Here is a 70,557-nt window from a genome sequence, read left to right as displayed (position 1 = left end):
TCTTCTGTGTCCCCAGCTGTGTTCGTGGCCCGGGCTCCAGCCCTGGATGGAGGCCGCGGACACACCCGGCCGGTCCTGGTTTTGGGGACCGCACGGTGGACCATGCCTGGCTCATTGTCAGAGAGACTCTGGTCTTGGATTTGTTGCCACGTGGCCCAGAATAGGGCTGCCCGCGGTCCCCAAAGTCCCTCCGGCCCGCTCTCGGCGGTGGCCGAGGACAGTCGTATTCCTCTCACGCAGGACCCTTCCGAACCCAGTGCGCGTCCCGCTCCCGCTCCAGCGCTGGTGCCCGCCGGACGCAAGCGCCTGGGTCAAGCCGCGCCCAGATGGGCTCCCGGGTGCAGAGGCCCCGGCGCCTGTACTCTATGCTGGCGACGACTGCTGAGCCAGACTCCTGCCTGGGTAGGCGACGTCCCAGCCCAGGACCCGCCTCTGTTTCCAGACCCTACCTCATTTCTGTGGGCACTAGCGGAAGGATGAGTGGCGTGGACTCTGGAACCCCCTGGAGGAGCTGCTGGGCCGCGCATGCTCAGTTCTGGGGACACGCAGCGCCCTCTGCTGGACGCGGGCGAAGCTGCTGGCTCGAGGTCGTGGCCACAGCAGGTAACGCTGCGGCCCTTTCATCCTAAAGATGCGTTTCAGTGCCACGTGGAAGTCATCGTGGGGCAGGCGGCGAACAATCTGCGAGGACTGAGAGCCTATGCAGCGTCCAACAAGCCCACACACCCCGTTAGTAACTAATGGACGTTTTGTAAAAATGAAAGAAAAATAGTCCCCTTTAGAATTTATGTATATAGCTTTCAGACAGCTAAGTTATTAGTATATACATACTTGTTAAGTGTTTTGACCTGCTTGATAAATGGACTGCTTAGGTATTTCTGAGAGCCAAGATCTCTCTGATGTGAGAGAGTATAAAGACGTCTGGTTTAGATGGTTGTGCATCTGACAATTGACACTGGCCCTCAGAAGGGGTGGCCATAGGTGTGGTTTGGCAGCTCCCTCTGGACAAGCAAGACATCAAAGGGGCCTGGATACAGTGACAGGGGAAGGGCAGGGGGAGAGGCCCAAGCTGCCCTTGTCCCCTAGACCATTGATGGGCAGCATTTCTTCTCTGAGAGTAAAACTGTACAGAGGAATTTGGGTATGATTTTTATCTGCACCTAGTGGTGTTGATCTGCTGATGAAGTTTAGCTGGGCCTGAGGCTCCAAAATCACTGCAGATGGTGACTGCAGCCATGAAATTAAAAGACGCTTACTCCTTGGAAGAAAAGTTATGACCAGCCTAGGTAGCATATTCAAAAGCAGAGACATTACTTTGCCAACAAAGGTTCGTCTAGTCAAGGCTATGGTTTTTCCTGTGGTCATGTATGGATGTGAGAGTTGGACTGTGAAGAAAGCTGAGCTCCGAAGAATTCATGCTTTTGAACTGTGGTGTTGGAGAAGACTCTTGAGAGTCCCTTGGACTGCAGGGAGATCCAACCAGTCCATTCTGAAGGAGATCAGCCCTGGGATTTCTTTGGAAGGAATGATGCTAAAGCTGAAAGTCCAGTACTTTGGCCACCTCATGCGAAGAGTTGACTCATTGGAAAAGAGTCTGATGCTGGGAGGAATTGGGGGCAGGAGGAGAAGGGGACGACAGAGGATGAGATGGCTGGATGGCATCACTGACTTGATGGACGTGAGTCTGGGTGAACTCTGGGAGTTGGTGATGGACAGAGAGTCCTGGTGTCCTGCGATTCATGGGGTCACAGAGTTGGACACGACTGAGCGACTGAACTGAACTGAGGAGAGTTGAGGGGCTTCCCAGGTGGTGCAGTGGTAAAGAATCTGCCCACCAGCGCAGGTGATTCCAAAGACTTGGATTCAATCCCTGGGTGGGGAAGAGCCCCTGGAGTAGGAAATGGCAACCCACTCCAGTATTCTTGCCTGGAAAATTCCATGGACAGTGGAGCCTGGTGGGCTACAGCCCATGGGGTCACAGAGAGTCAGACATGAATGAGCAATTGAGCATGCATGCATGCATGAGGGAAGTTGAAGAAACAATGGGATGTGGTTTTGCAGAAGGCTTTGTGCAGACCTGTGGAGCATGTGGGGAGCTGGAGCAGGCTGGTCCTGTGTAGTTGTGACAGCCCTGCTCACTGGGTGCCAGTGTCCACAGCAAGAAAAAGCACAGGTCTTACTGGATATCAGGCCTCCTGAAAAACAGTTGGGCTACATCTGTTAAAATGTAAAATACGTCAAGCCCAGCAGCCACTCTGGGCCATCATAATAGTTGGTGTGCAGCAGGTGAAAGCTGTGCACACAGAGAAGATATGCTTTCCTCATGTGGGACATGAAGCAGCCATGGAAAAGATCCAGTGAATGCTCTAACAGATTTCACAGAGATTTCTACAAGATATCACTGAGTGAGAAAAATCAAGATGCAGAAAAGTGTGAAACCGGATCCCTCTTTGTAAAAGAAATTTACCAAAATCCTCTACCATTGGAAAAGACCTTGATGCTGTGAAAGGTTGAAGGCAGGAGGAGAAGGGGACGACAGAGGATGAGATGGTTGGATGGCATCACCAACTCGATGGATATGAGTCTGAGTAAGCTCTGGGAGTTGGTGATGGACAGGGAGGCCTGGTATGTTGCAGTCCATGAGGTTCCAGAGAGTAAGACACGACTGAGCGACTGAACTTAACTGTACAGATATAAAGATGTCTATATGTATGAAAATGTGTAAGTATGCTTGATTATTCAGTTCAGTTCAGTTCAGTTCAGTCACTCAGTCATATCCGACTCTTTGCGACCCCATGAATCGCAGCACGCCAGGCCTCCCTGTCCATCACCAACTTCTGGAGTTCACTCAGACTCACGTCCATCGAGTCAGTGATGCCATCCAGCCATCTCATCCTCTGTCGTCCCCTTCTCCTCCTGCCACCAATTCCTCCCAGCATCAGACTCTTTTCCAATGAGTCAACTCTTCGCATGAGGTGGCCAAAGTACTGGACTTTCAGCTTTAGCATCATTCCTTCCAAAGAAATCCCAGGGCTGATCTCCTTCAGAATGGACTGGTTGGATCTCCTTGCAGTCCAAGGGACTCTCAAGAGTCTTCTCCAACACCACAGTTCAAAAGCATGAATTCTTCAGCGCTCAGCTTTCTTCACAGTCCAACTCTCACATCCATACATGACCATAGGAAAAACCATAGCCTTGACTAGACGGACCTTTGTTGGCAAAGTAATGTCTCTGCTTTTCAATATGCTATCTAGGTTGGTCATAACTTTTCTTCCAAGGAGTAAGCATCTTTTAATTTCAAGACTGCAGTCACCATCTTGATTATTATTACACACAAATAAGGGGGGAATATGGAGAATAGATGGAATAAAATTATGATATAGGACATGTAGGAGATGAGATGGGACAAGAGGGCCATATGTGGAGTCAAGCAAAGAAGAAAAATGATTAAATTAAAAGAAACCCTGTCTTATGCATGTCTGTAAAGTGTTTTAAACACACACACACACACATACACACACACATATATATTTACACACACACACACATACAGACTTTTTATGTAATTCAAGGCGTGCTTACCATATGATCATGGCAGAATGGCAGATGGGACTATCAACAGGCCTGATGTAAGTGGTGTAAAACAACTGTATCTCATGCTCACAGACTCTGTGCATCAGGTATCTGGGCAAGGCTCAGCGGGGTAGTTTCCACCTGATGTCAGCGGACAGCTGGGGCCACAGTCATCTGCAGGCTACCCGGGCTGGAGGATCCCCATTGCACATGGTGCCCTCATATGGCTGGAAGTGTGGGGCTGGCTGTTGGCTGGGGGTCTTGGTCTTTCCGAGTGTGCTTCTCCATGGGGCTAATTGAGTGACTTCATGACAACATTTAGGGTGATCCCAGATGAACCCTTACAGCAGGAAATAAGCCATAGATTCATTCACACACATGAATGAATGTATGTGACTGTGTTCTGAATTGTATTTAAACATTAATAATACAGTTTACTGGAGGATCTTGAGCAGAGAAATAACTTGGCATGGCTCAGTGTACTGCTGTATGGAGGACACATGGGGGAATCCAGAAAAAAGCCAGAAGCCCAGGGAGGTGGCTCTTGCCATGACCAAGGGAACTAGATTGGTGGCAATGGGGGAGGGAAGGATGTGCTTTGTTGATTAATTAATCCACTTAGAAAGAAAGAGAAACCAAGATGCCTCGTTAGTGCTTGGCCTGTGCGGCCATCCTGAGCTTGGGGCTGCTGGCCAGGAAGCTTGGGGGGCCGAGGTGGAGTCGGCCGCTCTGGAGCATGACAGGGCAGCTGTGGCTGAAGTCACACTGGATGCCTCACTTATGAGTGGAGGCCAGCTCTGCCCAAAAGGGAGACCAGGTGTGTGCGGGAGTGGTCTCCCAGGAGGCTGTCTGTGCTGCCAGTTGAATGTATGGAAATACACAGGGCCCAGGAATCAGGGTGGCCCCTTCTGCAAGGACTGACCATCTTGGCCTGCTGAAGTGCAGTGGCAGGGCTGTTCAGCTTGAATGGGCCACAACTGGCTGATTCCTGATCCTTGGGCACTGTTCTGTGAAAAGGAATATGTAAACACATAATAGGTTGTGTGTTTTTCGATTCAAGGAGTGATTCATGTTATGCGATTGTTGGTCAGTGTTATGTTTAAATAAAACTGCAGATCCAACACTTTTCCCCAACTTCTTCTTCCAAAACTTTTCTAACATGTATAAAAGTTGAAAAAATAGTTATTAATAGATGAACACCCATACACCTATGCTCCAATTAGGGTATATCTGAACTTGCTGTCTTTTCCACTATAAACCTTTCTCACTCTGCCATCCTTTGCGTCTTTACCAAAATGCACCTCATGGTGTGTTTATTCACCTGCTACAGCATTTATTCCTCTGAATAAATGACCTTTGCCAGTTCTTTATTGGAAGGTCTTTGTTTATTTCCACAGTGGGATTATAATTTCTTTCTGGGTGAAATTTATTAGGTAAATCTACCTTTTAAAACCAGAGAAGAAATGGTGGTCCCCAAATTGGACCCAGGGGCCTGGAAGATGAGCAGATATTGTTGAGGGGAGGGACTTGATCTGGGGTTGGTGGTGCCGAGGGACCCCATGGTGCCAGGCCTTCAGGCAGGAGGGGCAGCCCCACTGGGGGGAGCGTGGAGCTGTGTGATCGAGGCTGTGCTCTGGGGACACCTCACTCTCTGCCGTGCCGGCCACCCCGACAGTTCAGAGCTCAGGCTGCACAGGCACCGCCTCAGTCTGCGAGGGCTGGTAGTAAAATGCTACAGACTGTGACTTGAGCAGTAGAAACTTCTTTCTCACAGTTCTAGGGGTTAAAAGTCCAAGATCAAGGTGTGTGCAGGTTTGGTTTCTCCCGAGGCCTCTCTCCGTGACTTGCAGACAGCTTCTTCTCAATGTTTCCTGCGTGGGCCTTTGCTCTGCGGGTGCACATCCCTGGTGTGTCTGCCCTTCTTCCAAGGACACCAGTTCTACTGGGTTAGGGCCCCACGCATGTGACCTCATTTCACCTAGTTACCTCCTTAAAGACCCTTTCCCAAATACAGTCAGTGCGGCCCTTATGGTTTCAACATACAAGCTCCAGGTGGCGAGGGGGCCTCGGCCTTGATCTGGGCTCCTTGTGAGGCTCCAAGGGGCAAGGCTGCTCATGTGGTCTTGACGTGGGTCAGAACCTCCACGCTGTGCCACAGGGATGCCCGGAACGTGGCTGGGCGCAATGGACAAGGCCCTTTGAAGTCCATGGTCTTACTTGGTTCTCACAACAATTTGGGCACGAGGAAGGTGTTATTTGGCAGGAGTGTTTTGCGGAAAGTTTTCACTTTCATCCCAAAGAAAGGCAATGCCAAAGAATGTTCAAACTACCGCACAATTGCACTCATCTCACACGCTAGTAAAGTAATGCTCAAAATTCTCCAAGCCAGGCTCCAGCAATATGTGAACAGTGAACTTCCTGATGTTCAAGCTGGTTTTAGAAAAGGCAGAGGAACCAGAGATCAAATTGCCAACATCCGCTGGATCATGGAAAAAGCAAGACAGTTCCAGAAAAACATCTATTTCTGCTTTATTGACTATGCCAAAGCCCTTGACTGTGTGGATCACAAGAAACTGTGGAAAATTCTTCAAGAGATGGGAATACCAGACCACCTGATCTGCCTCTTGAGAAATTTGAATGCAGGTCAGGAAGCAACAGTTAGAATTGGACATGAAACAACAGACTGGTTCCAAATAGGAAAAGGAGTTCGTCAAGGCTGTATATTGTCACCCTGTTTATTTAACTTATATGCAGAGTACATCATGAGAAATGCTGGGCTGGAAGAAACACAAGCTGGAATCAAGATTGCCAGGAGAAATATCAATAACCTCAGATATGCAGATGACACCACCCTTATGGCAGAAAGTGAAGAGGAACTAAAAAGCCTCTTGATGAAAGTGAAAGTGGAGAGTGAAAAAGTTGGCTTAAAGCTCAACATTCAGAAAATGAAGATCATGGCATCCGGTCCCATCACTTCATGGGAAATAGATGGGGAAACAGTGGAAACAGTGTCAGACTTTATTTTTTGGGGCTCCAAAACCACTACAGATGGTGACTTCAGCCATGAAATTAAAAGACACTTACTCCTTGGAAGGAAAGTTATGACCAACCTAGATAGCATATTCAAAAGCAGAGACATTACTTTGCCAACAAAGGTTCGTCTAGTCAAGGCTATGGTTTTTACTGTGGTCATGTATGGATGTGAGAGTTGGACTGTGAAGAAGGCTGAGCGCCAAAGAATTGATGCTTTTGAACTGTGGTGTTGGAGAAGACTCTTGAGGGTCCCTTGGACTGCAAGGAGATCCAATCAGTCCATTCTGAAGGAGATCAGCCCTGGGATTTCTTTGGAAGGAATGATGTTAAAGCTGAAAGTCCAGTACTTTGGCCACCTCATGCGAAGAGTTGACTCATTGGAAAAGACTCTGATGCTGGGAGGGATTGGGGGCAAGAGGAGAAGGGGACGACAGAGGATAAGATGGCTGGATGGCATCACTGACTCGATGGATGTGAGTCTGAGTGAACTCCGGGAGTTGGTGATGGACAGGGAGGCCTGGCGTGCTGCGATTCATGAGGTCGCAAAGAGTCAGACACGACTGAGCGGCTGATCATATCTGATCTGATCTCATGCTCAAAGAATTTGTTAACAAAATAAGCCACTTGTTATGTACAAATAAATAATACCAGTATTTACTAGAGAAGTATTTAGCTTACTTCCAATATACTAACATTAAAAGAAAAGATAAGTAGAAACAGCAGAGGATACATCACCAAATTTTTGACCCACATCCAGACTTCAATAGCTCTGGGAAGTCTGGTGTCCTGGTACAACTGGAGAAAGGTCCTAGGCGGCACGTCCGCTCTCAGCACGTCTCTTTTGAAGACACTTCAAAAGTTGCGGTTCAGGGTTCCCCTTATAATCCTAGGACCAGAACTTGAACTGATATCATCATCAATCTGTGAGCAAATTGCAGCTCTGGTTTCACGTTAATGCTGTTTGTTTTGTCATGTTGTAATGTTGTTAAGCCTGGGGCTTGGTTGGCCTGACCTCCTCCAGGGGCTCAACAGTCTCAAGAATCTTCCCCTATCTTATCTTTTCCAGCAGTCATGTATTGTAAGAGTTGGACCATAAAGAAGGTTGAGTGACAAACAATCGATACTTTTGAACTGTGGCACTGAAGGAGACTCTTGAGAGTTTCTCAGACATCAAGGAGATCAAACCAGTCCATCCTAAAGGAAATCAGCCCTGAATATTCACTGGAATGACTGATGCTGAAGCTGAAGCTCTGGTACTTTGGCCACCTGATGTGAAAAGCCAATTCTTTAGAAAAGACTCTGATGCTGGGAAAGATTGAGGGCAAGAAGAGAAGGGGGTGACAGAGGATGAGATAGTTGGATGATATCATTGACTCAATGGACATGAGTTTGAGCAAACTCCAGGAGATGGTGAAAGACAGGGAAGCCTGGCATGTTGCAGTGCATGGGGTTGCAAAGAGTTGTACACAACTGAGCAACTGAACAACAAAATCATATCTATGGTGCTGCAAGGCTTGCACTCATAGCAGACAGTCAGGACACTCACAGTCTGCCTCATATAGAAGAAGTCTGAAAGTAGACAGTTTTAGGGCCAGTATGGTGCTTTTGTGATGTCTCAGGTTCCGTCTCTCTGTGGCTCCTATTCTCAAAATCACTTCATTGTCTGAGATGGTCGCTGGGGCTCCAGCCATCACATTTGTGTTCTAGATACAACCTTTCTAGAGGAAAGAAAGATGAAGGGCTCTGTCCTTTTAAAGAAGGCTTCCTGGAAGTCATATATAACATTTATGCTTACATTTATTTGGCCAAAAGACAAAAAAACACTAACCACAAAACCAACAAAAATTTAATGATTTAGACTTCATTAAAATTGAGATGTTGTTGTCAGCAAAAGAGTAAACAGTCAAGCCAAAGGCTTAGAGAAGATATCCAGAATTCATACATCTGACAAAGGACTCCTATAAAGAAGACATAAATAATTCTGACAGATTAAGAAGAAAAAGACAACACAAATTTTAAAAATGAGCAAAAGAGACATTTTACAAAAGAAGATTGCCAACCCACAAGCATATGAAAAGGTACTCCACATCATTACTTATCTGGGTAATAAAAATTAAAAGCCACATGAGATATCACTATTCAGCTGATAAAATGATGAAACTGGAAATGATTGACATCAACAAAGGTTGGCAAGATGTGGAATGCGTGGGGGAAATTAGTTCAAACATTTTGAAAAACTGAAAGCTTTTTTAAAAAAAAGAAACTGGAAGTTTGTTATAAAGTTAAAATGCACTTTTATATGGCTCAGAAATACCACTCTTTGATATTTACCCAAGAGAAACAGAAACATTTTTCACATAAGTAATTTAACAGCAAGTGCATTTATAAATAATTAAAGCTTAGAAACAACTCAGTGTCCTAAAACAGAAGAATGGATAAAGAAATGATGTACTTTCGTTTGTCACTGATCTACAAAAGCATGGCGGGGACTTGCTGTGGGCCGGCTTCTCCCCAGGCCCAGCCAGGAGCAGGCGGCCCTGTGGGCCTGATTCGCTATCATGTGACCGCACCTTGGCCGGCAGAGCTGGGAGTAGAGGGATCTCAGCGTCAGGGAGGGCACAGTAGGCAGCAGCCTGTGGCCCCTCCTCCGGGCAGACTGGAGGACACTGCCAGTGTCTGTGAGGAGTTGCATATTAGCATAATGTGTATAACACACAGCACAGGTCACATATAACACACAGTGCAAAACGTGCATAGCCGCACATGCACATGTATAACACAACATGCCCTACTGTACAGAAAATAGATGACTATAACACATACATGCCCTACTCTACAGAAAATAGATGACTATAACATGCCCTACTGTACAGAAAATAGACGACTTTAACACAAACATGCCCTACTGTACAGAAAATAGACGACTTTAACACAAACATGCCCTACTGTACAGAAAATAGACGACTTTAACACAAACATGCCCTACTGTACAGAAAATAGACGACTATAACACAAACATGCCCTACTGTACTGTACAAATAGATGACGTAAAATACATGACTGTAGAGCACAGGGAACTCTACTTAATATCATGTAATGCCCTGCATGGGAAAAGAACCTGAAAGAGAATGGATATATGCATATGTACAACTGATTCACTTCGCTGTACACCTGAAGCTAACAGAGCATTATAGATCAGCTATACTCCAACAAAAACTAAAAAAAATATGTAACATGCAACACATACTGTAATCATGCATAGTATGCAGTTCAGTGTGTGTATATGTATAGCACACAACACAAAACATGCAGCAGAGTATAATGTGTAACATGTATCATATAGGGTATAACACCGTGAACAATATGCAGCAGGAAACACACACAGCAATCATGTGTTGGGCTCCCTGGTGGCTCAGCTGGTAAAGAATCTGCCTGCAGTGCAGGAGTCCTGGGTTCAGTCCCTGGGTTGGGAAGATCCTCTGGAGAAGGGGACGGCAACCTAATCTGGTATTCTTGCCTGGAGAATTCCATGGACAGAGGAGCCTGGGGGCTGCAGTCCATGGGGTCAAAAAAAGTCAGACATGGCTGAGTGACTAACACTTTTACTTTTCATAACATATAACATATATAGCACATACAGCACGTGACACATTACAGAGCATGCTGCACAGTACACACGGTATGTAACATACCTAACATGACACGCAACAAACATACAGCACACAACAAACACACGTGCATACATGTCTAACAAGTAACAGAGGGCATCTAGTATGTATAGCAAATGCCACGTACAGCATGTAGCATACATGGCATGAATCACTAGGCCTATAGCAGAAACCGCGTGTGCACACACATGGCATACAAGGCACCTAGCACAGCACCCCTGTGTGGCTTGCCCTCCACAAGGTGCCTCCCCTGGGGTCTGGCCTAAGGCAGAGTCAGTTTTCTGCTGGGGGTAACTAGGTTTGTTTTGCCCCACTGCTCACCCTCTACCCTTTATTTTGCCCTGGCCCGAATAAGCTGGGATAAAGAAGGGGGCATCTGTAACGTGGCTACAAGCAAGGGAGGCACATCTGTCCTAGTCCCTGAAGCTGCGTGAAGTGGTCACTCTCAGAAGTGCCAGACCTCTGGCTGCCTTGCAGACTGCACCCCCAGGCTGGCCCCCTCCCCTTGTGGTTCCACCCAAGGAGAAGCAACGTGGAGAGAGGCCTTTGGGGGATGACCCTGGAAGCAGGGTTTCTGGGCATGAATAGGCAGGCCCGAAGCAAGGATTCCAGTGCAAGCAGCATGGTCAGGGGGTGCTTCCAGGAAGGTCCAGTGTGTGGATGAGGACGTGGCCTGGACAGAGAATGCGGTACAGGGCCTGCGGGGACCTCGGGGCTGATCCTCTGTCCCAGAGCCACTGGTTCTCCAGCTGCAAACAGCATCTCACAGGGAGCTCCGGGCAGCCACTGACTACCTGAGTCTCAGCACCAGTCTGAGCCCTCATCTTAGAGCAGAAGGACAGGCACAGTGAGAGCTTCAGTCGTGTCTGCTTCTTTGTGACCCTGTGGACTGTAGCCCACCAGGCTCCGATGTCCATGGAATTCTCCAGGCACGAATACTGGAGTGGGTTGCCATGCCCCACTCCAGGGGATCTTCCCAACCCAGGGATTGAGCCTGGGTCTATATGTCTCCTGCTTTGGCAGGCAGGTTCTTTACCACTAGTGCCACCTGGGAAGTCCAGTGAGAGCAGCGTTCTGCCCCAAAGCTGGCAGGCAGAGGGTCTGGGGGTCCAATGTCTACACTTGTTCCTAGGCTGGTGGGTTAAGAACCAGAGTCATGGGCAAGGGTAGGCGTGGAAGGGGAGTGTGTGAGGAGTGGCTGGGGGTGGGAGGATGGGGCACACTCAGGGGAGCCCCTTTCTTACCAACCTACGAGCAGGTGAGTTGAACTGGAGCTGAGGGGCAAGCCTGTCATGCCCATGTCCTGACTTGGTGCCCTCTCCCGTCCCTTGGTACTGCCTAGCCCTGAAGGGGGAGCCGGGGTCTCTGCAGGGAGGCCCGGTGTGTGCAGCTCCCGTAGTCAGGATGGGCAGCCAAACCAGCGGGAAGGAGGTAACCGGAGGGGTTCCACGGAGTTGACTTGGGAGGGAGTCAGGTCTCTCTTGTGCCTGGGAAAGTGAAAACACTCAGCTCAGGAGGGCCTGAGCCAAGCTTGCTGCTGGCGCCGACCTAAGTCAGGGCAGCAAGGGTGCCAGGTAGTCACTGCTCTGCCCTCATACCCGCTTTCTCAGGGCCTGAGGCCCTTCTTGTGGAGCCCCTCTGAACACTGGCCAGAGGTTCTGGGTTAAGAATGCTGCTGCTGCTGCTGCTAAGTCGCTTCAGTTGTGTCCGACTCTGTGCGACCCCATAGACGGCAGCCCACCAGGCTCCCCCGTCCCTGGGATTCTCCAGGCAAGAACATTGGAGTGGGTTGCCATTTCCTTCTCCAATGCATGAAAGTGAAAAGTGAAAGTGAAGTCGCTCAGTCATGTCCAACTCTTCGCGACCCCATGGACTGCAGCCTACCAGGCTCCTCCATCCGTGGGATTTTCCAGGCAAGAGTGTTGGAGTAGGGTGCCATTGCCTTCTCCAGGGTTAAGAATAACCATATAACCAAAGGCAGCTTGGTTATAACAGTCTTCCAGACAGAAAGCTTCTGCTCTGGGAGTATGGAGTAGACACGCTTTCCCCTATTCTAAACCATATGTATGTATCTATATAGAAAATCTATAATATATATTATACATAACATATATCATCTATATATCCTTCATGCATGCATGCTAAGCTGCTTTTTGGGACCCCCATGGACTGTAGCCTGCCAGGCTCCTCTGTCCATGGAATTCTCTAGGCAAGAATACTGGAGTTGGTTGCCTTGTCCTCCTCCAGGGGATCTTCCCAACCCAGGGATTGAACCCACATCTCCTGTGGCTCCTGCTTTGCTGGCAAACTCTTTACCACTGAGCCACTGGGGAAGCCCATCTATCTCTCATGTGTATCTATCTATCGAGGCTCTAAATGGCAAAGAAAAGAAGACACAACAGCTAAGGACTTTGAAACCCAAGGAGTGACATGGTAGTAAGTTCCTGAATTTCCTTTTTGCCTCAGAGTTAGAGCAGAAACAGACAGGAACCCAGAAATACCAGTGGGCATAGGCAGCAAAGTCCTAAGGAAACCTGCTGTCATAGTCAAAAGGCCAGGAAAGGGGCAGCCTAGCAGAAGGGAAAACCCTCAGGCGATAACCACCCCATTCCAGCCAATCCTCACGGAAGAACCTGTGGCCCTGCCCCCGCCACCACTGGCCAAGGCCAAGTGGGGATCCTAGTTTACTCAAGGTCCCTGCCAGGAGGCAGGAGAAAAGGAAGGCCAAGCAGGGAGCCAGCACTTTTTTTTATCCCCATAGGCTGGTGATAAGCCCCTCACAAGGGTCAGTAGTGAGGAGCCCCCTGACTGCAAGTGTCAAGAGAGGCCAGCGTGGGAACACTTGGAGCTTCAGTGAAAGGGACAAATGGATGTGTGGGCAGGCTGGGCCCACACCAGGGACCATCGCGACGGCTCCGTGAATCATCCAGCAAAATGATGTGAAGCAAAGTTTCCAAAGCCCACATCCCTCAGCCCCACATCTCAGCTGGGAGTCCTCGGCCTTGCCTGTCTCCCTGGCTCCTTCCTGCATTGGGAGTCTGAAGCCTGAGTTACCTGAGCTTGGTGCCTGCCTGAGTGATGATGATTTCACAATGATGATTTCATTTTGAGAGACGTAAATCATTCAGAGAATACAGAGAATAACTTGACAACCTCCCTGCCCTGTGCCCACCACCCAGAAGTGACAAGTTATTCTTTGATGTGCCTTGTTTTCTATCTGTAACACATGAAATGTTATAGACTAACTTGAAATTCCCTTATTCCTCCAGCCAGAGTCCCACCTGCTCCCTGCTCTGTCAACTCTGAGAAAATCACAGTTTTGAATTGTGTTTATCTTTCATTTCACTTTTGTTTTTATTTCGGCCGTCTATATTTTGAATAGGTAATTCATTCACATGTTTCAAAATTCAGAAGGTACCAAAGTATATACAGGAAAAAGGCTCACTCCACCTGTGGAGCAGATCTACATGGGTGGAGCCAGGGCAGCCTTGGGGCAGCACACCCTCAGCAGCCAGTGAAGGGGCTGCATTGCCCCTTGGCTGGTGCCTTCGGCTGGGTTCCCTTTGTAGGAATATCACCTTCAGTGGTCATGCCATGTGGCCCATGGTAGATAGGACTAGGTTCAGCTGAGGGTGAAGGAAGTTGTGGGCAGCAGTTGCCCACACTAGGTACAGGTCCATTCTCTCTTACATGGAGTGGACAGCTCAGAGCATGTAGGGCAGTTCCGTAACCATCAGAGACCAGTCCTGTTGCTCTGTTGTCTTCAGCACAGGCTTCTACCTCACGGGCTAAGACGGCTGCTTGAGCTCCAGCCATCACATCTTCATCGTAGCCAATCTGTAGGAGGAAGGAAGAAGGGTCCGCTGCTTCCTCCAGCATTATTTCCTAAAACTGCACACGTCGTCTCCTCTTGCATACCGTCAGTCAGCGTGATGTGGTATGGCCACGTGTCGTTGTAAGGGGCTGGGAGGTATAGGCTTGACCCTGGCTGGTTGTGCTCCCACTGATCCATGGAGGCTCTATTGCTCCTTCTCCAATGCATGAAAATGAAAAGTGAAAGTGAAGTCACTCAGTTGTGTTTGACTCTTCATGACCCCATGGACTGCAGCCTACCAGGCTCCTCCATCCATGGGATTTTCCAGGCAAGAGTACTGGAGTGGGGTGCCATTGCCTTCTCGGTAGGAAGGAGATGAGGAGCACAAATATTAAGGGGTAACCAGCAGGCTCTGATGACCGAGTCTGAAAATCTTTTGGTGTGGAGATCACTTCCTGTGTGGAGTGCCAGCTGACAAAGGGCAAAGTCCAGGCCGTGGCAGGGGTAGGAAGCACAAGGGCACAACGCACCTTAAAGTCCTTCTTAGAGAGCAATGTGTGAGTTGTACAAGCCAGCTTCTGCTGCATGGGAAGCCCTCTGGCCAGAGCCCACAGGAGGCACCCCCCTGGAGACGGCATCGAGAAAGTGCCAAGCTGATGCTTCAGCACACGATATTGTCTGGATTCCTTGAGTCCTGAATCTGGGCCTGTGGCTTCCGGGGAAGGGCACGCGTCACACAGAACAAAGCAACCCGCGGAGCCCCAGCCACAAGGCTCCAGGCCCTTGGAGAGGCTGTGCCTTGAATGCTTGGCTTTTTGTTTGCTAAAGAAGTGTTTTCCAGTCTCTTCTTTTCACAGAGAAATCTCAGGGTCCTGTGATGGGTTGAAGAGCGGGGTGGGGTGGAAGGTGGGGTGTGGGGTGGGTAGGTGAGGACAGGCCCTTCAAAGGGAGAAGCTGCTGGGGGCCTGGGGTGGAGGTCCTCTTAGGTAGAGATAAAGGGGAGGCCCAATGGGTCTCAGTGCGCCATGCCCGTGGCCTTGGCCAGGGCCAGGTACTGGAGACAGAGTGGCTGGGCTGAGAGGGAGTAGAAGAAAAGGGGACCTTGTGTGACCTGTCTGGGGCCTTGGAGCTGTGTGTTTGCTGGATGGGTCAGCTGAGGTGGCCTGGTGGGATAGCCAGGGCAGGGAGCTGGCCTCCCATGACTGGTGGGCTGGGGATACCTGTCTGGGGGAGTTTAAGAACCCTGTGCCTGCTCGTATAGGAGTCCCTGTGGCAGGGGGAGGGGCTGGAGGGCCAGACTTGGGGGAAATCTCTGTGTCTTGTCCAAGCTAAGGGGATCACCCCGAGTTCAGGCTGCTCTGGACACCTCACAGTGGTTGGTGAGGACAGAAGCTGGCGGTCCTGGCCAGGCCTGATGGCCTTCTTGACAAGGTGTTGGGGGGACAGCAGGGGGCATGCGTGAGCACCTTGCCACCCATCACTGGGGAATAGGAAAGTCCCCTGTGCCTAGACGCTTCCCAGAGGGGCGGGAAAGCAGGAGAGGATCCCTACACACTGTTTCTAACTGGGAGAGTCTGTTAACTTGAATGGACATATTTAAAAAATTCAATCATACTTCAAAGGGAATGGAAATTTAAAGTGAGTATATGAACAATTTCTTTACAAAGGGCCTGTTTGGGAGCAAGTTGGGCAATGCTGTGTATTCAGACCCCTCCTCTGGGCCTACCAGGAACCTGAGTCCCACCTGCAGCCTGAGTAGAGAAGCCCAGGGGCTGGGTGGGCTGGGCTGGAGGTGCAGGAAGTTGGGCGCCCAGCGGGGGTGGGGCCAGGAGACCAGGTGGTGTTGACGAGGTGCGGATGGATGGTGCTGTGGCCAGGGGACTGGAAACTCATCTTGGTCCTTTGAGGGGAAGAAAGCAAGAGGACCGTCCTTGGATGTTTCTGCAGCGGACCCTCAGCCCACAAGGCTTCACTCCTTGTGGGGGCAGTGCAGTGGGTGAGACTGAGTTGGTCCTGGGGAGGGTCAGGAGTCCCCAGTGGCTGGCTTGTGGTTCGGTGTGGCCCCACTCTGGTGTCTTCTCTTCCAGAAGCAGGTGAGCCCTTTCAGCAACCCTCTCTGTCATAGAGAGTGGCCATCAGTGGCCACTTGAATCTAAACCTGACCTGACAACAGGCTGTACTCCCAGAGGCTACGTCTGTTGCTGCAGCATGGAGTGGAGCCAGACCCAGCTCCCATGCCAAGGGCAGGCCCTCTGAACCACACCTGCTAGGGTAGGAGCTTGTGTGTAGGGGGCCTGGCCACTCAGGGGTGCTGGCCAAGGCTCCCTGTGATCTTCCTAAGGCCTCTGGTCTTGGAGGTCCCCGAGACCAGGCTCGTGCTCTGGGAGGGGTCTCTCAGGGTTGGTGATGGCTCCCAAGGACCCCCTGGGCTCTGGGCTGGGAGGAGGGTCCTCTCATTCCCATGCAAAGGGCCTGGGCAGGTCAGTCAGGACTGCCTCCCCAGCAGGAACCTCGCTTGGAGCACTGAGAGTCTGTGAGCTCGTCCCGAGGTTGGGGCCGAAGATCCACCACTGGGGTGTCTGGTGTGAAGAGGAAACAGCAAGGGATACAGGGGTGGGAGGCTGGGCTGGGGGGCAGAGGGCTGTGGGGGTGGGGGAAGGGGAGAGGGTCGGGGGGTGAGATCGAGAAGGAGCAAGGTCAGAGGGGAGGGTTGAGGGACCAGAGAGGTAGATGGGCTTGCAGGCTCCAGCCAGGGCAGGAAGACTTGGACGTGACCTTCACCTTCAAACAGAAGGTGAAGATACCTCTGTGGGGAGGTGTCTTCAGGACTGATCTGGCCTCTGTCTTTTCACACTCTGGCCCTGCAGGGCTGCATGGAGCTGCCGCAGTGGGAGGAGCCCCTTTGGTTTGCTGAGGGAGGTGTCCGGGTGGGCTGAAGGGGTGCTGCATGGGGCGTCCACTCTGGGCTCCCTCTGGGCAGGCAGAGGCCGGCAGGCTCTGCCCCTGCCAACACTCTGTGCTTTGCTCCGAGAGGACTCTCCCTCACAGGCTCAGGTGGCTGAGAGCACATGCTGTATTCGGGTCTTCAGGCACAGCTGTGTCTGCTCCCCTCTCTGCCTCTCCCACATAGGAGAGGGAGCTCAGGGGACCAGGAGGTGGCCACCTGTGCCCACTGGCACCTCTGTGGTCTCAGCTGTGACCATCTTGTCCCCCTTGCTGCAGGCAGGGGTGGGGAGGAAGCCTGGGCCACTGGTCTTTTTCCTGCACGCATAAGGCAGGAGTATCCAGATACAGAATGTGGGAAGGGGAGGGAGGCGGGCCCCTTGGGCCTTGGGGTCAGGACATAGCCCTTCTAGAGTCTGCATGTGGCTGCGCCTGCGGGGGGAAGTGCAGGGGCTGGTACCCTGGTCCCTGGCCCTACACCCTCCGGCAACAGCCAGCCCAACGGACCCATGTCCACGGAGAAAAAGCCAGGGAGGCCTGTGAGCACATCGGGAGCCAGAGATCAAGCAAGGGCCTTCCTCCCCATCCTGTGGGACTGAGAACTAAAATTCACCAGTGCTGGCAGCCAGGGAGTCACCACTTCTGTGCAGCAGTGATGGCCCAAACCTTTCACTGAATCTGATCGTGAGAAAACGCGCTCTGATCTCGGAAGAGACAATTGGCCTGTGTTAAAACATCAAGGCTGAGAGATGCAGAAGAGGGCCAGGTGGGACTCTGCCCAGCTTAAGGACACAGGAGAGGCAAGATAGCACCATAAGGATCACACAAACATTCTGGACACAGTGTGGGGATAATCAGAAAATCTGGATGCGGCCTGTATATCAGCTAATATTATTGTATGTTAAATTTTAGGAATATGATGTCTGTGTGTGTGTGAAAGAATGTCATTTTTAGGAGGTACACACTGAAGAATTTAGAAATATTCTGGGGATATTTTATGATGTTATTTAATATTTTCTAATGTTTTGAAACGTCCCTGTGAATGTGTGTGATGCCTGTGCCAGAGAAGGTGAGTGGGAGAGCAGGATAATAAAACACGACACAGTCTTAACCCAGGTGAGTCTCGGGCAAGGCTTCATGATGTCCATGGACTACTTTTTCAATCTGTCACTTGCAGTCTTTTAAAATTAAAAGTTGAGGGGAAATAGGTACTGAGAAAATAAACAGATGGTGTGGGCCTTCCTTTAAGCTGGGCTCATCTTTTCAATGGAGAAGGAAATGGCAACCCATCCCAGTTTTCTTGCCTGGAGAATCCCAGGGGCAGAGGAGCCTGGTGGGCTGCCGTAGCAGAACTGGACACGAGTGAAGAGACTTAGCAGCAGCAGCATCTTTTCAAGTCCTATAATTAATGAGCTTTTTTTGGCCATGCTGCGAGGCTTGTGGAATCTTAGTTCCCCAACCACAGAACAATTCTGAGCCCTTGGCAGTGAGTGTTGAGTCCTAACCACTGGACCGCCAGGGAATTCCCGAAGTTACTCTTTGCGGTGATGGCAGTCACATCTCTCACGTTCACAAAGGCAGGCGTAGTGGCAGTGTGTTAACTCCTCTTACTGGGCCTCTTTGGCCCTGAGGGAAGCCCATCTGCTCCTGTGATTCCTGGCTCACAGACACATTTCAAAAATCAAACTGGGACGGGCACCACGCCACGTGGGCAGCTATGTGACCACAGACCACACATACCCGTGCTCCTTTTCAGGGTTTATTTCATCTGCTAACATTCATCTTGACCTAGACAAAAACAATTAGATGATTATGACTTGCGTTTCCATCAACTCATTTTTTTGTATGAGTCACCAAAAGGTTTCTTCTCAACACTTTTTTTTTTTTTTTTAATAAGAAGCTATAAATAAATAAAGCTTTAAACGCTCCTGGGTTCAAGTTAAAGACTTCCAGTTCCCAAAAAAGTTCACAGACTCATTGCTCGGACAGTACTGCTGTCCCTGACTCCTCCTCCGAGAGAGGGCGCTGCAGGCCGGCATGGGGAGGGAGCTGTCCACTCTCCGCACGTTTGCTTCTGTCCCTCAGCCCTGGGAAGAGGCCGGCAGGCCACCTTTCCTGAAGCCCCAGCCCGCGGCGTCGGAGGAGATGCTGCAGGTATGAGAAGCTTTCGCCTCAGAGCGGGTGTCCTGAGCAGGCAGTGCTGGATGGGAGACCCCAGCAGCTCAGGGTGACGCCAGCTAGGACCCTCACTGGCACCCATCAGGGTGTTGGCTGGAGCTGGGACCACCTCCTGGATGCAGCGGGGAAGCCGAGGAGACCGTGTGACTTGGGACAACAGGCCATAAGCTGCAACGTTCCATTATGTACAAACAGATCCTGCACTCAGGCCCTCACACTCAGGAGCTCGCCTTGAGGAGGGTTGATGCAGCCAGGTTACTGGCTGGGTGCCAGGGGCTCAGGCAGAACAGGGCTGAGCTCTCCTCCTAGTGGGAGGCCACGCACGTGCTTGTGTGAGCCCTCAGGGCGCTTGTGAACCTGGAGCACGCCCACCTCACGTAAGTATCAGCAGATCCCCACGCTGACTCTCACATCCCTTCAAAAGAGCCACTCAGTCACCTGGCGCTCACTCCTCAGCATGATGCGTCCACTCTGGGGGTCTGCTGACTGCTCTGCCCTTGAACTGCAGGATGAAGTGGCCAGTGGCATAGGAAGCCCCTGTGCCAGACAAGCGATAACGATTCTTCCTCCTAGGTAGCCACCTCATTTGACAACACCCTAACTTTCCTGGTGCTGTGGAAGGGTCCCCGCTCCCACTCTCTCACTCCACAGTAGGGCAGCTGGGGTGGCTGGGGGAGCCTGGGGCAGAGAACCTCAGGGGGATCTGCCCAGGAGGCTGCTGTGGCCCGTGGCCCTCACCTCCTCGAGTCACGTATGAGTCCTCTGTTGGACAGAAGAGGAGCCTGTCCACCTCAGGTGTGGGGCTCACACTCAGCTCCCCAGATCTCAGGTCTCACATGGATGGGGGTACTTCCAGAGGTGACACTGGCCTGGCCCCCTTGAATATCGGAGGGATGGGAATGGGGCAAGCGTTTGCAATGGACTGAACATGGCTTCTCCAATCGGCAGGGCTGTGGGGACAGGCCTGACCAGCTGCTGTGGGCAAGGGCGCAGGAAAATGCGGGGAGAGGCTGGGATGGGGGGTTGTGTATCTGGGCACAAGGAAGCCACCCAGAGTTTCTTCCAACTCTAGCTGAGAATCTGAAAGAACTGTGTACCCTATCCTGGCTGTGCTGAGACACCATGGCCCCAAACTATGGCTCGTGGGCACGGCCATAGTCTGTAGTGTTCTAGCCAACGGAGGCCTGACTGAACTTTATACACAGGGTTGTGGGGGCAATGGGGTGTAACCTCAAATAAATGTCCAAGTGGGGGGTTTGGAGCCAGGGGCAGTCCACTAACAAAGCCCAGAGGGTCGGGAGGGAGACTGGGGTCAGGCGGATCTCTGGATTTCCACCCCCTTCCTGTCTGAGCTGCAGGCTGGGAGGTCTGCTCGGTCACAGGCAGCACCGTCCTCAGCTGCGGCCTTCCTACTCCTGGGACGCCCTCTGCCCGTGGGAGGGGGCACTGCAGTGTGGGGCTATCCCCCCGCAGCTCCCCTCAGTCTAGGGACTGCGGACAGTGGGGTGGGGGACCCCAGGTGATGTGCTTTGATCTCCTCACCCAAAGCATGAAGCCACACTGTGGGTTTTGACCTTGGGCTAGAGAGGGAAGTGGGCTGCCCAGGGGCTAGACTAGAAACATCTTGGCTTTACATGAGGTGGGCCCTGACCTTGAAGATGGGTGAGCTGAGAGCTCCATTCCTGAGGCCACCTCAGAGGGCTGCCTGTGTTCCCCGAAGGCCCTAGGGCAAGGGTTTCCCTGGAGGCTGAGGGGCTGCTGGGTGGCCTGAGGCTGCGGGAGGTGGCTGTGTAGCCTGGTGGGCATGCCACACACCTGACCTGGCAGAGCCGCTCTCCACCACACAGGCCTTTTCTAGTCTTCAAACCTGTGGCTTTTGTCACCATAAGGTGGGGGCCAGGACAGTGGGTCCCCGCTTGCTCCCAGCCCTGCAGACCAGGTGGGGTGTCCTCCCACACACTTCCCATGCTGATTTCACAGACCCCAGCCTGGCAGGGCGAGAAGAACCCACCCGCCTGGCTTACTCCTCCACCGCTCAAGGCGCCTGTGCCTTCTGGCTAGAGGATGGGGGTCCTCTTCCCCGAGTTCTGGGGGCCGTGTGTGCTGGTCAGTCTGTCCAGCCCCGCTCCCCCCCGCCAGCCGCCACTACCACTTCTCGATGATGTGGCTCATGTAGTCCTCCGTGGGCACGCGGCCGGGTTCCTCGGCGTCCCCCCGCGGCGGCGCCTCCTTGGCCCGGTGCAGCAGGCGCTCCTCACGGCTCCGGAGGCGCTGCTGCCGGCGCTCCAGCTGCCGCTTGTACTGGTAACGCTGCTGGAAGAGGTCCCGGGCATAGTCGTACAGCTGCATGTCCAGGTCGTTGAGCTCCTCGATGCGCCGGATCGTGTCCTCGCCCACCTCCACGCCGCCCGCCCGCGTGCTGTTGTACTGCATGAAGGGCCGGATGAACTTGAGGTTGAACGTCCGCTCGAACAGGTACTGCGTCTTGCGCTGGAACTCGGTCAGGCCGAAGAAGGCCATGCCCCGCAGGTTCTTCTTGGCGCTGTCCAGCAGCAGCTGGGCCCGCTTGCCCTCGGGGATGAAGGACAGGTTGTAGCAGCCCACCAGGCTCAGGTCGGCCAGCATGCGCACTTGGCGGTTGTTGGCCAGGTTGTAGGGGCAGTCCATGAACTCCTGCAGCGTGCAGCCCGACCAATCCGTGCCCTCGTAGCAGGGCGGCAGCTCCTCGGGCGTGGGCGTGCGCCCGTCGCACATGTGCAGCGACGTCTTCCACGTGGCCCCCCGCTGCACGTGCCGCCACTCGCTCAGGTACCGCGACACGGGGTCGCGCAGCAAGGTGATATAGTAGAACTTCCTGCAACGAGACGCGGAGGGGGAGGTGAGGCTGGGTTGCCAGGCAGGGACCGTCTGGGGGTGAAAGAGGGGGCAGGCTGCAGTCCTAAGTCTGACTGCACAGCGTCTACTCTATAGGACCTCTGGGGAGTGCTGGCCCCCACATCTCAGTTCTCCAACGGCCACGGCCAGATGAGAAACCCAGGTGTGAAATGTGGCATGACCTGCAACGATCATGGACCACCCCTCTAATGCAGAGTGTGACCACTGCAGCGTCTTGCAGAGCCCAGCCCTGGCACCCTCTTGAACTCTGGTCCAGGGTCCTCTCTAGGACCTTCTCCTGAGCCCCAGGTGTCATGCCTTGCTAGGGACAACCTGACTCTGCCCCCCAGCGGGTGGAGGGTGGTCCCAAAGCCATGTGGATCCAGCAGTTTAAAGGAGCTGTTCATGGGGGCAGGCTTGGTGCCACCCGGGAGGCCACTCAATAGTCAGTCACAGACCCCCTAGGTCAGGGCCTCCCATTGGGCCCACTCCATTCGGCTCCTGCAGCGGTCCAGTGGGGGAGGGGCACCAGGAGATCACCCAGCTCAGGACCCACTGGGTGAGCCATAACTTATCATTTGTATCATCTCCCAGCAACTGTTCCAACCCCCACATCCCTCAAGATGCCATCTGCCCAAACTGTAAGGAAGGGGCATCTGTGCCCCAGGTTTGTGCCTGGCCAGCTGCTGTCCTGAGCCCCTGCTCCCATCTCTGCCCTCCTTTGCCCATTATATGTATCAGCAGACACGTCAGCTGTTTATGTGCTGGCTTACCATCTTCGGAAAGGGGAGCGAGGGCACTGATCAAAGTGAGCAGAGGGCAGGTGCAGCGTGGGGTGGGGAGGGCATAAGACCCCCAGATGACCCACCCCTGCTGCCCCCACATCCAGGCAGCTCCCTGCCCAGGATGAGACTGGATATGTGTTTTCTGGAGGTGCTCATGAATCAGAGACATGAGGAACTGGGCAGGCCGCATGTTCATGGGAGACCAGCCCCTGCCGCCGAGTGCCCAGGCTAAGCTGGCCCTGCCCCAGCCCCACACCGGAGCAAAGTGCGAAGTCTCTGCCCAGAGCGAAGCTCCTCCTGCACTCACATCTGGGGTCCCTCACAAACAAGGGGCACCCTGCCTCTCACCCGCCAGCAGGATCTGCCCATCCTGGCCGTCCAAGTGCCAGCCTGTAAGAGTCCAGAGGAGGGGAGAAAGGATACAGGGAGGAGGTGACGAGAGAAACAGCGAAAAGTAGGGCACTCAATTCATCTATAGTGAAATGGCTCACCCACCGCCTCGCGAATGAATGTGGAGACCAGACCCAGGACCACAGAGACGACCCATGAAGCATGTGGACAGAAAACCAGAATATGTAGAGAGGGCTGGCTGTCAGAATGGCACTCAGCTTCTCTGTGGACCACCAGATGCTAAGAGTCAATGGAACAACGGCTTCAAAATGCTGGCAGGAAATGACCAAATGGACCGCAGGTCTAGCCAAGCTATCAACCAAGTGTAAGGGGAGAGGAGAGACATTTTCACACCAATGAAGGCTTGGGAAATGTCTTTTCTGTGAATCCTGCTCTAGGAAGATACTGGAATGTGTACCTCATTTAGTACATTAAAAAAAAAAGTGTAGCAGACAGGAGTTGGAACCCAGGGAGATCCTAGATATCCCCTGGGCATCCCACTCGGCCTGTCAGGAGTAGAGGGACAGGGTTCTAGAAAAAGGGGCACGGACAGATCACCTCACACCACAGAGCATTTGTGGAAAACAATCACATGGTATGGCAGATACACGGCAGGTCTTTGAAATCATTTGGAAAAAAGCAAGACTATGAAGATGGAAGACAAACCAAGTAAAAAGTAGGGCAATCATTATATCCAGGAAAAATGAAAAGTTACATAAAAAAGAAAACTAAGTGTCCTACTAGACTCAGAAGAAAAACACTGGTTTTTGAGACATCAGGATGTAAACGGTGGTTACTAATTTAATAAAAACTTGAGCTTTAACCCTCCTTGGAGGATGGGTGGGGGTGTGAAGAAGGATAAGGATGGTAAGAACCTATCTCATCCACCAGAACAGAAAGCGCACTGATAATATCTAAAGTAATCAATCAAGAAACAGCAGTATAGGACTTCCTGGGTGGTCCAGTGGCGAAGATGCCGTGCTCCCAATGCAGGAGGCCTAGGTTTGATCTCTGGTCAGGGAACTAGATCCCACGTGCCACAACTAAAGATTTTATATGCTGCGACAAAGATCCTGCATGCTGCAACTAAATATCCTGTGAGCTGCAATGAAGATGGAAGATCCTGCAACCAAGAGCAGCTAAACAAATAAATATTAAAAAAAAGAAATAGCAATAAACATTATTTAGAAACATGACAGTGAAAACATGAAGGCCGTTCTCCATCTGTTATTTTTGGTTGCGCTTGGTCTTCGTTGCCGTGCTCAAGTCTTGTGTAGTTGCAGCGAGTAGGGGCTCCTCTTGCACAGCAGTGCACAAGCTTCTCGCTGCACTGGCCTCTCTTGTGGAGCACAGGCTCTCGGTACACGGGCTAGCAGTTGTGGCGAATGGGCTCCGCTACCCTGCGGCACGTGGAATCTTCCCAGACGGGGAATCAAACCCGTGTCCCCTGCATTGGCAGGTGGATTTTTAACCTCTCTACCACCAGGGAAGTCTGACATGAGACTAGTGAAGAGAGCTGCAAGAGGTTCTTTGGGGAAGCTGGAAAGGAAAAGCAGATCTGCTGGTTTTTATCACAAACCTCTTGGAGCTATTTGTCTTTAAGCATGTGTGTGAATTCTTATAACTAAAACCATTAAAAGTAAAACAGTGAGGAAACTGGCCAAAAAGACATGTGGAGAGATGCTCCCCTTTTTTAGGCATTGAGGAAATAGCACCCTCAGCCACAATGGGATACCTGCTGGAATGGCAAATCAGAAGTGGGGCAGTGACAACTTTCAACAACTGCTTCTGGGATGTTTATCGGGGACAGCTGCCATGGAGTGGCTTCACAGGAAGGCTGACGGCACACACAACCCCCCCCCCCCCATGACCCTCGAGTCCTCTCCTAGGCGCACATCCTGGGGAAGCCTTGTCCATGAGCTCTGGGAGACGTGGACGAGACCATCGCAGCACACTGCTGGTGAGAGCCCCGAACATCCCCCGCAGAGGCATGCATTCACAAACGGGGTGCATTCTTCCAACAGAGCACGGCTCAGTGACAGAAGGAACAAACCACAGCTACTCCCAGCAGCGCGGGTCAATGTGATGAAGAAGGTGTCGCAGGAAAAAAGCAAATTAAGAAAACATAGAAGAGTACTACCATCTGAGCCACCAGAGAAGCCCTATGGTTTATCAAGCTTCTAAAAATAAAACCAAAGAAAATACTCTTTAGTGGCACAAGACAAGGTGATGTTAAAAGATTGTTAAAATGTTAACAAGATGAGATGATGTGATACACAGGAAAGTTCAAGCCAGAGGTTAGCTTTGGTCTGTTGGGGGGAGGTGGGCACAGCGGCTCCCATGGCATTGTTCATGTCCTTGTGCTTAAGACAGGCAGCGAGGGGTTTGTCTTTATACTTTATTCCTTACGTACATTCAGGCAATTTATGTTTGGGACGTATTTGGGACATATTTCTTTTGTGTGTCCCAAACACTTTATGATAAGGAAAGCGGTTTTAAAACCAAAGTTCTCCAGGGCAGCCTGCGAAGGCCCTAGAGGGCTTTGTCAGAGTGTGCTGGTTCCCCTCCACTTCCGTGCCAGCCAGCTCCAGGTGTCTGCGGCTCCTCCCTCACCCACTCTGTTACACCTGCTAACGGGACTAGGCAGAAGCTCCATGGGGAGGGGAGGACCCCTGCGGGCACCACCTCTGGGGACCGTGAGGGTGGCCAGCATTCTGGGTCAGTCGGGGCTGCCCTGAGGCTTGTGAACTAACCACACGATCAGCAGCCAGCTGCTCCTGACTCGGGGAGGAACCACAGCTCCTCTGGAGCTGCAGGTCTGGGCTGCTGGCCAGCTTCCCGTCGAAGAGGGCTTTGGGGTGCAAACAGGGCCAGCAAACAGTGCACTCCACTCCCTGGAGCAAAGGGAGGGGGCTGCACGCTCAGCCTGTCTGCCTCCAACACTGAAGCTGCCCATGGAACTCAGTGGGCCGGGGTTGGTCTCCTGGGAGCTGGGAGGATCCACAGTGGGCATGACTGCAGCTGGGTGGGGAAGTGAAGAAGAGGAGGCGGTGGAAGCCCATGGCCCTGCCCTGGCACTCAGGCCCCAAGGCACTCCATGAATGCACGGCAAAGGACATGAACCAGCAGCATCCCCAGGGCCCCAACGGCCACGGCCACCATGCCCACCACAAGCCAGGCACAGCCCAAACCCAGACACTTTCCCCCTTCAGGCTCAGAGTGGGCAGGGCTCTCAGAGTGCGCTGGGCTGGGAGGGGCAGAACCAACAAGCATGCGAGGAGGTAATGAATGGCATGGCTCACCAAGGGGGAGGTCAGGAGGGCTTCTCAGAGACGGTGGGGACACAGCCTTTCGTGACTTGAGAAGGGGGCAGTATAGGCTTGAGGCGCAGGCAGGGCCAGACAGAGAAGGGTCTTGTTCATTTACAGGAAAACAAGCTCAGATGGGAAATGGCACAGCGTGCAAAATTCACATGGATTTCAAAGACAGAACATGGGACTTCAGAGAAACTTCAGGCTGTGAAATAATTCTAGCCTGCATGGGCTGCAAGCAGCCGACAGCCCAAACACAAACCTCCCGTGTCATGCTTCCTTGCGTTTAATTACGCTTCGTTTAATGCTTTCTGCAACCTTGGCTGTTCGGACATTTTTTTGTGCCCTGGTTCAGTGTATCCCACAGTCACAGACATCCTAGCGGACAAGCAGTGTGTTTTGTTCTTGGGTGCAAACACCGCTAACAAGGATGGGCCAGCTCTACAGTTTTAAGAGTCTGAGTTCTGGGACTGCCCTGGCGGTCTGCTGGTTAAGACTCTGTGCTTCCACTGCAGAGGGCATGGGTTCAATTCCTGGTGGGGGGACTAAGACAGCTCTTGCTGCTTGGTTCAACAACAACAAAGACTGAGTGATGGCCTCTGGGAAAATTCTGCAAGATGCAGCTTTGTGATCCTTCCTTGGAAGGTAACAGCTTCGAAGTGGCTGAATGGCAGGGGCTGGGGAGCCGACCCTGCTGTAGGGCTGGGATCATGGAGAGGACCCTTCTCACTCTGTCCTCATAAGCCTGCTCCCTCCCGCACCTGCAGTGGGCATCAGTCAAGCTGGAGCCCACGTCCCAGTTGGGAGGTCGGCTTTGTATCCCTCCCACTTTATCAATGATGAGGAAGCCAGGGCCAGCACCTGTGCTCTGAAGCAGAAATGGCCTCTCCCCTTCCACGGGTCATACCTACAGCAAAGGGGCTTTATTTTCTCTCTTCTGCCCAAGTGTGGGTTTGACCCAAACCCCACTCCTGACCCTCCTTCTGGGAGCCCAGAGCCAAGGTGGGTATAGAATTCTGTGGCTGGATGAGTAATTACACTTCGAGAAGGTAATCTGCCCTAAAGAGAAAGGTTGAGTAATGGTGAGGTTGTTGCCTGTTGGTGTCATGTTGGCATCATGGGAGATATGGATGCATAAGTTGAGGGCAGACCCACATGGCAGACAGTCCCGCAGCCAAGGGCACAAGGCTGCTGGCATGGAGCAGGGCCTGTGCCCACCTGTGTGGTGACGACTCGTGATCCCCACCCAGGATGGGAAGGCAGGATGGGAAGGCACTACAAAGAGGCTCTCAGGATGGTGAGACTATGGATCTTTTCTAACATTTTATAATGAAAAACTGCAAACTTAAAGAAAAGTGAACACTCATATGCCCAAATAGGTGATTTAAAAATTTTCTTTTTTATACTTTGGCATTGCCTGCAGTGAGCACACATCATTTAAGTAACTGAAACAAGTAATAAAGGTTATGAAACATCCCTGTTGCTTGGGGTGCAAAGAGGCCATCAAAAAGGGCCAGCTTTGCAAGACTGTGCTCCTGTGTGCTCTGTGACAGGATGCCAGCCGCCCTCTCCCCTCCTGGGTGGCGGGCTCTGCAGGCAGGCATTTGTGAACAAGGTCTAACTCACAGAAACAAACTTGGACCCTGAAACAAAGGTGGGTTTTTCTACCTGCACTAACAGAGCTGTAGCTCGCTAATTGCAGGTGAGGACACTGTTATTTAGGATTAGAATGATAACACCCCCTCTTCTTTTTAAATATTGTGTATTACTTCCAGATACACAGTCAGTGAAAATAAAAAATTAATGTATAGGGGGACTGGCTTCACTGCCACTTTTTCCCCCCAGGACGGGCTTTGGGGTTCCAGAGCAGCAAGGGAAACTCTGTGAGGGGCACCCCAGCTGTGTACTGTGGTCTCTAAGGGCCCAGAAGTCTCTTCATGAGGACAAAGGCCACACCATGAAGCCAGGATCCAGACGGTTAGTTGTTTTTAAACCACACTCTGAGAAGTCTCTGGAACTTCAGAGGGAGGACCCAGGGGAGAATTTGCCATGGGGCCTGCTCGGGGGAGCCAGCTCTCTCACCAAGCCCTGGGTCTCTCTCCCAGCAAGAAAACAACAACTTTCAGGGGATCATGGCAAGAACCACCTTAGTTAATTAGCTCACCGAGCTGAGCTCCGGCTGGCAGTCAGTGCTGCTGACCTCAGGCCAGGCGCTCCCCAGGGCCTGCGGCCTGGCAGCACCCCGCCCGCCATGGTCCCCTGGCTTTGGAAAATGCCGCATGTGGGTCCAGCCAGCTCCAAGGAGTGCATTCACGCCATAAAACAATGCAGCGCAGGACTCAGGCGAGGGGTTTGGTGCCTTAAAAAAAGCCCAGGCCTGACCTAGCTCTGATTCCCACGGTCAGGTGGAAGCAGCTGAGGTGCGGGGCTGGCCGCCCCTCCCCTTCCTGTCACAGGAAGGGGCCATGGGCATAGCTCCCTGGGGGCATGTCACCTCCCTCTCCTCACCACGGCTGAGCGGGTAGCACGGGCCCAAGTGAGTGGAGTCTGGTGGGAGAAGAGGTGGGCCCCACTCTGATCAGAGCGGCAAGGATGGGGCACTGGACCACTCCCCGGAGCACAAGAGTGAGCCAGCTGATGGGTGAATGGCCAGCCTCCACTGGCACCTACCAGCACTTGCTTCCCTGCACCAGAGCATGCCCCGCCCTGTGCCACCTGCAGACCATCAAGTGCTGGGCTGGCAGCACAGGCAGGGAGCCCCCTCCATATGCAGGAAAGGCTGGCCCAAGGCCATCCTTCCTGGCCCACGTGTCTGCACAGCAGCTGTGAACTCACAGCCATTATTTTAGTCAGTTCACTGACTCTGCTTCCCAAAATACCTGGGTTGGCAGAATGGCCCCACAGCATCAGTGGCTGGGTGCTGTGTGCAGGCAGGCGGGCCAGTTCCCGCTCTCCTCCTAGAGCCCCTGTGCCCTGGATGCCCAGGGCAGACAGAACCTAAAGCTGACACCATCTATGGCAGAACCAGAATGGAAGCTCTGAGACAGGCCTGGCCCTTAACTGGTCATCCTAGCTGGACGGGCGGGGAGGTAGATGATGGCCCAAGGCCACCTGGGCATGGGAGCCCAGTCTTCCTTCTCCAGCAGCAGGCACACCTCGAGGCACGTGGCCTCCTGCAGGCTGGTGCCCAGCCGGTCTCACAACTCTGCTCCCTGCCCCACCTACCTCCAGTAAAGTGGGGAGGCCCTCCTTGGCTCACCCAGTGAGCTGAATTCTTACAGACAATGGGGAAAGTCCAGCTATAGGGAGTGGTGCTCACGTGGGCCTGCAGGTGACTCCACAGGCTTTGGAAACAGCATGGAAATCCCTGAGGAGGAAGACGCTCAGGAACTGCCTTATAGCCGGGGGTGGCTGTGTGATTCAGCCTGGCCATCAGGATGTCCTTAGAGGCACCTCCCCATTGTTTTGCTCCTGCTGGCTGGAATGTGGATGTGACTGCAGAGTGCCAGCAGCTACCTTGGGCCACGAGGCAGAACATTGCTTTCTGGGGATGGTAGGGCAAGAGAAAAGGCCTGGGGTCCTGGTGTTTCCTGTGGCTGCACCACCTACCTGGCCTGCCTATGCTGGGCTCCTTTTCAAAGACAGGAAAAAAACTGCCACCCTATCTTGGTCTCTGAACCTTATCCATCTACTCTAGGGCCAATGCATGAGGACCCAGGCATGATCAGAAGTGAGGCCAGCCAGGCCTGAGTGTCAGAAGCCCAGTAATAACTTGCATCACTTAAGTGAACCCTCAAGGCTTTACCCTGGTTGTTCTGGACACTCCCAGACACTCTTTAGGAAGGAAATATCCCCATTTTCAGATGTGGAAACTGAGGTCCAGGAAGGTTAAATAGAAGACCCAGCCACAGAGTTGGCTGGTGGCAGTGCTCAAGCCCCTGGACCCTCTCACCGCCTGGTGAGAACTGTTTACCTGCTGAGCTACACCCTCCTAGAAGGCACACAATCATATAACCTGGCACGGTGGGTCCTGGCCACCTGCTGACCACTTGCCAAACAGTCAGCAGTGGTGGCATTTTAAACTAAACCATGGACACAATTTATGATTCATTTTCTTTAAAGAAGAGTGAGCTAATGAAGAGTCAGAATGGTCTGCATAAAAGAAAAACACATCCAGGCCCACAGTGAGGACGAACTAGCAGTGCTGAGCAGAACCCCTTTCCCCAGCAGCGGGGGCCATCCTCCTGACAGCTGTCCTGGATGGGGAAGAGCCAAGACCCCGGACTTGGGCACCTCGCCATGGGATGCTGGGGAGGGTCTTCTCTGGTCACAGCCTGCTCCAGCCCTGCCTCCTGCTGGCTAATGACCCCGATGCAGGTGCAGAGCCTGGGCAGGGGCAGGGCTTGACTCTCATGAGGGCCCCGTGCCCCTGCCAAGGCAAGAGCAGTAGGGCTGAGAGCCAGGCTGCCTGAGCCCTCACCTCAGTGCTTCAGCGGCTCTGCCCCTATGCCCTCGCTCCCCACTCCAAGGAGAAGCCCATGCCCCCAGGGGCTTCTGCCTGAAGGAGGGGGGCCTGGCTGGAGGCCTAAGTGTGGCCGGCGACACGTGAGTCCACAGCTCTAGATACAGGCCTCTCTGAGCATCTGGCTTCCAGAGCCTCTGGGATTCTGTGTCTCAAGGGATGGAATGACTTGCGGGGGAGTGCCAGTATGGCCCTGGCACGCAGTGCGCCCCCTACCGGCCAGGGCTGGTATGTTCAGGCTGTTGGGAGGGGGCTGACAGACTGGGTGGGGCTGCCTGAAAGGGGAACAGGGAAGGGGGGCTGTTGGCCTCCAGGCTGCTGGGATGGGGCCGTCGCACAAGTCCACAGTACCAGAAGGCCCTCCCCAGGCACCCTGTGCCTCATGCCTCTGCCTGGAGGCTCATACATTGTCTTCCTACCCCTGTGGGCACCCTGGCCGTCAGTGACGCCCGGTGCTGGCTCAGAGGGGCGGTGCTGGGAGCTAAGAGCCCCAACCCACTCCCTGAGCCAGGACAAAGGCCCCGGCAGTGCCCAAACAGCTGTCCTGGCAAGGAGGCTGTGTGTGTAAGAGACAGGAGGGTGAGCAATGGGGCTCTGTGTCCTGGCGCTGCGATCCGAAGCATCAGACTCACCAGCCCCCCACCTCCACCCATGTGGCCTGGGGAGGGTCACTGGCCCCTCTGAGCCCGTGACTGTGTCCAGCACCTCCCAGATCCCTTCAAAGATCTGGAGAAAGGTTACATGTAACGGACCTCGCAGCCCAGGCAGGTATGGGTGTGTGAGCTCTGAGACCGCATCTGTGTCTGGGATCGGCGCCCTCTGCAGGAGCCCCGGCCCCCTCGGGTAGGACTGCTCTTCTCTGTCACAGAAGCACCTGCAGGATCAAGGCAGCCCCGCCCTCAGGCAGCATCGGAAGGGCTGGACCTGTGCCCGTGAGATGCGCGGACGAACACACACCAAGTGGTCAGGTGCATGATGCCAGGGCAGGGTCAGGTGGGCTGCCAGCGTGTGACACCTGACCTGAGATCTGAAGGACAGGCAGGAGCAGGCCTGCCGGAGGGTGAGGGGTGGGAGGCAGCACTCCTCACGAGCCCCCAGAACACTGGGTAGAGAGGAGGGGTCCAGCCGGGTCAGGGTGGGCACACCAAGAGCACAGAGCGGCTCATCAAGGGCACGGGCGGGGGGAGCGGAAAGGAGGCTGCGGTTTCAACAAGGCAAGGACATTGTTATCACAGAGAAAACAGGAAATTTTCGTCCTAATTTCAAAATTCCAAGTTGCTGAAAAACATGTATGAAGAAAAACAAGTCTTCCTAGTTGAGGCGGAGGAAATATCTCAGCAGTCCCTTCCTCCTCCCCTGACAACATCCAGAGTTTCACAGGCATGTGAACATCTTCCCTCAGTTTATAAACAAGGTTAGCACAGTTTCAGGAAAGCAGAGCAGGCTATCTTAGCCCCCAGCTCTGTGGCACAGAGAATCCAATGAATTGCTGAGCACGCGGGGACGGCAAGGTGTTCCTGAAGGCTGGGAACATTCCCGAGTGCATTCCTGGGCCTGCAGCCCTGCTTCCCCCCAGAGGCAAGTGACCAGGAAGAGGGATCCCCATGGAAGCCTGGCCCTCTTTTCCCAAGCCCCCTGACCTTCATGATCCCACTGGACCCTCATAAGGCCCCCTCAGGACACTCATGGGGCAGGGGTGTGTGTGACTTAACCCCCAGGCCAACACACATTGGGGGTGGGGGGGCACAGCCCTGGGTACACGCAGTGGGGAGGAGAGGCCCACAGCGAGAGCTGGGTGCCACGAGCGCAGGCCTCCAGTCAGGCCCCTGGCTCAGTCTGCCCTCCTGCTTCCAGCCTGTGGTGCCAGTCACTCTCGAGTCTTGGTCAGGGCGATCACCCTTCAAGAACCTCTCAGGCAACACGTCCAGCGCTGGGGGCTTGGGTGCTCTGCCCGTGAAGGTGCAGGTGAGGCCGCCTGCAGATGCAAGCAGGAACAGACCCTGCTGTGCCGGGCAGGGCTGCACAGACCCGCAGCAGGCCTCCCACTGTGGACGCACGTCCTGCCATCCCTGACACTGACGGACCCAGCATTGACGCCCAGCCCCGACCCCCCCTCCAGGCAGCTGACTGGAAAGGCTGTGGCTGACCTGCCTGAGGTCTCAAGAGGATCCACCGGTCCTGTCCTCCCAGCTGTGGCCAAGCCTGGGGTTACACTCCACCTACCCAAGCACAGGTCTCTCCAGGGGTGTCCTCTCCACCAAGCAAAGGACTGACTGACTGACGGCTTTCTGGGAGGTTGTCTGCTGTCCCCAAAGCCCCCACGGTGAGGGTCAGTCCCAGCCCTGGACTGCTGACCGATCATCAGAAGCCGTGCTCCATCTGGGGCCGTCCAAAGGCAGTAGGGAGCCTCCCCTGCCCTCCAACTCCACCAGGCTCCCACCCACGGCTCCTGAGCAGGGCTCTGGCCAGGGAGGTGCTGCTCAGGAGGTGACCAGCCTGGCACCGGCAGAGCCCCATGGGGCTGCTGTTCACACATGCCTGCCCCCTGGCACTTTCTGGCTTCTGACACTGGCGGGGAGGTTTCACTCTCACCTGAACATCACATGTGCCCACCTCGGGGTAAAGTGAAGGTGCCCAGCCTGCTCCTTCCCCGGGAGGGGCTGTGTGCTCAGTGATGGGGCCTGAGACCTGCCTGCAGAGCCTTCGTCTCCTGTCATCAACTTGAGTCTCGGCCAAGAGCTCTCGGGGTCACTTTCTGTGCTTCCCGGTCTCTGCTGGTCCTCCCATGTCCTCTTAAGCTCTACCTGCAGACCCGCTGCGGCCTGAAGAGGGCGGCGTGAAGGATGGAGAGTGTGGCCTTGGGGCAGTGTCGGGCCCTGCCAGGGCATGCAGCACACATGCCCGGCTCTACCTGCTCCCATCGTCTGCCAACCACGCCAGCCTCTGTGTCTCTGTGCCAGGGACAAACCCCACAGCAGCCAAGAGCAGCACAGAAGGCGCACGCAGTAGGGCCCAGCTCAGTGGACATCGGCCCTGCCAGGTCACACAGTTCAGGGCCTAAAGAGAGCTCAGGGAGCTTTAAACCTACATCTGATGACCCCATGCCAAGCGGGACAGCCCTCCTGGGGACCCTGCAATGACACAGGGGCACACTTAGCATACGCATGATGAGCAAAGGCCCCGCATCAGAGTCCATGTTACAACCTGATGCCAGCTCTGGGCAACATACAAACCGGGCACAGAGGAAAGGCAGGGCAGAAACACAACACACGCCAAGTGTGCAGGGGGCTTGGCCCCAGGCTGGTGCTCAAGGCAACTTTTTCTTCCGCTTCCAATTTTTTGTTATTTTCCCCGTTTTATATAACCAAGCATGTATTACAGAGCAAACAGACAAAAAGATTAAAGGCCCTTTGTGTGCCTGATCTAACCTGATTCTCTCACTAGAGGTGTGAAGCCAGAGGCCTAGGAAGCTCTGGGCCTCCCCGGCGGCCATGCAAACGTCTCCAAAGCTGTGAGACCAGCAGTGACTGCTTATCTGGCGGCCAGCAGGGCCAGCGCTCGTCGGGGGACCACTGGGGGCAGCCCGATACTCCCTCCACGCTCAGCCTTCTGACCCCACAGCTGGCGGCTGGCTCCAGGCTCCACGACACCCCTCTTCCCGGATGAATGCCCCCGGCCCCTCCCTTGTGGCTGCACGAGGGCTTTGAGCAGAGAGGAGGGGCTGGCCCGCGCCCCCTGCTCCGTGCACACATGTTCTCCCACAGGAGCACAGGGCACAGGGTGGGGCAGGGATGACGGTCTGACAGGTTCTGTGAATAGGAACTGCTCTTCCCTGATACAGAAAGTCAGAGCCTAAACAGCACATGCTCCAGACAGAAGCCACGTGACGGCCACACTGACTCAGAGTCCTGCTTTCCCCTGTGGTGTGGTCTGCACGTTCTCAGGGAGGCAACCACCTGGGAGCTGGGAGGGTGGCCACCTCAGCAATGAACCTTGGTCCCTGGTCCTTTACAGAACAGGGACCCCAGGCCACCTCAGGAGCCCCTGCAAAGGCTTCTGTGGCCGGGGCCCACCTGGCACTCACTTGCTTTATTCCCACGACCTCCGGGGTAGGCACCACTGTCAGACAGGCAACCTGAGGCTCAGGGGGTCCTCAGCCAAAGTCACTCAGTCACGAGAGCGATAACTGGTGTGTCTGCCACTGACCCTGGATGCAGGATCTCCAGGAGCAGCTGGGGCAGGATGCACCAGGAAAAGGGGTCCCTGCCTGCCGGGAGCTCAGCCACTTAACTGCTCTGTGGCCCTGACAGGCAACCCAAGGAACATCTCTGTATCCATTTCCTCACCACGCAACACAGACCCCACGCCATCCCAGGGACCCCCACCTGGCCAGAAGGCAGGAGAGGAGGGCCACGGGAGAGGAAACAGCCAGAACGAACTCACCTGCTCTTGCCGTCCGTGGGTAGGGGTGCCAGGAGAATGTGCGAGAGAGAGAGAGAGAAGCCGTCAGTCAGAAAACTCACAAGTAGCCCCATAAGCTTAAAAAAAAAATCAAAGCAGCAGTTAAAAATCTTCCTACAGGTTTTCGAGTACTGAGGAATGTCTGCAGCCTAGGTTCACACAGTTCTGCCAAAATGCAGCAAAACAAAACCAAGCACAGACACACACACGGTACAATGTACACACACGCACATACGTGTAGACACATGTACATGTAGACACACGTATATATATATACACATACACATATGCAGGTACATGCATACACAGATACACAAGTACATGTAGACACACGTACACACACATGTACACGCATACACAGATACACAAGTACATGTAGACACACATACATGTATTCACACGTACATGTATACACACACAAGTACATGCATACACAGACACACAAGTACATGTAGACACATGTACATACACACACACACAAGTACATGCACACAGACACACAAGTACACGTAGACACACGTACATGTAGACACACATACATATATACACACACACAAGTACATGCATACACAGACACACAAGTACACGTAGACACACAGACAAAGCACATGCATACAGACACACACACAAGAGAACAAGGGATAGTACACACATCCACACATGTGCCAAAATGACAGACATTAACAGCAGCGTCTTTCTAGGGGAAAGGTCTAAAGTTTTACTACTATTTTAGTAGTACTTTGTAGGTTTGACAGTTCTCAAAATAAAAAGTGAAGGGACAATTCCTACAGAAAAAATTTCTACCAAATTTTAAAAGCAGATTACCCAACTTTATGCAAACTCTTACAGATAATAGCAAGGAAATGCACACTTCCACCTGCAACTCATTCTATGAGGCCAACATAACCCCAATACCAAAATCAAACATACACAGGAGAAGAAAGGAAAATTGAAACTCTTTTCATTATTAGATGTAAAAAAACTGTAAACAAAAATCTTCTCAAATCGAATCTAGCACAGCATATAAAATATATGACACTATGACTAAATCAGGTAATCCCAGGTATGTAAGGATGATTTAACATGAGAAGTCCACATATGGATTTTCACACCAACAGATTACAGACATCAACAGATATGTAAGAAGTTATGTAAAATTATATTGCTGCTGTTGCTGCTGCTAAGTTGCTTCAGTCGTATTCGACTCTGTGTGACCCCATAGACGGCAGCCCACCAGGCTCCCCCGTCCCTGGGATTCTCCAGGCAAGAACACTGGAGTGGGTTGCCATTTCCTTCTTCAATGCATGAAAGTGAAAAGTGAAAGTGAAGTCACTCAGTCGTGTCTGACTCTTTGCAACCCCATGGACTGCAGCCTACCAGGCTCCTCCGCCCATGGGATTTTCCAGGCAAGAGTACTGGAGGTTAAATAATTATTCATGATTAGAAGAGAATTCCTATAACCTGAAAAAGAATCCAAAAGAAGCTAGAATAAACATGGTCCCAGTGGGGAAAGAGTCCGATGAATTTTCTCTACGACAAAAAATGGGGCAAAGAGGCCCCTCTCCTGGCTGCATCTCTCCAGGGGCTGGAGAGATGAAATGACAGGAAGGAGTCTGTCTGTCTACCGTGTCTCTGCTGAGCACCTGTGTGCAGGCTTCACCCTCAGAACCCGGCTTGGGGAGGGGGCTGCTTTGCACGTCCAATGCTCTCTGCTGGGACCTGGAGTGACCCACAGGTAAGGTCTGGCTTGCTCTTGGAGGGCTGAGGGTTCTGGAGACTTGGGGCAGCTATGCACCGGGAGCAGCTCTGCATGCTCCCTGTGCCGAGCCTCCTGGGGCCTGGACCTTGGGCAGGGAGGGCCCCTGGCCCCAGGTGAGCTCAGCAAATGCTGAGCTTCTGGGCCCAGGCCCACACGAGCCTGGACAAAGAATCACCCAGGGTTGGAACCTTGTACTAAATTAGGGCAAAGAGTGTTAGGTGTCCAGAAGCTCAGGGTCAGCTGCCTGAGCGCCTGCTTCCGAGTAAGCTCAGTGGGCTGGCTTCCGGCCCCGAGGAAGAGCCCCTGGCTGTATGACCTGGGGTCTCCAGAGGCTGCTGTGTCATCTGGAGCAAGTGGCCCAAGAGTGCCCCCATGGTGGCAGGAAGTGGGGCCAGGCCTCTCCAAGCCCATTTCCTGCTTCCTGACATCGGCCCTCACTGCCTCAATCGGCTGGCCCCTTCTCCGTTTGTGGGAGGGCTGGGTTTACTCAGGAAACACAGGAGGCATATGGACCGACTGGAGGGGACAGCCCCTGTGAGGATGAGTCCCAGCTGCTCTGCCCTGAGCTCAGAAGGCTCTGGCCCCGGGGCCAGCTCGCACTCCATCTAGTTTGGCTGAGGGGTCCACAGGCGCCCTCCTGCTCAAGCGGAGCTGTGCCTCCTAGGAGACGGTTCTCAGCGCTCCCTTCCCTCCATCTAACTCCATCATGGCCCAGGATCACCTGGATCACACTCTCCTCGACCCGCCCAGGCGAACCCCCGCTAAGCTCCTTGATCCCAGGGTGGCCGCAGGGAGAGGCTCTGGCCCGGGAGAAGGCCCCTGCATGCCCAGCAGAGGAGCCCTGTCTCTCTGGGGTGGAGGGAACCAGCTAAGGGAGGCTGCCCTGGGCAGCACTGGAGGGAAAGGGCTGCACAGGAGGCGGGGGGGCCGGCCGAGCAGGCCCCAGGTCCTCCACCAGCACAAGGATGAGCTCAGCTGAAAGCAGTGAGCCCTGAGAGGGGCTGTCCCCAGTCACCCACATCTGTCCTGCCCTAGAGGCCAAGCCCGGTGGGATTCTGGCTCCCCTATGACCACACACTCAGGCCTAGCAACTGAGGCGGGGACACCCACACCACATGCTGACGAGGAAGCGCTGGGCCCAGGCCCACACGAGCCTGGACAAAGAATCACCCAGGGTTGGAACCTTGTACTAAATTAGGGCAAAGAGTGTTAGGTGTCCAGAAGCTCAGGGGCCTGCTTCCCAGGAGAAGCCAGGCCGAACCGCCCATCAGCAGGGCTCTCCAAGTCTGGCGATGGGGCAGGACAGGGCGGATGCCAGCATCTGATATAGCACTCTATCTCTGGTGGGGGCACTGCCAGTCTACCCAGAAACCCCTTGGTATGACGCCGATGTGAATGGGCAGTAGCAGCACATGGGTCCCTCTGGGCTGTGGGCACTGGGCACAGGCCCAGGCTGTCCTGCAGCACAGGGAGCAGTGTCTGAGTAAGCGAGCATGGCCCTGGATGCAGGGATCTCCAAGGGCTGTGGGCCAGGCCATAGTGCGTAACTCACTGGGCATGAGGGTGGGGTGGGGGACAGCGGTGGGCGGGGTACAGTCAGCCGACAGGCTCCACCTGCAAAGGATGGCTTGACTCATGTGGGACGATGCCGAGACACAGATCCCAAAAAAGAGTGTGCGAGGGAGGCAGCCTGGCAGCGGGGCTGTGGTCAGGGCCCTGCCTGTCCCGCCAACGCCTCTGGTCACCGGTGCTCCGCTCCACTGCAGCAGTGGACGTGTCCCAGCACTGACAGTCTGCCCACCATCCCACTGTGGCAGCAGGCAGGACCTGGGGGCCCCTTCCCGGCTCAGAGGCAGGGCGCGGCTAGCATGAGGGACGTGAGGAGGGAGAGGTCACAGCCCAGCCCTAGAGATCAGGGCACTGGGGGGGCCCTGACTGGGGGGCACCCACCCCTTCAGGGCCTCTCTAGGCAAGTCCAAAGGGCTGCAGCACAGGTTATCCCCCTGCCGGAGGGCAGGCCACCTTATCTGCTTCCCCCAGACACGCATGGTCACGCCAGCGTTCCCCTCTGGTCATGTCTGTCTCCCCCAGGTTCAGGGCGGGCAAAGCCCACGGCCAAGGCCTGCCTGTTGGGCTGCATGTGGGCCTGGCCCGCTGGGCGCCTGAGGCGGGGCTATGCAGAGCCACTCCCATTGCTGTCAACTGCTGGGCCCATCCCAGCCCAGGTCTTCCCAGCGCTTCCAAAGGAGTTGGGCCCTGCAAGTCCTCTGGAGACACAGGTCCTTTTTAGGACCGAGGTCCCTGTGCCACGGGAGCCCACTCAGCCCATCACCACCCTCGGAGCTGGGCTGACAGATCGAGGGCAGGTCCCACACGCCTGCCGCAACGAGCGTGGCTGATGGCTGCCTTCTTCCTGCCAGGGCCCTGGGGAGGGGGCTCCCTCAGGGATCTGAGTGCAGGCTCTTCACCCACTGTGACACTACCTGCCTCTCTTTCCTAACTCTGACCCCACTCCTGCCACAACGGTCCCTGGAGACTACCCTAGACGACCCTGGGGACATCCAGGCCCAAGTCTGGGGTCCTCTGTGTGGCTGCAGGTTCCTAGCTGTGCATGCGCGGCCTGAAGTTTTCTGTCTCAGGGGCCCTGGCTGAACTGCTCCCCTGCTTAGTAACCCTCCATACTGCGTCCTTCTGCCCCAGTAGGCAAGCCCTCTTTGGGCAGCAGGGACCCGCGTGAACCAGGCACCCAGCCTCAGCTGCATGTGCATCTCCATGCCAAGAAGTGCTGCTCCCCAGTCTTGTTCGAGGGACCCTCTTTCTCCTCTTCTTTCCCCTCAGACCCTCTCTGCCCTTGCCCACCTCTCAGCCATGGTGTGGTTTTTTCCTTCTCCTGGCCTGTCTACCACTAGCCTGGCCCGTCTGCCCTAGTCCCCAGGGCCAGCATGGGGCCTGGGCAGAGCAAGGACTCAGAGAATGACTCAGGCTCCGAGGCTGGAAATGAAAGTGATCAGGGAGCCTGACGCTCACTCCCTGAGGCCCCGAACAAGAGCAGTGAGTGGTGGTGGGCTCGGCCACCATCGTTCACCCATCAGGTAGCTTCTGTGTACAGAGCAGGCGGTCGGGAGCAGGCTCCTGGACTTCCCAGAAACCACGCTCTCTGACTCCTAGAGAGGAAGGACCTGGAGGCTGAAGAGTGTCAGCAGCAGGAAAACCATGGGCCCCCAGGCCCTGGGGGTGGACTCCCTGCTGGCCAAGAGCACATGTCAGGCTGTGTGTAGCCTGCGTGGAGAAGCAGGGTGGGTCTGGGGGTGGACGGCACCCCTGGGACCCAGACGAGGGCGCTGCAAGATGGGGTCTGAGTGTGTCCTGAAGGGCAGGACCATGGCCCCTGCACGGGCTCTAGCACTCTTGCCTTCTGTACACCATAGTCGACCCCACAGGGGCTCTGGAGGGAGGGCTGGGGACCCATTAGGGGGCCTTGCTGCCCGGCAAGCTTGCCAGGCCCCAGGAGGACTCAGAAGTGGGGATGCGCACTTTGGAAATGTCTCACGAGGAAGGAGAAAACCATGGCCTGAACTGTGTCTGGACAGTTAGCCAAAGGGCCATGGCCTCCAGGGCGCTGCCATCCTGCCTCTGTGCACCCAGGGCCTCGGCTGCCGAGCAACAGCCTCAGAGGCAAAGGCCACTGCGCGGCCCTGATGGGGCGTGAGTCCTGGTGGGAATCGGGAAGCAGGAATGTGAAGGCAACAAGCCTGCGGGAGGCGCCAGGGGCGTCCTAAGTATTCTGACTGCCATTCAAAGCCCTGCGCCCAGGAGAGCAGCAGCAACAGCGCTGCGGCCTGAGACCCCCGAGTCACGGACAGCCCTATGCAGCGACGCCGTGTGAGTCCTGGGTCCCCAGCACCCTCAAGCCTGGCCAGCATGGTGCCCTGGGGACACACACGCAGAGAGGACACTGGGGTGGCCTGACTCAAGAAGCCCATGTGTGTGCCACCGCAGGTCACTGGGAGAGGGCAGGCCACCCACTGGAGCAAAGACACAGCCGCTGCCCAGCGTGGGCTGGGGCTGGGGAACTAACCACCAAGCGAGCGAGTGGGGAGGGACCTGCCTGCCATACAGGGCAGGGGTCCATGGCCAGGACGGGGCCTGCTTAGTCTTCCAGCTGTCCTTAGACGATGAGATGGCCACGCTGAGCCCGGCACAAGCAGACTAGCCACGCTGGGATTCCCAAGGTGTGCACCTGGCCCTGCCGTGGGTCCACACGGAGATCACCGCAGGGCCAAGCACACCACGCAGCTGTCAGTCGTCAGCTCAGTGCTGGAGCCAGGGTCGGGGGAAGTGCCCCCTCCTCTCTGCACCTACCCAGACCCTCCGCTAGACACCTGCCGCCAACGCCACACAGCACTGTCCCCCACCCTCCAGCCTTCCCGAACTTCCAGGCGCATGGAGTTTGAACTTGGCTTTGCCAGACTCCTCCTGAGACCCTAAGCAACTCCCGTGCCATCATTCTGCACCACATTCTAGACCGTCCTGCCCTAGGTCATGACCAGCCAGTCACCAAGCAGCAGAAGGAGACGTGTTGGCAAGGATGCGGAGAAACTGAACCTTTACGTATGTGCGTTCTTGATGGGAAAGTGAGGCAGGATGGCAGTTCCCTAAAAATATTAGACATATAATTATCCCGTGGCCCAGCAGTTCCACCGAAACAATAGAAAGCAGAGACGCGGACAGATACTTCTGCACCCATTCCAAGGAACAAGAGGTGGAAGTAAGCCAAGTGTCCATCAAACGGTAAGTGGAAAAGCAAAGCATGGTATACACGTGCTGTTCCATCTGAAAAAGGAGAGAGATTCTGTCACCTGCCACACACAGATGGACCTTGAGGACATCATCTGCAGCGAAACAAGCCAGTCCCAAAAGGACAGATGCCATCTGATTCCACTTACATGAAGACCCTTGAGGAGCCAAGTTCACAGAAACAGAGAGCAGAAGGGGGGCCGTCAGGGCTGGGGGACGGGAGCGGGGAGTCTGCTTAATGGGTAGAGCTTCAGCTGGGGGAGGCAGCCAAGTTCTGGAGACGGATGGGGGTGCTGGTGGCTGTACAAGAGGGTGACTGCACTTAATGCCACTGAGTCACACACTTAACAACTGTTAAAATGGTAAATTTTACGTGATGTGTATATCACCACACACACACAGCTCTCCTCCAGTGGAATATCTGCAGCCTGTCCTGGCTGAGCAAGTTTCAGGCAAAACCAGACCAGGCTTCTCAGGAAAGAAGGCAGCCCTGCTCCGTGTACAGCCACTGCAGAGAGCCTCAGCGACGGGGTGACAAGTGGAACTCGCCCCGTCTAAACCTGCCCCCAACCATGGTTGCTGGGGCACATCCACAGCTCTCCTGGCGGGGGGGACACAGGACCAAGATGAGCCCAGGGCGTGACCTTGCTGAGAATCCCGCTTCTGTTCCTTGGCTGAACAGAGCAAGGGGGCAGCAAGTACCTGCCTCGTCTGGTGGGGACGGGGCACACAGCCACCCCCTGCACACCATGCCAACAACGGGGCCCCTAACCACGACGGCCTGTGAGGCGGGGCTCTGCTGTCCCGCCCTCCTGACAAACTAACTGGAGCTCCAGGCCTGTGCCCCGCTGGGCGGCCCAGCACTCTCAAGGCCAACATGGCACAGACCTCAAGCTCAGCCCAGGCGGCACCTTTCAGGGTTCCCTGGTCTCAAACCTTTCATACAGGGGTGGACAGAAGGGATGGCGGGCAATGCCCTCTCCTCTGGGACACTCCCTGGGTGCCAGGTACCCCAGCAGGCCACACTTCCTGCCCTCAGGGGTATCGAAGAGTAGCCCTGGCCCCAATGGACAGATGGAGAAACTGAGGCACAGACTCATCACATTTACACAAGAGTGCAACTGGTGAGGAACACAGAGCCCTTGAGCTAGGGTGCCTTTAAAGGTCACGACCTACTCTATGCTCAGGTCCTCAGCCAAGAGCTGGGACCCACAGAAGAGTTCCGGTGGCCTGGGCCTCACTTGAGGGACCCCGACTGTAGTGGGACAGAGGCCAACAGGCAGGGGGCTATGGTGGGGAGCAGCTCAGGGCCTCTTCCTGACCTCCGGCTCTGCAAACACTGCCCATCTGCCAGGCAGAGGCTGGGGGCTGTTGCAGGGGGCTGCACATCCCACCTTGGGGCCAGGGGTCCTGCTGGCCTCTTCATGCCCTCCACACGCAACCACCACATTTCCATTTCATCATGACCCAGGCCAGGGCAGCGAGGGACATCAGACCCCAGCCAGGCGGGGGCTGCCCGGTTCTGCCTGGCAGACTCTAGGGCCCCTTCAAGCAAATTGTGACCCTGAGTTCTCACAAATTCACAGGCCCCTCACCCCAGTCACACTTGCCTGAAACCAGGACAGATGTCACCAGCCAGGGGCCCTACTCCTGGGAGGCAGGAGAGAGGCAGGGAGCCCCGAGGCCCAGCTGTTGAGGAGTCTGGCCTTTCACCCCTAGAGGGCCTCCTGCAGAGCCCAGGCCCAGGTCTCTGGGGGCAGGGGACTGAGGGCTTGGCCCTACTTTTACAACAAGAGCGAATTTTCCATGAACACACTATTTCCTTAATGTCCCGGCCTGTTCTGAGGTGGCAGTGATGAAGGGGTGGCCCAGCCATGGAGTGGAAAAACCATTCAGCTCTTAAACACGGCTAGCGGGAAGGAATCAAATGGGAGGAAATATCTCAAAGTGCCAACCACTTGGAAGGAAAGAGGAATTCTTGTTCCAGGGTGTTTCTGAGTCACCACTGGCCCTGCAGCACAAGCTGCGGCCAGGCGCGTGTTCGGGTGCCCTGCACAGCCTGTGGTCAGTCCTGGGAGGCTCCCAGCCCCTCAGCCTGCCCTCTCCCTGGGGAGGGGTGCGTGTCCCTGAGGAATTCCGGCCCCAGCCCGAGGTCACTGCTCCACGAGCTGGAGCAGACATCACAAAAAGGGCCTCCGAACTAGAGCATGGGCCATGCCATGCTCCCCACAGCCGTGCCCGTCGGTGCCTACCCTGGAAGTGTGCAGGGCAGGCGTGGGGCCGGGAGCTAGGTGCAGACCCAGCAGGATCAGCCCAGGAGCTGCCGGGTATGTGCACAGGACGTAGGGGGAGGTGCTGGTTCTGACCTCAGGAACACCAGTGTGCAGGTCCAAGGCTGTGGCCCTGCCAACCACAGCCTGGCCCCTCTGTGTCCTTCAGCACCTGTGGAAACTGCAGTGCTGAGTGCCCTAGGGATTCGGCTCCCTGCGTCTCCCCAGCCAGACCCACTGAGGTCCCAGTTGGGCCTGAGGGTGGAGGCAGGGCAGAGCGCCAGCCCGTCCATGTGCCCACCATCCTCTCCCTGGGTAAAGTCAATTCCCAGTCAGTCAGAAAAGACTCCCGCCTAGCCCCTCGCCGTACCGTGTGGCCAGAGTGCAGAGGCCTCCCCAGAGAGGCAGCGTGAGAAGGAGGCCCTGTCCAGGCCACACGACTCCCAGGCAATTCCTGAGCTATGATACATATTGCTGTTTTAGGGAGAAAAACGGAAAGTAAATATTAAAAAAACTAGTTTTCAGGCCCAACACAAAATTTTCCACAACCCCGAGCTTCCCTTTTGCTGTACATGGGACAGAGTGGACTGGCTCCAGGCACCCTCAGACCCCACTAGGACACCGGCTGCCTCCCTTTGACAGCCTCTCCCTTGGTCGCTGCTACCTGGGCAGGCCCAGCAGGCCATCTGAGCACGGCCCCTGCTGAGTAACAGCTGCTAAGGGGGATGCAGCCATGGGTGTGGATGGGAAAGACGGGATCACACCTATCTGGACACTCGGGTCTGAGCCTGGGGACCCTCGGCAGCTTCCTGACTGTTCTGTGCCTCCGCTTCCCCACTGGTAACAGGAGAACAGTGGAGGCATCTCACGGTCCACCTGGGGCAGTGCCCATGTGTCCCTGCTGGCCAGGGCCAAGTGCCCAGAGTCCAGCAGAGCCACTGGGGGTACAGGGTGTGCGTGTGCAGGGACCCTGACTGGGTGTCACTTGGAGAAAACCCGAGTGTAGGTTGGCAGTCACCACCTGAGGGGCCAAGGCCCTCGTGCTGCCCGGGAACTCGAGGGGAGCTGCAAGCACTATCCGACGGTGGTGCTGGATGCCGTGAAGCCTGGTGCCTCCTACTTCTGGATGCCCGTCAGACACAGCTGGGCAGCCCTGCCGGACACAGCTGGGGGCCAGGATTCCACACCAGCACCCTTCTGGAGACTGCACGGAGTGAGCGCTCAGTCAAAACTTCCTAAACGAATTTAAGGACTCAAAGAGGTCCATACACAGAGCCCCAGGTGGTCGAGGCGACAGCTACGGGCCCACCGATCTCGGACTCCTGTGCCAGCTGACTCTGGGGTCAGGGGTCAGAGCTGGCGTGGACTGGCGGGGGGAGCGACCGAGTGCCACACACAGCGCGGGCCATCGCCCTGGGCTCCGTGCTCACACGCTGACCCTCGGAAGGGCAGTTCCTCTGCAAATGCTCTGCTCGGGCGCTGTACTGGCTCCACACGGCAGCCCTGCAGGAGGCCCACCCCTGCCTGCCACCCCCGCTCCGGCCCATGGTGGGGCTGCTCAGTCAGTCCGCCTCCCCGCCCAGCAGCTCTGTGACTGCCCCTCCATGCCCGGTACCACCTCAGGCTGCCTCTGGCCTGACTGGCAGAGGGCCAAGTGGCCAAAGACAGCAGGGCTCCGGCTGGGGGAGGGTGACAGGGGCTGGCACACTAGCCCGGCTCTGCCATGTGGGGTGCAGCCCGGGCCCTGTGGCAAGTCCTGTCTGATGCCCACTGGGCCCCCTTTTGATCCACTGATTGGGGTTGGGCGTCCACTTCGGATCTGGGGCAGCCCTTCCACCCCCCACCATCCCACTGCCTGTCTCTGACCCACTTGTCTGAAATGTGACCGCATTTGACTTGATAAAATCAGTATTTTCCTCTGGGCACTCTGCCAGCCAGGCTTCCAGGAAAGCAAAGGACGGACCTCTCCTTACAGGCCTGGGCTTCCTGACTGAGGCATGGTCTGAAAGCAGGACGTGGTAGGCCTTGAACTTCTGCAGGGTTCAGACCGCGGGCCAACGAGCAGCCTTCTGTCCGGGCTTGTCTGAGTGGAGCACGCTGCCCGGACCTGCCTGTCTGCCGACCTGCTTGCTAAGGGAATGGGGGGTGGGTGGCTGTGCCCAACCTGTGGTCTCTCCTTTGGGACAGAGGCTGGGGGGCTATAGCAACGGGGGGAAGAGGACTCCAGAGTGGCAAGGCTGGGAGGCTGGATAGGCGAGGCTGTGGTGCCCCAGGCAGGTGGGAACTGTGCTCCTAGGCTGTGTACTTGCCTGGCAGGGCCCCTCCTCACAGGTGACATCAGAAACCTCCAAACCCCTGGAGCCCATGTGTTCCGCTTGCCCTGGTTCCACCTGCCTCCATTCCACCTGCCTGCAACCTTTGGGGAGCAACCTCACGGCTCAGCTGCTTCCAGAGGGCGGCTACTTGCCCGGCTGGGCCAGAGGAGGGGGGTCAAAAGTCACCAGAGGTCTCCCCGCAGGACCCTGTACCATCTCGGGCTGCTGAGAAAGCCCACCCTCAAAGCAGCCACGTGTCCCTCCATGACAGGCAGGCAATGTGGGGAGTTTGAGTCCTATCTGCCTGGGTGATGCCTGGCTCTCCCCTCTAGGGGGACCCTCCCCACTCCCTGCCACTGGGGAGAGGTTAAGAGGAAACCCTGGGGCCAAAGCCAAGTGTGAGTCCCAGCCCTGTGACGTGTGACGTGGGTGATGAGTCATTTAGGCTCTTGGTACCTTGGTCTCCTCATCTGGAGGGGAGGGCCCTAATGGTGAGGTGGGAGTGAGGCAGGCCTGGCACCCAGGCTGCCTGTCGTCACAGCCACTCTCTGTCCCTGGACTGTGTCCTCTGGGCGAGGACAGCTGCTCAGCCCGCTCCCAGCACGAGCACAGCATGCTGTATAAGCGGGGTGCTCAGGGAACGGGGCTTTCCCCAGCCCCTGCCTCCCCGACCACGGTCTGGCTGGAGGACTTCCTCCCGCTGAGCAGCATCCCAGAGGATCCTGCTTCACCCAGGGCTTGGAGGAAACTCTCACTGCTTCAAGACGGTGAGCCAGCCAACCCCACCTCCTGCAGCGGAGATGCAAACACAAAACATCCACGTGCGCGGGTCCTCCTTTTCCAAGGACACCAACGCTCCAGGGAGGTAAATATTTACATGCGAGCCTTTCAAGCGCGTAACTCCGAGGGGAGATGCTCGCCCACTGCCCACGGGCCGCAATGCCTGCTGTGCCTGTTCTCGGGGCCCTGCTAGCCCTGCGGTGGCTGGAACTAACTCTAGATGAACGGCGTGGGAGGTGGTCCAGGCGGTGGCCAAGTTGGGGGTTGCATGCCAAGGCTGCCCTGCCCCGAGTGCCTTTGCAGGAGGATGTGGGAAGCTCTGTTCTAGAGAAGGGTCATGCAGGGGTTCGGTCCTGGGGTGTGGCTGCTGCAGATGGGGGGACCAGGCACCTGGCTGGAGGTATAGTAGGCTGGGGGGTGCTGAAGTCAGTCCTCTGGGAAAGCCCAGATTTCCATCAGGAGGGGCAGGGAGGTGCCACGATTTCAGAGCACTGGGCTCCAGCTCTGGTTCTGGTGACAGGATCCTTCTTCTAGCCTGTTCTCACCGGGCCCTCACAAAGCAGAGCTGATGGGTGTGAGACGGAAGACCGCCTGTGTGGCTTTCTGGGCTTGCGCAGCTGCTGCTCTGGGTGCTGCTGAGGACGGACTCAGATGAGGGTCCGGGGCCTCCCTGCTGCAGGGAGGACAGCCGGTCAGCTGGGCACCTGTCTGCCCACTCACCCTTCCGGGCCTCTGGCTGGGTCCCCACCACAAAGGGGTCCCGGAGGAGTTCTGAGGTCAGCAGGAACATGCCCCTCCCTCCCTGGCAGGGGTACTTGGGGCCGTCGGCACGAGGACAAGGACACGTCTGGTCCACTGGGCCCCTCCGGGTCCAGGCACCAGTAAACCAAAGGCCCAGACCCACAGGCTGGTCAGGAGGAGAGGCCCGGCAAGCACAGCACGCACAGGACTTCGTACCAGGACACACAAAGGGGACGAGCCACCTCCCGGGGAGATACAGCCCAGAGACGTGAGCAGGTGAGCGGCTGGAGGGAACCTCCGCAGCCAGGAACCACACAAGGGGATGCCCATCTCGCCTGTCACGGGAAAAGAAACGTGTGCTAAGACCACAGTGGAGCATCCCCTAGTTTGGCAGAAATGGCAACACCTCACAAGCCAAATGGTGCGGCCCTCAGGCACGGCTGGGGTAGGGAGCGGGGTGGTGTGTCAGCGGAGCCCATCTGGAGAGCGCTGGCCGTGTCCAGCAGAGCCGAGGATGGGCCACCTTCCCTTGCTTCACCCCTGGGGACACGGAGGGTGGGCAAGTCTGGTCACTGTCACCTGGTCTGCGAAACACGCCCCCCAGCTACTCTTGGAGCGAAGCACAAGGAAGAGGATGTATCTAGACAAACCCGGGAGTCGACGCAGTACATGTGCACGTCACGGAGCCACACAGACCAACCTCACCAGCAAGGCTGCGCGAAGGGAGCGAGGCGCAGGCCGAGCACAGCCTGACACAGGCTCCAGAGTGTGGAACACCCAGCGGTGCTGTGCGCTCTCCACACGACCGTGTCCACACTGAGTGAACATGTGGGAGGGGGCGCAGGTAAGACACGGAACGCAGACAGCAGAGTGGTGGAAGGGCAGTGGTGAGCGCATGGCGCAGGGCGGTCGCCACGGGAACACATGAGCCTGCCGCTCCACTCCTGTCGCTATCCGCAGTGACCGCAGACTTCGCCCAGAGCAGACGGGGGCCAGGGACGGGGATGGACCACCGCACCCCTGGGCTCCTGTGGGGGCGGGGGGAGCGGAGCAAGACCCGGGGACCCACCTGGCCTTTCTGCCCCTCCCTGCCCTCTCCACTGAGCTCTTCCTGGCTGGGTCTCTAGGGGTTTCAGGGAGGCAGGCAGGAAAGTTGCTGCCAACACAGACCAGACACCAGGCCTAACCTGCACTGTCCCCACAGGCGATGATTACAGGCAGGCGGGGGCTCTGTGGCGATCCAGGGAGCGAACAAACCCTTTTGTTAAGTGGGCACAGGCAGGGAGGTGCCCAGTGCCACAGCCTGGGTGGGCAGGAGACCCCTATGGCAGAAGCAGGCACAGCCCAGGTCATCCTGTTAGAAGGCCCCTGATGCCTGTGGACAGCCCAGACAACTGCCCAGACTTTAGCAGCTGGCCCCTAAGCTGACCGACTCCGATGGGGGCAGGAGCCAAGTTTCCGGCCGCTTCTGAAGGGCTCTTTCCTGTCCCCAGAGAGAAGGGATATGCTATAGCCTCTTGTAAAAAAAACAGAGTCCCCAGCAATAGGCACAGTTCCAAGCCCTCACCTACGAGGCAGGCACTGTCGGCAGACCCATGTTACAGCTGGAAAATCAAGGCATAGAAGTCACAGAGTTGGCAGGTGACAGAACTGAGAATTCAACCTAGCTGCTGTTGCTCCAAGCCTGGGCCCCCAGCCTGGCTCTGCCGCCACCCCTGGTATGGAGCTGGAGTTCCCTGGTGGAGGCAGGGCCTGGCCACTGGCTGCTCCCGCTCCCCCACTGGTGGGCAGCCCAGGGATGACCTCTGTCCTTCCTTGTCCTGGAGGGCAGAGATAAGCTGATGGAGCTGACAGCCTGCTGGGGAACAGCACAATCCACTGAGTCGTCCATGGCTCCACTAGGCGGGTCAAGAAAATGATGCTCAGAGCCACGTGAGGATCCAGGTGGGGAGCCGGGCCAGACCTGGAGCCCAGACTGGTCTGACTCAGGTCGTGTCCACCTGGTGTGCTGGGGCCAGCACAGACTTCCGTGGAGGGGCCTGGCCTGCAGAGAGGCCGGGGGCCCAGCTCCTGCCTGGGACCAATGGGCAATGTGCATCTCCCACACCACTGACCCACTTCAACTCTACAGCTTTATAAACCACTAACTCCAGAGTTTTTATTTTTTTAGTTACAATTAACACATTTCCAGACAATTACTGATTTGCTCTGATCCCCCGCCCTGGGCCCCTTGGGGCCTTTTAAAGTTCCCCACATAAAAGAGGCTACTGCGCTGCTCACAGGGGACTCTCACAGACAGCCGGACGCTCCCACAGGGCCCCAGGCCCATCCCCCTTCCACACTCGTGCCGTGGGAAGCCGCTGACAGCCCCCTGTACAACTGAGGGCCTGGACCTTGCTCCCAGGCACTGAGGCTTGCATGCATCCCTGGACTGAAGAATTCTGTGGGATTACCAGTGGCTGTGGCTTCAATAGGACACACACAATCTGGGGCTGGAGGGCCCAGGGGCCATGGGCTACAGGCTCCCCTACAGACTCAAATGATAAGCTCCCCATCCCCATTTTAGAGATGGGGAAACTGAGCCTCAGATGGTTGTTTCTCTGTGCCCACGAGACCCACCAGCTCCAAGCACAAGGTTAGAGAGGATCCTGGGGCTCCTCTCTCCTCCTCTGGGTCCCAGTCTGGGCTGCTGGGGCCTGGAGCTATGGGCTGGGCTTCCTGAAAGGAACCTGAGGGATGAGTCCCCACGTACCTCAGGCCCTGGAGCCTGAGCCCCAGGGCACACAGAGAGGGCGGCCTTGCAGAACTCAGATAGCCCTGGTGAGCTGAGGCTCCAGACCCTGGGTAGCTGGCTGAGTGACTACAGCCAGGGTGGGGACAGGGCCTCCAAATGGTCCAGCTGTCCCGGGGGAGCCTCGAGAGAGATGCACATGGGCAGCGCTGCAGGAAAGGCCGCTGGCCAGCTGGGGAGCTGCATGGCCTCAGCAAAGCTCCCAGCACCCAGAGCCAGCTGGGAGCCTGGCTGGGGTCTGTTGATGGTGGTGGGAGCGCAGGGCTGCCCGGGATAGTTTCTGTGTCCCCATCAAGGAAAGCAGGCCCCAGGTCCACACGGAGGCTGGGACAGGGCGTGTGTGGTCCCCAGGGGCTGAATGCCTCCTCCCTGGGCCCACCTGCTGACCCTGACATCCTCCAACGGTACCCACCTGGGTGGGTGGGAAGGGGCAGTCCGGGAGCAGTGGTGTGGGGATCTTCACACAACACTTTTCCAAAATAACAGGCCTTGTAAGCTGGGGACTTGGGACAATGCCACACCAGGAAGGGGACACTTCACCAGGGAGGAACAGAGAGTTCAGGCCGTATATCCCATAGCCAGACGCGACAGGGCCCTTCTCCACGCACACCGCCTCCCTGCCCCCAGTGCCCTCTTTCCTTACCACCTGCTCCTGTGACTGCCCGTGGGTCTCAGACAATACGAGTAACCTTGGTTCTAGAGCACTGCTTTGGTCTGCACTCCTAGTGACCCTCCTGCAAAGCCCCGTGCAGAGGTGTCCCCTCTAAACCCCTCAGATACTGCAGGTCACACGTCCTGCTGTTACCTCTCACATTCCTATTTTTGTGATCAGGAGAAATTTTTTTCTGTTATGCAGAAAAAAGGTCCAAATGCCATCCCCCTCCCCCGCCACAACCAAAAAATAAGACACATCAAACTGACAGCAAAAATGTAACAGCAAAAGAAAGAGTGAACTGAGCTCTGGAAGAGTCAGGACTAAGTCTTGAAAGACGGAAACTCTGCAAATGTGCCTTCTGCCTGTGAGTGCTGGCCAGTGAGGCCAAAGGACAGGCCCCCAAAGAGGACAGTGGGTGGCCGTGAGATGGATCTCTGTGCTGTAAATCCCCGCCAGGGAGACCATTGTCAGGAGGGCCCACAGCCCCTTCCCATCCTGTCCGCCCCACAGGCCCACTGAATGAGGTCCTGGCCTGAATCCCACAGCCCTTCCAGCAGGGCCGGGTGGGGCAGCAGCTGCAGGCCCAGGACCACGCGGCGAGGACCTGGTCCCCAGGACAGGTGGTGGAGCACCGGCTTCACTGGGCTGGGAGCCGCTGCGCTGTGCCTGGTCTTAGCTGCCGGCAGCGCTGGTGCCCCAACAGATCCCCCTGCGCTGCCCGCCAGAGACAGGAGCATGTGGCCGGATTCCCACCTTGCTACTACACAAGTCAAGGCTGCCGGACGTCCTCCGATAAACGGACAGCGCAGATCTGCACAGCAAACTGCCCGTGTCCGCCCAGGGTCTGGGGAGCCCATGCCTTCTGCCTGGGTGGGATGCCTGACAGTGGGCAGTGGTTCTCACCACAGTCAGTCTTTCCAGGTGGGGGCACCACGGCGGGGGGTCGGTGCGCAGGGCACATAGACCTCAGGATAGACAGACATTGGGACGCCAGCTCCCTAACTCTTCTGGGTCTCGACTTCCTTGCAGGGGAATATAGGGACAACTGTTATTCACTTGCTTTGTGGGAGTGGGGAGCTAAACAAGATGACCCCCGCTCCCCTGTTCCAAATACCACTGAGCACTCGGGGGACAAGAGCCAATGTCTCGTCTATACCCATCCGTCTGCTGACCCTGGCTTCCCAGACTTGGGCCCTCATGGCCCATTGCCCTCCCCTTCAGCCCTACGTGGCAGAGAGCTGCACCCTTGCTCTGGGCAGGGGTGAAATGCAGACATCTGTGACCATATGGACTGGCATTTGGGGTGGCTGGGCACACCCTGTCCACACCCTCCACCTCCAAAGTGATGCACCGCCCTCAAGGGTACACTTGTCAGGCAGGACTTCTCAATAAAAACCAGGTACAGTTTAGTCATTTAAGAAAGTCAACTCTTTAAACCCAGAACATATTTAATACCAACAAGATGGGCACTCAAATACCATTTGTGGCTACAAGGTATAGCCTTTCTGAGAAGTAATTTAACACATACGTTGAGAGCATTTAAACATTCACACCATTCAACTCAGAAATTCCACTCCTAGGAAATTCCAAAGGAAATCAGGGCTATGCAAGATATTTTATTTTACGGACACGGGTGTCCACTGCAGCATTACTTACGGGAGCCAGAAATGGGAAATCTGCGCACTCAGCACCAGAGGAGAACCAGCCATGGTGCACCCAGAGGTGGGTCACCTGCAGCCAATAAATCACTAAGTTTTTAATGACACGGAAGACCGTCTACAGACAATTCACACTATGGTTTTAATTATAATAAAAACAACAGGTACGCATAGAGAATGGGCTTCCCAGGTGGTTCAGTGGTAAAGAATCAGCCTGACAAGCAGGAGACCACAGCTATAATCCCTGGGTTGGAAAGATGCCCTGGAGAAGTGAATGGCAACTCACTCCAGCATTCTTGCCTGGAATATTACAGGGGCACAGGAGCCTGGCAGGCTATAGTCCATGGGGTCGCAGAGTCGGACATGACAGCTCACACATATGCACAGATAATAGTCATTTTCCCTTTTTTACTTTCCTCCTGATTGTCTACCATAATCATTACTTTATAAAAAGGACAAAAAACAAGAGAATGTGGGATTTTCCAGGCAAGAATACTGGGGTGGGTTGCCATTTCCTTCTCCAGGGGATCTTCCTGACCCAGGGATTGAACCTGGGTCTCCTGCATTGCAGGCAGACTCTTTACTGTCTGAGCCACCAGGGAAGCTAAGGGTGATGAGACCAGGCCCCAAATGACGGCCTGCCTCTCCAAGGGCAACAGGAAACTTCTCAGTCCTGCCACCGAGAAACAAACCCTGACTCCACAAAGACCAGGGGCTTCACAGTCCCTGGGCCCCAGGGCTGTGCCCACTGGGAAGGTTCTCTGACCTGTGGGGGGCAAACAAGCCCCCCACCCTGCGTCCAGCCCACTCTGCACTGCTCAGGGTTTTATACGGGAAGTAGCTGGGAGAATAGAAAACCCTGGTCCTACAGGCTCTGTGGTGCTTCGGTGACAACAGTTGTCGAGCCTGATGGCTTCGCAGGCCGGGCACTATTTAAAATGATCGCCACAAAGTCATTTAAAAGTTTGTCTTACACGTTTGCTTAAAAAGAAGAGGTTTCTTTTTCCAAGGAAAATCTAGCTCTGGATGTCTTGACCTTAGATTCCTTTTGTCTCAACCCTAGACCTGTCTGGGCGACTCCCCCGGGGGGCCAGTCCCTGCCACGTGCTCCGGTGTGTCTGCCCCCCTGCAGGCAAACGCAGATTTTGTCTTCTGACTGCACTAAGACTATGCGAAGGCAAGCTGCGAACTGTCGGGTGCCATAGCAATGCTCCAAGCTAGCCTGTGTGGGGCCACTGAGGTTCTCCGGGAGCAGCAGCGCACTCAAGGCTGACTGCTTGAACCTGACTCACCAGAGGACACCGGGGGAAGGGCAGGCTGAGTGCAGCTCCCGGAGAGCCTGCAGGACCAGGCGGTGAACCTTCTTCTTGTCAGATTGGCCAGCACCGATCTGGCCTCTGGCCGGTGCCCAAATGCCATGGACATGCCAGGATGGCAGATGGAGAGCAGCCAAGGGCACCTAAGGCAACAATGGCACAGCCAGGGAAGGCTTCTTGGAGGAAGGGGCAGCGGAACTGACGCTGGCGGAGGAGGCAGAGCCGGCAGAACAGTGGCAGGGAGGAGGGTGTGCTGGGCAGAGGGCCGCACAGAGTCAGCTGCCGGCACCAGCAGATCTCTGAACCCAGAGAGGCCTCTGGGACAGCGGAGGCAGTGTGAGTGGCCCGAACGACGCTGCAGCACTGACATGGAGATGCCTCCTTCCTGCCCGAAGGCTCTGCCGGGGAGGGTAGTCGGAGCTCAACCAGGGGCTCCCGGGGCGGGGGGTCCTACTGCAGAGAGGACCCCATGAAGGTGGCCCAGAAGCCACACTCGAGTCCCAAATGCCCTCTGTGGCTCCAAATGAAACCTGCCCAACTTTAGGGACATGTCCAGGGCAACTCAGGCGAGATCCTGACGGTGGCTCCTCTTCCATCTACTCTGGAAGAGCAACTGGGGCCATTCTGGCCTCTAGGAGCACCGTCCTGACCCTACAAGGTGACAGGGGAGCAGGGGGTGCTGAGACACCCTAACCAACGTGGGCCTTGGCAGCGCTTTGCCACCAGCCTGCTGCCATGGACAGCCACACCCCTCTGAGGCCAGTCCTCCTTGGGGGCCTCACAAACACTCCTGGCAGATGCCAGCAGGTATGGCAGTTCCCACCGTGGACACAAGACCAAAGAGGGAGCTGCCAATGCTTGTACCCACACCTGTTCCTCTCTGCCAAGTCAGGAAGCACTCACAGATGCTGGAAGTGCCAAACCATATTCCAGCAAAGCGTTGGAAACCCATCCATCTCCACTTGTCACCTCGACGCATGCCCAGCTCAGAGGCACCCAGGCCGATGCCGTGTGGCAACGAGGCGCGGAAGCCGTGAAAACCCTCACTTCCCTGCACAGCGAGCCCCAGAGCACCGCAGACACTGGCACCAGGAACTGGGAGAGGCTGGGGGAGAGCTTCTAGTGGCACACCTCACAGCAGTGAGACATCTGGCCACCCTCCACCCCGCCCCCGGCCCAGTGCAAAGTGCTTGGCTCTGGGGACTAGAGAGGAGGAAAGAAGGGCTCTTGCCCAGGGCCAGACCCCAAAGTGCCCGTCACTTCTCAGTTCAATAGTCAGGCGGTCATTCCAAGCGCAGGTTGAAGGAGGGCGAGGGTGACATCTGAGCCTCCTGAAACCAGGCACCGCTCAACACCAGGCACCCCTTGGAGGTTGGGCACTGCCACCGCCCTTCTGGGTGCTGGGTCCCTGGGCAGATGAGGGAGCCGCACCCTGACCCCCGGGCACGCTGGCCCAGCCCCAGACTGGGGGAGCAGCACACAGGCTTGTAAACACACAAAGCAGAGATTTCCCTGGCTCCTCCAGGAAGCTTGTTAAGAAAGCCATCTACCTAGCGCCTGGACCGGAACTGAAGGGAGAGGTGGGAGAGAGTGACAAAGAGTGCCGGCAAGGCTCCGTCACCTGCCTGGAGGCACAGCCCACTCCCAGAGCAGACAGCAGAGGGCGGGCGCGCAAGGACCCTGGAAACCCCTCCTCCACGGCCGCAGGAAGCTGCTGAGCTCAGCAACTTCCCAGTGTGGCGGGCAGCAGGCCAACTGCGCATGGAGTCTTCCATTCCTGTTCCTCACGTCCACCTGGAGGAGGGGGTGCCAGGCATCCCTTCCTCCTGCAGCACCTGGGGACTCTAGTTGGCTTCCCCACTTCCCTCACTCCTGTCTGTGGGGGTGGCTGGGCCTGTTGCTCTGGTGGACAGGCTCTGGAGAAGACAGACCAGGGGCTCTTCACCCTGACGACCCAAAGAGAAAATCATCCTCAGAAGATGGGGCTGTAGGAAAGTGTCCTGGTGGCCAACTAGGGCTGAGGGATACGTCTGCTGGGCAAGCCCAACTCAAGCCTCTAGACAGTGCCCAAAGGGAGGCCGGCACACTCTCCCCTCCAGGGCTCTCCCTAGCTAATTCCCTCTGGCAGATGGGACACTTCTGACTCCCACTCCCCACTGCTACAGGCAGAGAGGTGCCTGTGTGTGTGTGTTAATCACTCAGTCATCTCCGACTCTTTGCGACTTTACAGAATATAGCCCACCAGGCTCCTCTGTCCATGGAACTGTCCAGGCAAGAATACTGGAGTGAGTAGCCATTCCTTTCTCCAGGGTGAGAGGTGCCTACTCAGGCCTATATTTGGGCTGCTCAGTGTCCAGTTCTGGGGGCCTACGGTCCTGGTGAACAGGATGGATGGGCAGGTAGCTGCAAGCCCCTGTGCTCAGCTCCATCTAGCACAGAGTGGCTGGACCCTGCATAGCAGGGGGGGACAAGGAGGTGGTACAAGGCCAGGAAAGTGCACCTGTACAGATTAGACTGAGTGCTGGGCAGGCATTAGTGCTTTAAAGACCCCAGACAGGCTGACCGGTAATTCACGTAGCCTTAAATGACCCAGCAGGACACTTCTCAAGCTGAGAGCTGCTGTTGGTGTGGGGACAGCCAAGGGAAAGTGGGAAGACCCCTTCTCTTCCCCTAAACTCTGACAGCCTAGGAAACACTACAGGAGGACTAAGAGTCGAGCAGGGAATCCAGAGCTGGCAGATACCAACCCTCATCTTCCAAACACACCCAAGACCTTGCACCTTCGACTCAGGAGTGCTGCTGACAACCAGCTACCCAGGTCACACAGCTCCCGAAGCCCAACCTTCCCATGGACGCAGTCTCAAGGCAAACATGGAACATAAACAAAAGGCAGGCAAGAAGACCTCCCTTCTGGCCCTTCCTAGTCTAAACGTCCTAGGGAGAAGGCCCCACAGGGCATGAACACAAACCGGAGAAAGAGAGACCCAACTTTAACCCTTGGAAACCCTGCACCGTGGGGAGGGAGGGTGTTTCTGGGTAAAAAAGTCCTTCCCATGAAAACTGTCCCTGCGACACGTCAGCCCTGTGTCCCCAGTCTCCCAGGGGAGGTGTCTGGGTGCTCAGGTGCCTCCAGCCAGCTCAGCTCCCCCCAGCCTGTCCTTGGCCTGCTTCTGCTCCTCTTTCAGAGCGAGTTTGCCCCTAGTTAGGGCCCACTCGCAGGGGCGGGGCGGGCAGCACTGCTTCCTCCCCGCCCCCCAGCCCCAGGTGACACTCGGGCCTTTGTTCTTCCTGCACACCTGGGCACTGCAGAGCCAACCCCCTTCCCTGGCAGCTCCTCCCCAGCCCTCTCAAGGCAGGCTGGCGGGCGGGGGGACCCCCCGCAGGTGCAGAGGGAGAGGCCCCTCACTTCTCTCACTTTCGATTTGGGCGCGAGAGCCGCGCGGGGAAGCCAGGTGGGCTACAAGCGCACAGAAACCCGCTATCCCGCCCGACGACACAGGCCAGCCTGGACGCAGAGCTGAGGCATGACAGGTGACAGCCCGAGGGCAGGGGGCGGTGACCCCGGGAAGCCCAGACGCCGCGCGGCCCGGCGGGTGGTGGGGAAAAGTAAAGAGGTGCAGAGCACGAGGGGAGAGGGGGCATTCGAGCACGGGGACCACAGCGGGCCGCGGCAGACGGACAGCGGACTCGGGCGCCCAGAGTTAAGGAGGCGGTCCAGAAGGCTGCAGCGAGTGGCAGCCCCGAGAGGGCAGGAGTGCAGGGCAGGGAGCAAAGGGCGGGCCCAGGACCGCCCGGCGGGGACCCGGCCCGTCGGTGGACGCTCACCTGGGCGTGCGCAGCGCGGCGGGGTCGCGGCGCTCCAGCACGCCGGGCACGCAGTTCGTGAGCTCGGTCCAGTCGGCGTGCAGCCCGCAGCTCCAGCCCGTGGAGAAACGGGAGAAGAGCCAGGTCTCGCGGCGATTGGGCCGGTAGCAGGTGCACTTTTTCTGGCCTGGCCGGCAGTCGCAGGGCACCTCCAGGCGCACGTTCTGCACGAGGTGGCGGCCAAAGGTGGTACCGCCCGTTTTCTGGATGTGCAGGAAGACGATCACGTCGTCGCCCTTCATGTCGAAGTGCAGCGAGCGCTCCAGCTCGCGCACCGGGAAGTAGTACTTCTTCTCGTAGTGCGGGTCGGGCGTGGGGAAGAGATCCAGGTCGTCGGGCGGCGCGCGGCCGCCGGGCGCGCCCAGGCTCAAGCCCGGGCCCGCGTACTGGTAGAGGATGAGCATGAAGCACGCCGAGCCCACCACCACCAGCAAGAACTTGCTGGCGCGCTCAACCATGGTCCTGCCGCCGGCGCGCCGCCGCCGCATGTGTCACCATTGCCAGCGGCCCGGGCGCGGGGCGCGGGGCCTGGAGGGCGGGGGGCGCGGGCGCAGCTGCTCTGCCGCCGCCGCCGCCGCCCGCGCTCCGGCCCGGCCCGGCTACTCGGCGCCCAGGCCGCCCGCAGCGGCGCGCGCCCCGGCCCTTCGCGGCGCCATGGCTGCTCTCCGCCCGGCCCCCACCCTCCGGCCCGACCCCGGCTGGGCTACGGTTCGGCTCCGGCCCTGCCCCGGCTCGCGCCCCCTGCGGCCCCACGCCGGTCACTCGGCTCCGCTCCGCGGCTCTGCCAGAACGCTCTGCGCCGCCCCGCGCGCCGCCGCGTCTCCGCAGTCTGCCGCCGCCCCGCCCAGGCCCGCCCCCGGCCCGCCCCCGCCGCGCCTCTTGCCGTTGCCGCCCGAGTTGATCCGCGGCCCCGCCCCCAGAGACCCGGGGCTGCTGGCGGGTCCGACCCGGCGCTCGGACGCTGGTCTCTGGCCTTATCGAGGCCCCTCCGAGGCGGGTAGCGAAGACTGGGAACTGGTTGATGTCCGCAGAGGCGTGGGGAGCGACTGGAGAAACGTGTAGCGGGGCGCAGATGGCCCTTCTGGGGTGTATGGGGGGGGTGGGGCTCGCGGCGACGAGTTCCTCTGGGGACTGGGTCCCCCTTCCCGCTTCACGGGAGGGAACACCTTGACTTTGCAAGCCGGGCACTCTGAAGTTCCAAACGCGAGGGGTCGGGGGCTGGATGGACTTGGTGGGATCTGGGGGGCGGTGGGGCGGGGCGCGGGTCGCGAAGGAAAAAGGGAAGGTTGGGGGCGGGGAGCCTGGGGTCCGCGACGGCAGTCGACCTTCCTCCTCTATCCCCGGCACCCCGGTTTTGGGACCTTGACCCGGAGCCCCTCGCGGAGAGATGCTCCAGTGTCCGCGGAAGACTTCGGGCCAGCCTTATGCAGTCTTTCGTTCTTTAGCCAACATGCATTTTTTTCCTCCTAGTTTAATTATAATCTCAATGAGAAAGTTATATAAAGTTGAGCCAATATTTAAAATTGTGAGCGTCCACAAAAACATTCCAACTTCTGGCTTTGGTACATGGGTCAGAGAGTCTGGCGGCCCTGGGCCTTTCCTGTCCGTGGTGGCGCCCCACCGCCCCCGCGGGCCTTTCTCCCGGTTAGCCCAGCCTGCCCCCACGCCTTCCGGCTTGGGCCCTGAGCCGCACACCCTGCGCTTGCCCCGGAACCACACAGCCTGGTCCTGACTGGGCTCAGACGCTCTGGCGTCTCCATGGAACAGGAAGTGGGCCAGATTGTGAAATGACCTGTTGAGAATCTCTGCCCTGCCTCGCTGAGGGCGGGCGCTAGTGTTTGGACTCAGGTCCGGTGGTCTCAGAGCGATTCCGGCTGTCAGGCCTGGGTTTAAGTGTCCGCATAAACCTCTGCCACGGCCTTCCCTGGTTTCTGTGATATGGGTCCTGAAGAGGCTTTGTGAGGGTTTATTGTGTCAATCATATTTCAACTAAACTGTTGAAAATATTAATATATAAAATCACACCAGAAATCCTTTCTGGAAGCAAACCCAGAGAACTGGAAAACTAACCACCGACACCCCAAAATCCAACTAAGAGGGGAGCATGCTCTTTTCAGAAGGGCTGAAGGCACATCTGCTCTGCTGCAGCACCCTGAATATAATACAGGGTGACCTAAGGCCCACTGGGAGTGTGGTGGGGTGGCCAGGCCCCAGTGTGACCCAGGTCCTCAAAATCCCTGCCCCCTCTGTAGCTACTTTCAAACTACCTGGTCCCGGAGCCCTGTGGGTGGCCTGGTCAGACTTTTCCAGTGAGGATCCATTCTTGGCAGGAGTGGAGGCAAGCCCAGCGGTGAACCTGGGGCCGCCTGCCTGTCTGCAGTCACGTGACCCCATTTTGGCCTGAGGCCCGAGGAGTCTTCCTGCAGGACCCTGGAGGCGGCAGTCCAGACCTGGAGGGCAGAGCTGCCCTGGGGCAGCCCAGCAGTGTCCTTCCCCAGATGCCAACGCTCTATCATGTGGTGAATAGTGATTAAGGCTGCTCTTTATCCAGAACCACTGGGTACCAGTCACTGTAGATGTGTCATTTCTGAGCCCATCAGCAAGTCTGCAGAGAAGACCATGACACACATTTTACAGAAGAGAAAACTGAGATCCGAGAGGTGAAGATGTTGGCCAGGATCACATGGGTGGCCGGTGGTCTCTCTTCCTGACCCACGAGAGCAGGGTGAACAAAACCTGAGCAAAAGCCTACCCCTCAGGCACCCTGCCCCCTCAGCCCTGGGTGTCTAGGGCCCCCGTGGAGATCCCAGGTGTCCCCCAGGCCTGGCTGAGCTCCTTTCTTGTGAAGTCAGCAGAGCTGGGATTCTGATCCTGGCTTGTCTGGCCCTTACTCACCCCTACACTCCACTCAGCTCCTGAGATCAGGGGCCAAGGCTGGAGTGGGGCGCAGAAGGAGGTCTGGAAGGACCACTCCTCAGTTCCTCGTGATGATCTCTGCTGCCACATGGGAACGTGGTCCAGAATATTCACAAGAAACCTGGACTGTTACCGAAAGGCCACCCAAACCATCTGTGCTTGGCCTATGGCCTCATCTTGTGACAATCTGATTGTTCCGATGGAGAAACTGAGGCCCAGAGAGGGTAGAGAGTCCCAGTACAGGGTCCCCAGTGGATGGTTGCCCTGCCCCGGAGCTGCCTGACCCACGGATTAGCAGCTGCCCCAGGGAAGCTGGAGGCCTCCCTGGTGGCTCAGTGGTAAAGAATCTGCCTGCCAAGCAGGAGCGGAGAAGGCGATGGCACCCCACTCCAGTTCTCTTGCCTGGAAAATCCCATGGACGGAGGAGCCTGGTAGGCTGCAGTCCATGGGGTCACGAAGAGTCGGACGCGACTGAACGACTTCACTTTCACTTTTCACTTTCATGCATTGGAGAAGGAAATGGCAACCCACTCCAGTGTTCTTGCCTGGAGAATCCCAGGGACAGGGGAGCCTGGTGGGCTGCCGTCTATGGGGTCACACAGAGTCGGACACGACTGAAGTGACTTAGCAGCAGCAGCCAAGCAGGAGACATGAGTTTGATCCCTGGGTCAGGAAGATCCTCTAGAGAACGAAATGGCAGCCCACTCCAGTATTCTTGCCTGGGAACTCCCATGGACAGAGGAGCCTGGTGGGCTACAGTGCATGAAGTTACAAAGAGTCAGATATGACTTAGTGATTAAACAACAATAGGGAAGCTGTTTAATCCAGCTTTGTTTCTGCCAGAATGATCATAGGGAACCCCATATTTAGCTTAGAAGCCCTTTCTTCATAGAAATTCTCTTAGTGGGGAAGAAACTCTTCCTAGATGGCCATAGGATTTTACTCAGTTATCCCCTTTATATTGCACACACATTATGAGATCCCATGCCTGTAGGTTCTCCATCTCAGAGTTGAGTCAGCGGAGCCATGGAGTCAAGTTGCTTCAGTGACTCAGTGGACCTTCGGGAAGGGGTGGAATCCTTTCCCTCTCCCCAGCCTAAGCCTCATCAACTCTCACTGTCATCCCCTGACAAACGGGCAGAGGCACGCACACCAAAGGGCAGTGTGCGTTTCATGTGAGGTCGCAGCATCGCCAGGTGCCTGGCGCTCAGGGGATCCTCCTCAGCCACTGTTTCCTTTGTCTCCCAACTTGATCAGCTTGGTAGCCAAGATTCCCCATAGTTCTAAGATCGGGTATGAGTATAAGGAGGGCTAACAGTTTGCTGCAGGCAGTGCCCAGCCTTGAGTATTTTCAGAGTTCAGGGAAAAGCAGTCGCCGCCCTCCCGTCTGTGACTTTCTTTGTCCTCTGAATATTCACTTCATAAAGTCTTTAATGTATGATTTCTGGCTTAATGTCGAAGAAAGGGGAAAGAACATGGCTAATGGTAGGATGTGATGATCAAATAAAAACAAGTCACTGTACGTCTGCTTTGGGAAAGTGCAAAAAGTGAGACGATTCAGGCTTTAGGAATAAAATGTAATTTCCTTTGAGCGTAAAATAGCCTTAAGAATCCAAACGAAAGCTTTCCCTCCCTCGCTGCCTTGCGTCCTCAGAGTCTGAGAACCAGGAGATCAATCTACGGCGCCTCTCTCTCCCGGGCTTGGAGTTCCACCGAAGGGCGCGTGGGGGCAGCACCGCGGCCGCGCGCCCGCCTGCCTGCCGTGTGCCCAGCATTGACATTGCGGGACTGGGGGATTTTCCAGACTTGATTCCCTCCTTCTCTTTCGGCCGGTCGCCTATTGTTGTTTCTGAGGCGGGTGGAGGAAGGCAACCTGCCTCTGTCCTCAGACCCTCTCCGGGGATGGCCCCGCTTCCCACGGAGGGGCGGAGAGAGAGAGGGGTTTATCTGGGGACAAACTTTTAAAGCCGACTCTGGATCGCGGTGGAATCGGCGTAGCTGCGATTGACCCCACCTGGGGGGACGGGAGACGCCTGTCTTGACCCCAGTGGGTCTGGGTGGGTGGGGGCGCCAGAGGTTGAGTTGGGCGACTCACGGCCACTCTGGTTTAACCTCCCCTTTATGGAGGCCTCTCTCTGCAGGGGTCCCCACTTTGCTTGCTCCATCTGTGCCTCCAGTCTTGGCGCCATCTACTCTCTCCCCTGGTCTGGGGAGTCCTACCTGCCTGTCTAAGGTCTCCTCCTCCAGGAGCCTTCTCACCTGCCCCTTACACTGCAGGGCTGTCCTCTTGTCCAGTGCTGGCTGGCACTGCAGGCTCTGCGCAGTACCCACTTCCTTTTATCCCAACTCAGGTTATGGGTGGAGAAGGCAATGGCAGCCCACTCCAGTACTCTTGCCTGGAAACTCCCATGGAAGGAGGAGCCTGGTAGGCTGCAGTCCATCGTGTCACGAAGAGTCGGATGCGACTGAGCGACTTCACTTTCACTTTTCACTTTCATGCATTGGAGAAGGAAATGGCAGCCCACTCCAGTGTTCTTCCCTGGAGAGTCCCAGTAACAGCGGAGCCTGGTGGGCTGCCGTCTATGGGGTCACACAGAGTCGGACACGACTGAAGCGACTTAGCAGCAGCAGCAGGGTTATGTGTTGAAGGGCAGTCCCCACCTCTGCCTGAACTTTGGAAGCCTCGGGGCCTGTCCAATCTGGGGGAGGGGCGCCCGAGAGCCACACTCTCTCTTTGCGTGTCCTGAGTGCTCAGTGGCCAGTGTCTGGAGGGCATAGCAGAGCCTGACAAGCAGGACTCTGCAAATGCCATTCTGAGATGAAAATGAATTAGTCCACATCCTCTCTGTGCCCCTGAAAGCTGAAGTTTGTGAACTAGCTGTGGCCCAGGGGGAGATGGGTGTGAGTGACTCTTCGGCAGCTCCTGCCGGGGTCAGGGCTGCTGACAGCTTACACCTGGGAGCTTGGCCTGCTCCTCTGCCTGGTCCCTGCTGTGTAGAGGGGACTGATGGGAGGACGGGAGTAGGCAGGGACCCACCTGGCCTGAGACCCATTTCTGGGTCTCCCTCCCCAGCTGGCCCACAGGACAGCTGTGAGGCCCACCCTCCTCCCGGGTGGGCCCTTCATCCGCCTGCCTCAGATTGTCGACAGGGCAGTGCCTGAAGCAGTCAGGGCCAGGTCCAGCCAGCTTGGGGAGGCGTGGATGGGCGTCACGTTATCCTGAGGGCATTGTCCCCTTTATTCTATGTGGAAACTTCTCATAAAGGGACACACCTTTGGAAATTCCAGGGCAAAGGAAGGGTGATGTGAGAAGTGTCTGTTTGTCCAGCTCCAAATGGGACCTCATTCCAGATTCATATGATTTTTTTCTTCCCAGAAGGGGCCCTGGCCTAGCTGGTGTCGGAGGAGCCGCCTGGAAGGGCAGTGAATATCCCCTCGGGGGGATAGCGGCCCTTTTGAGGGCAACATGGAACAGATGGGGGTAAGCCCCCAGGACCATGGCTCGGGGCCAGGGCACAGGGCGGGGGTGAGGGAGGGTGTGTCCAGGGCCCCGATGCCTCACAAAGCTGGGGGTGTGTGGTCAGCAGCCTCCACTCCATGCGAGGCTCATAACCAGCTCGCGTCTCTCTGTCTCACTTAGTGTATGCCCCTCCACTCACTTCTCTGGGGGCCTCGTGGGGGTGTGTTTCCCACTTTTGCCTCAGCTGTCCTTCCTGCCAGATAACACCCTGCTCCTCCTGTCTCTGCCTCTTTTTTTTTTTTTTTTTAACAGATTCTTCTGTTACTTTAGGCAGTTATTTAAGATTCACTCTCCTGATAGATATTCCGGCCTAGAGAATTCCATGGACTATACAGTCCAAGGGGTCACAAAGAGTCAGACACGACTAAGTGACTTTCGCTTTCGCTTTTCGCTCCTGATAGATTCAAGTTGGTGTGACATTTGGTTGATTTTTCTAGTGGCAGCTTCTCTCCCTGACAGGCCCAGGGCCTGTCAGTGGGGCCTTGAGCCGGGCTGGGAACACAGAAGTGGGGATGCTGGCAGCTTTACGGAGAGGGTGGGGTGGCAGAGAGGGTCCCTGGGCTGCTGCAAGTGTGGGTGGCCTGCCCCAGTGGCCTGTGGGGAGGGGGCTGGCCTGTCCTGGAGACTGGACCCTGGGAGGCATGGCCACTCTGTTCCCCAGAGCCAACAGCTGGGACATGACTGGCCATGGTGCCTGCTCCCTGCTCCAGATGGGAATGTTCTTGCCACTCATTTTTCTCTCTTCATTTCTTTAACCCATTCCTCTACAGAGGAGTGTTTTGTGACCCAGGCCTAAGTGGGCCCTGGCCGAGGGGTTCTGAGCAGCTAGTAGGAAGTAGGTGACACCCCTCTGGGCACCACAAGAGGGATGAGGGTGCTCTTCCCTGGCCACAGCATCAACTTCAACTCTGTGGCTGCTAGAAGGCAGGGGTGACATTGTGGGTGGGGTGAACTGGGACATCCACTTGGCTGAAGCCTGGGCTGTGGACAAGGCCCGGTGGTGGCTGCATGCGGCAGGTGGTCAGGAGAGGGGTCTGCTTCTGGCTCAAGCAGGCAGCAGAGCCTGGCAAGCACAGCACAGACCCGCTGGCCCCAGGTGGTCAGCCTGCTTCTGTGCCCAGAACCAGCCCGACTAGCCTCTCAGGGAGCTTCTCATGGAATCTGTCAGTGCACACAGCAACTTTTTGGGCAAGTGTGGTTGTTGCCCCCATCTCTACAGATGAAAGTGAGACTTGGGGAGGCCAGGCCAAGGCCACAAGGCCAGCTAGAGGAGGAGGCAGGCAGGGAACAGAGGGCTTTCTCTGCAAGGCAGGGAGCGGCTGCCCGTCAGAAGAGGAGGCCTGGGGAAGGGGGCCGCCTGCACACCGTGGCTGCCCTGGGGCTGGGTAAGAGCCTCCTTGGGGACTTTTGGCTTTTGGGTGACCAAGGCTTGGGACACTCCTTCACTCCTCAGGCTGGTCCCTTGAGGCCCCCTGGGCTGGGATCCCAAGGAGGAGGGTCTCCACCTCTGCCATATAAAAACAGTGGGGCTTCTAGTAATCGGAGTGCTATGTTCACGTCTCAGCTCTGTCCAACCAGCTGTGTGACCCAGGGCAGGTTTCTTAACCTCTCTGAGCCTAGATGACTTCATAGGATTGCCATAAGGAATAAGTGAACTAACACACATCAGGAGCTAAAGATTCAGGTAAACACTCCATTGAATACAGACCACCAGCTCCTCTCATGTGCTGGCTTCCTCTGGACATTATCTTATTCAGTTCTCTCAGCTGCCCTATGGGCATCATTGTGCCCTGGCAGAGAGGGTCCCATCACAGATGGGAAAGTTGAGGCTGAACCAGTGTAAGTACTTGGCCAAGGTTGCACTGTTCCCTTCTTGGGGAAAACTGTGGCTAAGGGTCCTGTCACTTTCCCACTTCTGGGCAGCCAGCCCTGGGAGAATTCAAGAACTTGGTTCTGGGTTGGGGTCCAGCCTTCCCCTCTCCCTGGCTTGGCAGGTTTGGGACTTCCGTGTTCCTACCCTGGGACTCCATCGAGTGCACCTCCAGTCTCTTGTTTCCCTCACACAGCCTCTGGCACGTCCTCATGGGAATAAGATGTTTTGAATATGTTAATACACCCATCTCATTTGCATCCTGTGGTCCTGACATCTCTCTTTTGCTGGAGGCACCCTCTTGCCTTGGGCAGTTTGGGCATGCAGGAGGAATCTTCAGCTTCAGAACTCCAAATTGAGGCTTTCTGATTTTGCGCCTGGCCAGTTGGCTTGATGGAGAAGGAAATGGCAACCCACTCCAGTATTCTTGCCTGGAAATCCCAAGGACAGAGCAGCTTGGCCGGCTACAATCCTTGGGATCGCAAAAGAGTAGGACATGACTTAGTGACTAAACAAACAAGTTGGCTTAAAAGGCAAACTTCACTGAGAGACACAAATGTTCTAAATCTTTTATCTTTAACATTTCAAGATGAAAGTAGGTGTTTGTGAATACTGAGGTGTCTGTGAGGGGCCCAGTCACTTCGGAGCTGCTTGGTGGGGTAGTCTGCTCTGCAAGGCAACCTGTGCCAACAGGGGCAGGCCCCAGTGGGGTAGAATTTGTTCTCCAAAGGGGCCTTTCGTTTCTTTGTGGCTGAGGGGGGGCCCAGAGGCTTCTGGTGCCCTTTCTAGGAATATAGAACTTGACTGTATCCCAGAGCAAGGTGGCTTCCCCTGGGCCAACTGGGGCCAGGCTATTTTGGTGACAGGCAGGTCTGGGGCTGCAGCAAGGCCCATGACCATGCATGCGGGGCGCTCCACCAGCCTTCCCTTGCAGGACAATGGCCAGATCCACCCCAGCAGTTAGCCCACTTCCTGTGCATCTCATGTGCTCTCTTGCTCTGGGTCCTCCTAGACTCCTAAGAATTCAGAATTCTGAAAGAATTTACTTGAGCCATGCAAGTAGAGATCAGGTTGTCCAAAGGGAGGGTTTGAGGCTCACAATATGATGAGAGACACTATTTGAAGACTTATGAAATTTGCTTTTAATATGCTGGAATATGCTTCTGTGGAGAGGGGGTGCCTATGAAACATGGTGGGTGTGGGCTGCTATCTGTAGATGTTGCTATCTGATGAGCGGGTGCAAGTTCATTATGCTATGCTCTCTACTTCCGTGTCGGAGAAGGCAGTGGCACCCCACTCCAGTACTCTTGCCTGGAAAATCCCATGGACAGAGGAGCCTGGTGGGCTACAGTCCATGGGGTCACACAGAGTCGGACACGACTGAATTGACTTAGCACAGCAGCAGCAGCTACTTCCGTGTGAATTTCTACTTCTCAACAACAAAAGCTAAAAATTAAAATAAAGACTTAACAATGATTGGATCAGACTAGAATGACCGGTTGGCGCTAAATCAGGGGTTCTCTGCTGTAACCCTGGCATGGGGTTGTCAAGCTGATTGGAGCAGATGGAGAAATCGAAAGCAACGCTTCAACTTCTGGTCTGGACCTGTTTCTTCTTAACGCTTTCTGCTAAGTACAGCTACCAACCCTGGAAAAGCACAGGAAACCACTTAAGGGGGCTTCTGGGAGGTGGAAGGGGAGGGTAAGCTAATGTGAGACCCCAGGACTGGAGGGCAGCACAGGACAGGGCTGCACACAGACCCCATGTGACAGAGGAAGGGACCTGGGCTTGGTATGTCCTGCCCCAAGACTGGGAACGTAAGGAGCCTGGATGGGCTCATCCCGCCCCCAGAAGACTGGCCGTGAGCCAGGCAGCACCAGGAGAGTTGCTGGGGAGGTCCCGGACAGGGAGCGGCCAGGTGAGATGCTCTCCTTTCCTGCTGGGCCTCCACTCTTTCCTGTCCTCCCCACCAGCCCTAGTAAGGGAGAGCTTCACCTCCACAAGTGACCCCACCCCGGGGAAGCCCCATCTGCCTGTCTAGCATCAGCAGGAACCAATGGGTGCTCCAGCAGCATGGGGTTTAACAGACCAAAATAATCCTATAAGTCTCTGAAAAGTAGATTCTTATTGGAAACCCAAGCCATAAAGGTAGGCCAGAACCTCCAGGCTAAATCTAAATTGGTGACTGCTGTGGTGAGATGTAGGATCATACAGTCGCCAAACATAATAAGGAAAAATATCAAGAATATCATAAAAGTCAGGCATCATACAATGAATCAGGAAAATCACAACTTGAATATATATATAAAAAAAATCAATGCCAACTCAGGATCAGATGTTGGAATTATTTGGCAAGGATTTTAAAGCAGTAACCATAAGAATGCTTCAACAAGCAATTACCAAATTCTCTTGAAGCAAGTGAAAAAAATAGAAAATCTCAGCAAAGAAATCAATTATAAAAGCTATACCTGAAAAGTACAATTACAGAAATTTCTTAAAAAGTCCACAGGTTGGGTCAGGAGTATAGTTTGATGACAGAGGTTAGGAAGTCAGTGAATGTGAGGACACAACAATAAAATTCATCTAATCTGAGCAAAAGAGGGAAAATAGACTAAAGCGAACAAACAAAACACCCATGCAGAAAGCCTCAGGGACCCACTGAACGACAAGAGATTCAACCTTCACATCATGTATCCCTGGAGTCCCACTGGAGAAGTTCCAAGGAATTCAAGGTCTCTGCTTCATCACTGTTTGCTCCTCTTCAGTCCCAGACAGGATGGCTTTCCCACTGTTAGAGTTTAAGTGTTCCTAACACCTCCTGCCATCAGGGGCTGATCCCTGACTTGACTTGCGGATCCCTCTTGAAATCTTTTTTCCTCAGAAATCTGAATAGGCCTCACTGTCTTCAGGTCTCTCCTGAGATACTATTTGATTAGAAGTGCCTTTCTGATTCATCTTGTGTGAAAGAGCCGCCCCCTCTTCCCCATTATCTTCTTTCCTGTTCTCTTATGTCTCCCCTCATCACCTTGTCTTGCCCGTACTAGGCCCTAAGAGCAGAGACTGTCAATCCACTCTCCAATTCCAGCTCCCAGGGGTACATACAGATGCTGCATGTAGAAGATGCGGAACAGATATTTATTAAATGAAGGACTCATTATTTTCAAACTGTACTAGCTTGACAGGTGATAAATGGTATCTCACTGTTTTAATTTGTATTTATTCAAGTACTATTTACAATGAGCCGTTTTCATTCTTTTTGGTCATATGTTTTTTTCTTTTGCAAGTTACCCATTCATTGAACAGCATTAAATACTGAAATGAAAAAAACCAAAAACAAAATAAAAAACCTTTTCACCCCAGATCATACAAATATTGAAGTGATAATGAGAGAATATTGTGAACAACATTATGCCAGGAAATTCAACAACTTAGATGAAACTGACAAATTCCTTGAAAACTGCAAATTACTGAAACACACAAGAATAGAAAGTCTAAATAACCCTATGTCTATCATAGACATTAAACTTATAATTAAAAATTTTCCTACAAAGAAAACTCTAGGCCCAATGGCTTCTTCAGGAAATTCTATCAAATATTTGTGGAAGCACTGTCAATCTGACAAAACTCTTTGGAGAAAATAAAGGAGGAGGGAATGTGTCTCAAGTCATTTTATAAGGCCAGCTTGACCCTGATACTGAAACTTGACCAAAAATTATAATTAGACTAATATCCCTCATAAACATATATGCAAAA

At 55.5% G+C, this 70,557-nt stretch overlaps 1 protein-coding gene across 1 annotated transcript; it reads right to left on the bottom strand.

The window, feature by feature from the left end:
• Positions 1-18,777: 18,777 nt before the first annotated feature.
• Positions 18,778-59,129, bottom strand: HS6ST1 (heparan sulfate 6-O-sulfotransferase 1). The gene is made up of 2 exons (XM_006048419.3): positions 58,460-59,129; positions 18,778-22,063 (listed from the first exon to the last, which is right to left on the bottom strand). Exons 1-2 carry the CDS (start codon positions 58,984-58,986, stop codon positions 21,355-21,357), a joined length of 1,236 nt encoding a protein of 411 aa, XP_006048481.1. The 5' UTR covers positions 58,987-59,129; the 3' UTR covers positions 18,778-21,354.
• Positions 59,130-70,557: the final 11,428 nt, after the last annotated feature.

Source organism: Bubalus bubalis, chromosome 2, assembly GCF_019923935.1.
Source record: "Bubalus bubalis isolate 160015118507 breed Murrah chromosome 2, NDDB_SH_1, whole genome shotgun sequence".
Lineage (NCBI taxonomy): Eukaryota > Metazoa > Chordata > Mammalia > Artiodactyla > Bovidae > Bubalus > Bubalus bubalis.
This window is presented reverse-complemented; position numbering and strand designations above follow the sequence as displayed.

What these genes read in the sequence shown, in the direction of transcription:
- HS6ST1 (XM_006048419.3), bottom strand. Translation starts at nt 58,986, where the DNA reads ATGCGGCGGCGGCGCGCCGGCGGCAGGACCATGGTTGAGCGCGCCAGC. An exon ending in GCCGCGCTGCGCACGCCCAG is followed by an intron (nt 22,064 to 58,459) that starts GTGAGCGTCCAC and finishes GTCTCGTTGCAG; the next exon opens with GAAGTTCTACTATATCACCT.